We start from the raw sequence: 72089 nt of genomic DNA, 5'->3' as shown, positions 1-72089 counted from the left end.
ACTCTAGGAAGTGTGACGGAGGGGTCACTTGTTTGAAATGTGGAAAGCCAGGGCACTATGCCAACGAATGCACGTTCACTAAGAAGGTCTGTTATGAGTGCAACGAGGAGGGACACATTTCAAAGGATTGCCCGAAGAAGAAGGAGGCAGGAAGACCCAACATACCACCAAAGCTGAAGGCGAGAGCCTTTCAGATGACGCTCGAGGTTGCGAAGGAGGCAGCAGACATCGCTTTAGGTACCTTTCTTGTAAATGGTTTGCCTGCAAATATACTATTTGATTCCGGAGCCAACTACTCCTTTGTGTCGCATAAATTTGGTGGGAAATTAGCATTGCCTGTAGAAAAACTTGATAATGCCCTGATTATAGAAGTTGCCAGTGGCAAATTCGTACCTGTTAGTAATTGTATTAGGAACATCGTCATTGACCTAAATGGAAACGAATTCCATGAAGAGCTATTACCCATAAAGTTAAACGGTTTCGACATCGTTTTGGGTATGGATTGGCTTAGCGCCAACGATGCTGAGATTCAATGCCGAAAGAAGATAGTAAGGGTAAACCCACCCGGAAAGGAATCATTTATGGTGTACGGGGACAAACACAGAGTGAATTCTGGAATCATCTCCCTGATGAAAGCCAGGAAATGTTTGTCCAAAGGATGTGCATCATACTTGGCATTCGTAATCGATGCTAAGAAGGAGAAGAAAGAGGTGCAGAATATACCGGTTGTGTGTGATTATCCGGAAGTCTTTCCCGAAGATCTTCCCGGATTACCACCTGATAGACAAGTGGAGTTTCGTATAGACTTGTTACCAGGAACAACACCGATAGCAAAGGCACCTTACCGATTAGCACCGACGGAGATGAAGGAGCTCATGACGCAACTTCAGGAGCTGTTGGACAGCGATTTCATTCGACCTAGTTCATCATCCTGGGGAGCTCCGATGTTATTCGTGAAGAAGAAGGACGGAAGCATGAGAATGTGTATAGACTACCGAGAGCTGAACAAGGCAAAGGTGAAGAACAAGTATCCATTGCCGAGGATTGACGACCTATTCGATCAGCTGCAAGGTTCGAGCTACTTCTCAAAGACCGATCTTAGGTCGGGATATCATCAGCTGAAAGTGAGAGATCAAGATATCGAGAAGACTGCATTCAGAACGAGATATGGACACTATGAGTTCTTGGTTATGTCGTTTGGACTAACCAATGCACCAGCAGCATTCATGGATTTGATGAATAGGGTTTGTAAACCATTCCTCGATAAATATGTGATAGTGTTCATCGACGACATTCTGATCTACTCGAAAAGCCAAGAGGAGCATGGCAAGCATCCACGGGAAGTGTTGGAAGAGTTAAAGAAAGAGAAGCTTTACGCCAAGTTCTCTAAGTGTGACTTTTGGATCCGAGAAGTCCAATTCTTGGGTCATGTTGTTAACCAAGAAGGGATAATGGTTGGCCCAGCAAAAATCGAAGCTGTAATGAAGTGGGAACGTCCGAAGAGTCCCACGGAGATTCGAAGCTTTCTAGGATTAGTTGGATATTACCGACGATTTATCCAAGGATTTTCTTCGATAGCTGCTCCATTAACAGCTTTGACCCATAAAGGAGCTACGTATACTTGGAGTGAGAAACATGATGAGGCATTCGAGAAACTAAAGAAAAAGTTATGTGAAGCACCGATACTTTCTCTACCCCATGGAGTCGAAGATTTTGCGGTTTATAGTGACGCTTCTGGAGTCGGGTTGGGTTGTGTTCTGACCTGAAGAGAAAAGGTGATAGCATACGCATCTCGACAATTGAAAGAGCACGAAAAGAACTACCCCACTCATGATCTGGAGTTGGCAGCGGTAGTATTTGCCTTAAAGATATGGAGGCATTACCTCTACGGCACGAAGTGCAAGCTCTTCACTGATCATAAGAGTCTCCAGTATCTCTTTAATCAAAACGAGTTGAACATGAGGCAACGACGCTGGCTAGAACTACTCAAGGACTACGACAGTGAGATACTTTACCACCCAGGTAAAGCAAATGTTGTTGCTGATGCTCTCAGTCGGAAAGTCAATCTTGAAAGGAAAAGGCCAAGAGCGTTAAGAATTGAAGTCGTCTCGAAAATTGTGGAAAGTATCAAGAAAGCCCAAGAAGAAGCTTTAGAGAAGAATGACCGAAACGAAGAACGTTTGGGCAAAACGTTAGTGTTCAGTGCAAACAGTCGAGGACTGAAGGTATTCCAAGATCGGATTTGGTGTCACAACTAGAAATTTTGTGTCTTGTAATCACTATACTTAATTAAAATGTTGAATCAAAAACTTAAGAGCATGTGTGATACCTATTATTATGACATCAAAAACTTCAATCAAATACATCATACAAATACTACAAATAGTCATCAAGCAATTGGAAACCCTAGAAGTTCTTGTTTAGGTCCATTTTGGACTAGGACTTCCTTATTGGACTCAATGGACCAATAAGCTTCCAATTTGACTATCATGGGCTTAGAACCCTTAAATGGGCTCTAATTGGACCCACATTAATTTATTTCAACATTTTGGGCCATATTGGGCCTAGAATGAAATAAATTAAAAGTTTTGAACCATGATTAACCTAAACTAGCCCAACAAAGTGTAAAAAAAAATCATGTTATATTTCTTTTAGGTCAAAAATCATCCAACTTAACTTCTATATGGGCTTGAGGGCAATAAAGCCCAAAAACCCTTTTTCCTTCCAAAATTCTCGGCCCAAGGCCCAAATCCAAGAAGAAAAGAGGAGGGGTTGACTTAATGCATGCCAACTCACTTATATCCCACATATCTCCATGCAACATCTCATACTTCTATTAATACATCACCTCAAGGTCCATTTCTTCTCTCCCTCTCTCACTCTCGACCGAATCACACACACACACACACACAATTCTCTCACAACTCTCTCTCTCTCTCTCAAGAAAACTCCCTCCATCCTTCATCAAGATCTCGAAAATTAGGAGGTTTTCAATAGGATATTTCCACAAACTCTTCATCTAAGGTAAGGTTATGCTTGGATCTATGACTTAGATTCTTTGTTTTATCAAAAATCTCTTCCTAATCCATGCAAAAATCATGATCTTGCATCCTAGAATCACCTCAAGGTCGATATCTTCATCAAAGGGTGCTAGGGCCAAAAATCACCAAACTTTCTTTCATCTTTTCTTCAAAAACTGAAACCACACCCTAAGGTGAGCTTCATACTCCCTATTTTCTGTTTTATAAGTTTTTGTGGGGGGGGAATACAAGTGAAAGTGTAGATCTATATGTGTTTTGTATGTCTTGTATGATTTCTATGCTTATATGTGTGTTTTTGTGTGATTATGATGTTGGATCTAGCCATAAACTCCTAAAAATCGAGATATATTTTATGTTAAATGATACTAGCATAAATTATATTATTACATACAAGGTATTCCAATAAAAATTGCTAAGTGACTTGATAACATCTTCTTTGGGCTAAAAACTCATTTTTTTTGGACACAAAATGTTAAAAAAATAAAGTTAAAGGGCCCAAATTGACATATTACGAATTCTGATGGATGAGAGGAGTCAAAACAGTTTCAATAAAATATTTTCTGGAAATATACTCATTTGGAGGATTAAAAATATAAATTTCAAGCTTAATGGGCTAAAAATGACATTTTCGGCCCAATAGGGCCCAATATGCGAAATTTTCTGTTTTGGAGGGCTGAAACTGTGTTTTTCGGTAAAACAGTGGACTATTAGTGTTCTAAGTCCTTTTCAAAGGTTAAAAATGCTTTTCATAATTAAAAAGGACCAAAGTTGCAAAAATTTTCCAATTTGGGCCAAAAGTGTAAAAATTGCGAAAAAGAGGGGTTACAACCGAGAAAACTGTATTTTCAGGGACTAAAACTGTTTTCAACTAAAAATGTGCTGAAAAATATCAATTTCAATAAGTTTTGGTGTCAAAATGCCAAGAAAAATGGTTTAAGGACTAAACCGGAAATTTATTTATTCAAAGGGTTGAAAAAGTAAATTTACAACATAAAGAGGGGCTGTAACAGAAAATTTTCAATGTTAATTCAATACAACCGTTGTGACCAAATACTGGCACTGCGACTACCGACGAATTATATTACACAACAACACCAAAAATCGTTATCAAACGAATTCATTCGGTCTCGAATCAATAACAAACCCGAAACTACTAACACGACGATAACTCGATTCATACACGAAAAATTTGGGAATTCAATACACACGTGAGAGTGCACAGACGTCGACGCACCATCTTTGGGCCCAAAAGTGTAAAATCTTGTTTGTTGGGCCTAGCTAGCCCAATGACTTGATCTTTAGGCCCGAAGACTTCAACCTTACGAGTTGTTGGTTCTTACATGATCCAACACAACGTAAAAGGACTTTCAATGGCTTTTATACTATTGGTCCCCAAGGGTCCTTTGGTACTGCTAGTAAAGTCGGTTATTCAAATGCGAGTCGGGCCAAGGGCCTTTTGCACTCATTTTATCCCCAACCGACTAACGGAGTTATCGAGGTCTTCATGCCCTCTTTCTTTTCGGATGTGGGACTACAAGAAGTCAGGGCGGTTGGATTACGTGAATAGTATGGACGACGCATACGGGATCGTTAGTATAGTTGTAAACTGGTCGTTTGTGTAACGCGTGTTTATAGCAATTCACCATGCGCAATAATCCGACGTCGCCTGGAATCAATGACTTCACACGCCGCGATGGTACAACAACTACATGGAATTCAAAGTGTTAGGAAAACATCGGGTTTTCCTAGGGTTTTTCAATACATACGGTTTCGAAATGTACACAAGTTTAATGAACAATTTTTACAACTATAGAAACAAACAAGCATACTTATGGATCTTCACAAACTTTTTCATAAACTCTTTTCAGAAAATATCGGATTTTCTGGTAGTTGTTTTTAAAACAATACAAAACGTTGCTTTTCAAATACCGCTTATGAACTCACCAACATTTCATATGTTGACGTTTTTCAAAATACTTGTATTCTCAGGTAACAAGTAAACCGAAGGAAAATGTACTCAGTGATGGCTTGCAGTTTGTTTATCTATGAACCGAACAATTTATTTTTGGGAATGTAATGCTAAAACAATGTACTCAGTGTAAACTTTATCAGTTGTACTATATTAATGCATGGTGATGAATGATGTTATGTTTCATATATATTCAATGTTATGGTATTCAATTAAGTCACGACAGCCCTCGGACGTTTCCGCCGTCTGGTTCGGGGGTGTGACATTTGGGTACCTAAGATGGGAGGAATAAGAGATCTTCTGATGGAAGAAGCACACAAGACCATGTACTCGATTCATCCCGGTAGCACTAAAATGTATAGGGACTTAAAACCCTACTACTGGTGGCCGACAATGAAGCTCGATGTTGCGAAGTATGTGGCCGAGTGCGTAACATGTGCGAGGGTTAAGGCACAACATCAAAAACCGTATGGGAGTTTGGAACCTTTGCCTGTACCCATGGATAAATGGGAAGACATCACCATGGATTTTGTGACCAAACTGCCCAGGACGAAGAACGGACACGACATGATTTGGGTAGTCGTGGATCGTTTCACCAAGAGTGCACACTTCATAGCAGCCAATGAGAAGTGGTATATGGATAAGCTCGCAAATGCTTACGTAAAGGAAATTGTAAGACTTCACGGTGTCCCTCTTACGATTGTGTCAGATCGTGATAGTCGTTTCACGTCGAGGTTTTGGAGGAGTCTGCAAGAGGAATTGGGTACGAAATTATGTTTGAGTACTGCTTACCATCCCCAAACCGATGATCAGAGCGAAAGAACGATTCGGACATTGGAAGATATGCTGAGAGCATGTACCCTCGAATTCCAAGGGAATTGGGACGAGCACTTACCTCTGGTAGAATTTTCCTACAACAATAGTTTCCACTCGAGCATCAAGATGGCACCTTATTAAGCCTTGTATGGACAGAAGTGTCGTATGCCGTCTTGTTGGCTTGAAGCCGGAGAAAAGCAGTTTATGGGCCCCGAGATAGTCCATGAGACTGCTGAGAAGTTGAAGGTGATTAGGGAAAGAATGTTAGTGGCCCAGGATCGTCAGAAGAGCTATGCTGACAAGAAAAGACGACCGATAACCTTCAAATTTGGGGATTCTGTTTTGCTTAAAGTCTCACCGTGGAAGGGACTTATACGATTTGGGAAACGAGGAAAGTTGAGTCCAAGGTTTATTGGACCGTTCAAAGTTCTTCAGAAGATTGGGAACCAAGCTTACAAGCTGGAATTGCCCGAAGAACTCAATGGTATTCATAACACCTTCCATGTGTGTTATTTGAGGAAATTCACGGGAGATGTTCCCAACAATATTCCAATCTCAGAGTTAAGGATGGATGAGAACAAAAGGCTAATCGAAGAGCCCGAGGCAATTGTTGACCGTAAGACTAAGAAGTTACGACGCAAGATGGTCGACTTGGTGCTAGTCCGATGGAAACATTCGAATGGGCCGAATCTCACTTGGGAAACAGAGGATGACATGATGAGTCGCTATCCACATCTGTTTGCTGATGCATGATTCCGGGACGGAATCATCCTAAGGGGGAGAGAATTGTAACGCCCGGGTTTCAGGGCTAAGTATTTTTGACAACGTAATAGTCTAGGTCAACTCTTGTAACTCTTTTTGAAGTAATAAAGATGAAATATTTGAGTATTATGTGAATTATGTGTGTTTATGTGTTTATTATTTAATTATAAATGTATAATTAATAAAGAATAAAAATAAGCATCAAAATTAAAGTGTGAGATAAGCCCGATATCTCTACATAAAGTTTTAAAATATGTCTCGAGGTTTCTGTACATATAAGGAACGCCGAAATCCGAGTTATAACGAAGAAGTTATGACCCGTCGAAGTTTCGCGACAGAACCGGCACGATACCGGAAAGCGTAAATAGTGAATTTACGATAGAGCGAGATTTAGTCTTAGCGATCTAAACGAAAGTCGTAGAATATGTTAAACTAAGAACATCGATAAAAAGAACGCCTAAATCTGATTTCGTATGAAGAAGTTATGATTTTTCGAAGTTTCGAGTTAGCAGTGTACAGCCCGAAATTCGAACATTAGATCGAGCGGTTTTTAGCCGACACGACCTAAACGAGAATCGAAGGTCTCGTTAAAAGTAGCGTAACGAGAAAAAGATGGGCGAAAACGGATGTCGGATGAAGAAGTTATGAGGATTTAACGGACCAATCCTGTCCTGGCCTGTTAATAATATAAAATTTAAAATCGAGCCAAAATTAGCCGACGGAGTCAAACGAAAGTTGTATAGTACATTCCCACCTTCGCGTGGATATAAAGAATGTCGAAAACGGAGGTCGTACGCGAAAGTTACGAAAATTTTGAAGTTGTAACTCGAATTTGCGAAGCTGGTGCAATGGGTGATGACGTGGCTCGATCAGGGCCGTAGCTTGCGGATCACGGTTTGGTCTTCGGATTCGGACACCTGGCCTCGCTACGCCTCGCGTATGAGAGGAACGCCCGGTGTCCGAATATGCCCTGCGTCGGAAGAAGGCTACGCCCAGCGGACATCGGATTGAGCGGTTCGGAGGAGTGCCACGATGACCCAGCAGCGAAGCGACGCGTGTAGTACGACCGAGCCATTACACCCAGCGTAGGTCCGAGGTACGCCCAGCGTACCGAGGCCTCGCAGGCTATAAAAAGGCAGCGAAGGCAGCCTCATTTTTCACACCTTTTTCACTTCTCTCTCTACAAACTTTCTCTCTCTAAGTGCTATAAACCCCCTAAACCCTAGATAAACCCCCTAGCACCCTAAGGAAGCCCCGAGGCTCCCGGAGTCCCGAGAAAAAGGAGTTTTTCGGTTTCGAAACGCTGCTCCAAATAAGTTCCGGTTTTCGATAAAATTCGTTGTAAGTGTGCTACGCTTACGCAATTTTTAATATAGCTTTCAAATAATTATAGGAATGTTATTAGGTCCTTAAAATAATTATTTGGGCTATTATTATGAGTTATATTGAGTGTTATTAACGCTTGTATAATAATAATAATATTCAGACTAATTAATTTGTCGCGGTTATCGTTAGACTAAACCCTAGTGGTATTGATACTAGGTTTTGGCGAAGGAATATTGTTTTGAGAGTATCGAAGCGCTGCCCGAGTGCTGAGTCACCACCTTTCAGGTGAGTGCATAGTTACTTTCATCTTACACATAGATATGAAGTATTTTATATAAATTACATGCTATGTGTGCATATTATTTGAATACTTGCTATCTATGGTGGATGAACATTGTTATACATGTTTTCAATGATTTAAACTGTATATGTATTTGATATCTACGAAAATGTTGGGGTAAAACATGGGTAGATGTAATAGGTGATGTGTGATAAAATGATGAGAGGCCTCGATGTTGATGTTGTTGATTTTGTCATATAGCGGAGTATGGATGACAACCACGGACTCTTCTAGACAGTCCAGTGGAACACTAGCAGGCTCGCAACCTGTAGGTGTTTGTGAACGATGTGTTCACCGATGTACTCCATCCCCCACATGGTTGCCTTTAGGACATTTATTGCTGAGGAATCCCCTTAGCAGTAGTGTCCGTCCCGATGATGATCCTTAGGCTAGGTCCCTTATGATAGGTGTTTAGGGACATAAAGTGAGGATAACGGGAACGGGTAATCGGGTTATTGTTGATCGATGAAATTAATAAACTTATTTATTGTGGGTTGAAAACCCTATGTGCTCACCAGGCTCCCAAGCCTGACCCACTCAGTTTTATGTATTACAGGTAGTGGTGCTTGAGCATAGATATGATGTTAGACGAGGGATTACAGATATAGGCCTGTAGATATGAAATAATGTAGTAAGGCTTATATTGTACTGTTTATGCTTTTGATCTGTACGAACATGACATCCCAAGTCTTTTAATGAAATATATTTCTATGGAAATGCTTTTGATAAATCTTTATCATATTTTGTTTCGGGACAAATTCTGCAACACTTTCATTTAAAATGTAACTCTGATTTTTAAACAAAGCATAAACAAACTGGTCTTTTCTGGCCGTGATTTTGGGGATGTCACAATCATCAGTAAAAGTAACAACACACTTCTTGTTTCCAAGGGAAGGTGTTTCACGGAAATCACATAAATCACTATGTATAAGATCCAACACCTTGCTTTCCCTAACAACATCTTCAAAAGGTTGTCTAGTGATTTTAGTTAGCATGCATGTTGTATAATTTTCATTATTTTGCATATCAATAGCAAGAATTAAACTCATTTTAGACATGTCTCTTAATCTCTTGTAATGAATGTGTCCTAGTCTAGCATGTTATAATTCAGATTTATGAAAACTATTGCTAGTACTACTAGAAGCCATGCAAACAGAATTATCACTAGAAGGATAATTAATATTAAGTTTAATCATTCCATTACATATATAGCCAAATCCCATAAACGAACCATGTCTTGACATGATATACTTGTCACTTTCTAACACTTGTTTGTAACCACAATTATTTAATATAATTTCATACACGAGATTCTTACGAATCCTTGGAACATATAAAACATTGTTCAAACACAAACATTTCCTAGAAGTAAAAGTATGTAAAACAGATCCTATGCCTTTGATTGGTTTAGTTGCAACATTTCCCATCTTCACAACAGATCCATCTTCAATTGGTTGAAAGTCCTTGAACCAATATAGATCTTTGCAAACATGACTTGTTGCTCCCGAATCAACCCACCATGCAACATTATCATCTTGCACATAAAATGCTTCAAAAATCACATAAATATAACTTTGAATATATTTAGAATTTTGCATGAAAACAGAAATCTGACCTTGTTGCCTTTCTGGATCATTGGGTCCACTTGGTCCAGCACCATCCTTGTTCGGTTTGCAAAGACGACAATCTTTCTTGAAGTGACCCGGTTTGTTACAATTACAACAAACCAACTTAGTCTTCTTGTTTGAAGACTTGTCATCCTTTCCTTTAAACTTCCTTTTTCCATTAGACTTCTTGGGATTCTTTGAACTTTCTCCTTCCACCATGTTCACAGAAGAGGAACTAACTTGGTTCTTGCCTTTAGGATTGTTATCAAGTTCTTGAGTCCTTATGGACTCTTCAATCCTTAAATGGCTTCCAAGTTGAGTCAAAGTCAATTCCTCTTTGTTATGTTTTAGATTGTGTTTAAAATCCTTCCAGGAAGGGGGCAGATTGTCAATGATCACATCCACAGAAATGGCTTCACCATTTTTAGATTGTGTTGAGCAAACTGTCCCAAAATCCTTAACATTTCATGGAATTGTTCCATAACAGGCCTGGAGTCAACCATTTTGTAATCCATAAAGTTACTGGCAAGAAACTTCTTGCTAGAAGCATCTTCAGCCATGTACTTGGATTCAAGAGAATCCCACAGTTCTTTTACAGATTCGAAATTTTGATAGATATCAAAAAGAGAATCAGACATACCATTAAGAATATGACGACGACATATGTAATCATCATTTTCCCACTTTGATCTCCTTCTTGTTGCCTCCAAAGGTTCATCTTCAATAGATTCTAGTAAAAATGGCATGGGTGTACTCAGAACATACACCACTTTCTGAGTGGTTAGGAGAAAGTGCATCTTCTTCTACCATCTACAAAAATCTTGCCCTTCAAACTTGTTCAATTTGTCAAACTTGCTTGTCATATCCTTCACAAAATCGCCATTTGCCATGATCACAGAACTCTTTGATTTTTGTTAGAAATTCAGGGTAATAAAGGCACTTGGATATTTTGAGAATTGTGATTACACTATCAAATCAAAGTATTGGGTGGTACTCCCTAATCTTTGATTGGATAAGACTCAGAAGAGAAAGAACAAAGAATGAGATATATGAATTTCGTAAGTACCAGAAAAACTGACCAAAATTGGTTAAATACCTCCTTTGTCTGAAAACTGTCAAAACTGTCATAAAACAGTTTGGCAACAGTCAAAAAATTGTCATAAATCCGGGTTTTCTATAAGGATTAATACCAATCCAAAAAAACGGGGTTGCCGCCCCTTGGACCCCGCTCCCAGGGGCGCTGCCCTCGGACCCCCGTTCGTTCAGGGGCTTCGCCCCTAAATGACAGTCTACTTTTAATCTTGAATAAACTTAAACAAGTGTGTACTCTACACCTTCCTTACTTGTTTAATATTTATCAAGATCACTTTTGGTCAATAAAGTAATCCCATTACACTTAAATCACATTAGTGAAACAAATCACCAACAACAAAGGGCAGTAACTACGTCTATTAGAAATGAAGTATGCATATATGCGCCATTGAAAATATACCATAGGTGAGACCTAACTATTAATCTACTTCTGGAAATGAATAGTTTAATTTGTTTCCATTCCTTATATGCTTGAAGAGCTACATTTGAAGACAACAATGTAGTTTATTTATTTATTTTTTCCAATATGGATTATGGGCAATGTATTTTGTCTTTTTACTGAAAAATAAAAATAAAAGTATAATGCTATAAGTGGTAGATTTTCTTAGTATAATGTTGTAAAAGAAAAAAAGAAAATACAAATACAAAATAATTGGAAGTATGTTGTTTCTTGCAATTACACTTATTTTTTCTTTTTCAAATTTGGTAAACATAAATTCTTTTTTATTTCTAATTGATTGTCATTTAAGCATTTTGAAAAAGTTCAAGTCCCAAAACCAAGCACACAAACTTTCAAATGCGTCCAACATCAAGTTATTAATTAGACTAGAGGGAGTGGACGCGGTAGAGACCGCACCTCCGGTGCCACCTAGGACGGAACACCGCCCCCTGGCTGCGGTAGAGACCGCACTACGCACTCCAAGGGTGCACTCTTTCAAGCTTAGTGATTGGTTCCTTTTCCTTTAAGCTTTGTGATTGGTTCCTTTTTTATTATTTTAAAAATAATAATAATAACCCGAGTGTGTCACCGTTCCTTGAGTGTGGTATGAAACCACACTTTTGTGGTAAATGATGAGGTGACCCTTACGTGTCATTGCGATTTCATGAGGGAGTGTGACACCACTCCCTCCAGCCTTATTGAGTATTAATGATCACATGACAAATGATTATAAATATTAAAAAAAGTCAAAGTCAACTATCTTTTGTTTTTAGAACTTGATCAAGGTCCTTTATTATTAGTTTGTAAAAAACAATTGACAATAAATTTTGAAGGTATTAAAATATATTTTAACCATTTACCAACTTTTTTTTAGTTAATATGTTGTAATCTGTGATGAATTACCTTCAACGCATATGAAAGAAGAAAGTTTCCTTACATATTAATGCTTATATAATATATATAGTGATAACAATGAAAGTATAAAGGTCAACAAAGCCATTTAAGATGGCTCAATTAGTTATCAAACAAATTGAAAATGAATATTTATATTAATTTGGTACTCATAAGAACCTAGGAGGAAACATCATACAAACTACAAAAATCCATATATTCTAATAATATATCATTAAAAACATTTAGATAATCATACATGATGTAGTGGTGGATTTCACAGACTTTTATCTGAAATTTCAGGAACAAAGAGGAGGTCTTAGAAATCAATACTAAGGTGTTGTTTGTTTTTTTGAAAGTAAATAGTCATGAAGTCTACAGACCACCTCTGCAACCCTCTGCAGTAAAAGAGGTGGACCAAACGGCTGCAGACTGTAATAAGAAGCGTCTTTGTTTTTTTAACATCTGCATTTGCTGCATATATTAAAAAATTAAAATAAACTGATTTTATAAACCAAAAATAGTTTTTTAATACCGAAAATTTAATAATGTATGACATTTCAGCAATAATTTATGATATTTCAACAAAAAATAATGATATTTCAACAAAAAATAAAGATATTTTAGCAAAAAATAATAATATTTCATCATTATTTTTAGGGCTTTCTTTGGTTGAGACCTGAGACAATCCAACATAATTAAGGGGTTAACTTTGAAAAAAAAATCTTAGGAAAAAGGAAACAAATATACTTCATATTCTCAAACAACATAACCTCTTGTTACTAGACCAAAGATTTGAAAGCCTTGAGAAGCAAAGCCTGCAAATTAAAAATGCATATCAGCTAGACCCAGGAACCAAAATTGAAATTTACTCCTATGTATATGTAATTTGATGTAGGAAAGCTTTTATTCCAGATGGGCTACTTAAACTTTTAGAAAGGATTTGGTGTCCCTAAGTCATTGAATCGTTTGCAAAATTGGACATGAACACATGAAAAAAACTGAAGAAATCAGCATAGAGGAATAACTACAAATAGTTGGTATGCTTGTCACGCCCCCGAACCAGACAGCGGAAACGTCTGGAGGCTTGTGTGTGACTTCATCTTGTAATATCATCACAATGTAAATAATTGAAACAAGACAACATCATCATTATATATATCAGAATACAACCAACATTGTTTACATCATGTATATTATCATAAGTTACATGCCAAAATATTCAATGTATGATGATAACAAAATTCTACGAATTCCACATGATCTTGTAGACCTTCCCATTTAACGATTTCCTGAGAATACAAGTTATTTTGAAAATGTCAACATATATAATGTTGGTGAGTTCATAAGCATGTTTGAATGAAAAGTTTTGTATTGTTGGCAAAACACCAGAAAATTTGATATTGTCTGAAAAATTGTTTGAAAGTGATGTGTCAAAATCGAGTATTGATGCATGTGTGTTTTCTGTTTTTGGAATGTATACAAGGATGTAATCCGGATAAAAATCATGTATTTTCTATTGTAAGTAAAAGGTATTGTTTAACTGTGTATTACCCCAGAAAATCCTATATTTTCTGTTTATAAGAGTGTTGTGGTCTCAACCCTAAGACCGAATATCAATGTATGAATGTTATCGTATCAACAAGATTTTATATGTGTTCCATAAAAATTATGTTGAAGAGAATCTCTATGTGAGCCGTTTTAACCATAGTTGATTATGACAAATTCGCCTGTCGTGGCGTTTTCAGGCACCAGCTTGATTAAGGTAAGGTTTATCACCATAAACTGGCCTAGTCTAACTGTAGCGAACAGCTCAGGTGTGGGGTGTCACCCTGTATAGATCTATACACAAACACTCGCTCTCCCTCCAAGAGACTCTATTTATAACTACAGCCTACGATTGTACACTCGAGATGTGTCAACCGACATGTCTCACTAGCATCCTTGACTGAGTTTACGCGAATATGGTATTATATTATATAATGTTTTCGTGTGCGTTTTATGTTTGAAAAGCGCAATGAGTATGTATATGAATGTACGAGGCCCAACAGACATGTAGGAGGACACTAAGGCCCAATAACCATGTAATGTATAATATAGGCCCAATAAACATGTAAATGGGTCACTAAGGCCCAATAAACATGTAATATATAATCCAGGCCCAAAAGCATGTAAATGGGCCACTACAGCCCAATAAACATGGAAATTTACATCTTTAGTCCATTTGTATATAAATTAACATTTTGGCCCAAGTATATATATATATATATATATATATATATATATATATATATAAGTTGATGTTTTTGGCCCACTATTATAAAAATTTACATTTTCGGCCCTTTTTAGAAAACAAGGACATTTTCGGCCTATATATATATATATATATATATAATTTGCATTTTCAGCCATTTTTAAATAAAAATGACATTTTCGGCCTATTTATATATATAATTTACATATTCAGCCCTTTTAAATTAAAAATGACATTTTCAGCCCAAGTTTTGTAAAAATGACATTTTAGGCCCAAATCCAAATAAAGTGACGTTTTTAGCCCATAAAACCGTAAGTTTACATTCTTTGCTCAAATTTGTGTTAAAGGGCAATTTAATCCATAAAAATCATAAATTTACAATTTAGGCCCAAATAAACCGTGAAGGCCCACTTTAAGGCCTATTATGCAAAATTTGACACTTTTGGCCCTTTTAACACTGTGATTATCATAAAGAACCATTTTTATGCATATATGACTCTTTTTGTCCAAGTAAAACCGTAAGTTTCATAAAAATTCCATTCTTTTGTTTATTTATCAAAATTGTCCCTTTTATAAGCACTAGTTTAGTCTTTCAACATCTTTAACATGTATAATAATTTTATCTTCAAGGTAAGTTATACAAAGTGGTTTGGTTCATAAATATCATCAAGTCTTTGTTAGAGTTTTCAAGATTTATGGAGTTTCATCACAACAACACATAACATAACATAGAAACACACATAAACATGCACAAATACATAGATCTAGCAAATAAGCAACTTGTATCCTCCCCCAAAACATAGTAAAACCGAAAAACAAGGGGTATGCACTCACCTTGGGGTTTGGATTCGGTTTTGATGAAGAGATGAGAGGAGATGATGTTGTTTTCGGCCTTGAGTGCTTCTTTGGAAGGATTTTCAAACTTAGATGGTCCTAGGAAGCTAGAACATGAAATAAACCTATGTAAGGAAGAGTTCTTAACTTAAAAATGGAAATCAAGGACTTATGTATGATGAAAACTTACCAAGTAGATGATACTTGTTGAAAAACTCTTGGAATCACACCCAAGATCATGAAAATGGCAAAGAAATGAGGGAGTTTCTCCTTGAGCTTAAGAGGATTTTGTGAGAGAGTTTGAATAATTTTGAAGTGAGATGTGGAGAGAGAGGGGGTCTCGACCGATAATAAGAAGAGAGAGAGAGTGTGTGTGTGTGTGTTTGTGTGTGTGTGTGAGAGAGAGAGAGAGATGTTGAGGAGATGTTGCATGGAAGACCACCATGCAAAGATTATGTGTCACTTGCTAGATTAATCTCCTTTCTCCCCCCCCCTTTTGTTTTGTTAATTTGGCCGAGAATGGGCTAAAGAAAAATGGAGATGAAATGTTTTGACCCTTCCTTAGTTTAGTTCGAATTTATGGAGCCCAAATAATATTTTTCGGCCTATTGGACCCTTTTTATGGGTCTACGGCCCAAAGGTGGTGAAGGGATGGAGTTTACGACCCATTAGGGCTAATGAATCATTTATGGCCCAACATGGCCCATTAGAGATAAAATGAACTATTCTAGGCCCACATGACCCAAAATGTTTTAGTTTCATGAATGTGAGTTCCATTAGAACCCATATAGGGTTCCTAGGCCCAAAGTAGTTAAATTGAAAGTTTATTGGTCCATTAGGCCCAATAAGAGGATCTTAGTCCATATTAACTTGAACCGGGATTTCTAGGGTTTTCAACCCATAGTTGACTATATGGAATGTATTTCACTAGGTTTTGAACTTAAATCAAGAGTTTGGATTCAAATGGATGGTTTTGATTAAGCATAGAGTATGATTTTTACTTAGAATACATGCCTTGCAATAGATGATGTTTACATGAGAATATAATTTCCTAGCTAAAATGCTAATTGTGACAATGCTCGAGTAAAAAGGATAATAAAGACCCAAATGCTAAAAGTGTGAAAATGGCATACCTCGGAACAGAAATCGCAAAAAAGAGGACGAATGAGTGCGCATTTTGAATTTGGAATTTCAGAGCAGAAATTACTGATGGGATTCAAGTCTTCATAATCCTGTAACCGAGCTATAAACAAACTTTGTGAAAACTTGAACCCATCATGAAGAAGAAGAAGAAAGCAAAGCGAAGATGTACCAACTTTAGGTTTGAAGGGAGATATGGTGAAGAGAAAGGACGAGGGCTAAGGTTTTTCAGACCTTGTACTTGACCCCCAAATCTGGAACGAACATAGGTGGTGGAGCTCGTCTTGATTAATCAGCTGTTGTGGAGAACGATGGGAAAAGTGAGAGTAAAAAAGGTGAGATGGAAGAAGAAGAAAAGGAGTCAGAGGCGGTGACCATAATCAGTAACCATTTCTCAAAGGTGGTGGCCATCTGTGTTCTTTGTAGTTCGTCGATGAAAGAGGTAGTGATTAAGCAGATGAGGGAACAGACAATGTGGGTCGATGAGGTGGAATTTTTAGGACCCAACAATTGACTAGCCAGCTTTAAGGGACTAAACTTGCCAACCCTACAAAATAGTATGGAAAAACTCTCAAGTATCAAAGTTTACTATTGATAAATATGTCCATATTTAATATATATATATATATATATATATATATATATATATATATATATATATAAAATCAGAAATAAATAAAAGAAAATTTATAAAACATATTAAAAAGGGTAAAATAGCCATTTATAGCAACCTACTTGTTATTTATGACATCTTAAAGCAAATATTTCTTTAAATAGAAAGTTGGATGTTATAAATTGATTAAGATATTTTGTTTTTCACATTTAATAGTAGTGCACTCTTTTATTTATGGTGTTGCACAACATCGTGCTTTCTATTTATATCTTCTTATAGCTAGTGTGGCTTTAAACATAAATTAGGTTGTTATATATAAATTGAGTAAAATATGTTGTTTATGTCATTTTATAGCAACACACTTTTCATTTATGTCATTGATAGCATCCTACTTTCCAATTAAGCCATCTTATAACTAATGTACCTTTAACTAGATAGTATGACAAAAATATTCTTTTATAACAATGTACTTTTCATTTATGTCATTTTATAGCATCTTACTTTCCAGTTATGTCATCTTATTGCTATTGTGCCTTTAAGTAGATAGTAGGTTGCTATAAATTGACAAAAAAAATATTATTTTTATATCATTTTAGAACAATGTACTTTTATTTACGTCATTTTATAGCAGCCTATTTTCTACTTATGTTATCTTATAGTTGTTGATGCTTTAAATAGAAAGTAGCTTGCTATAAATTGACAAAAATATTTTGTTTTTCACATTTATTCGTTTCATAATAGCATGTTTTCTATTTATGTCATCTTATAATAGCTATTGTGGCTTTAAATATAAAGTATGTTGCTATAAATGGACTAAATATAATGTTTTTTTCTCATTTTATAGCAATACACTCTTCATTTGTTCGTTTTCTAGCAGCATGTTTTCTATTTATGCCATCTTAAAATAGCTACTGTTGCTTTAAATATAAAGTAGGTTGCTATAAATTGACTAATGATCAAAATGAACGAAATACAATTGCTTACCTCAAGGTGGAAAACACGACATGTATGCATTCATGATGAGAGATTAGCCAATCAAGAATAAATTAGACAATTATTTATTTGATCCCTGATTTTTAGGAGAAACTTAAATTTGTCTTAACTAAGTTTCAGTTATGATTGCAATAATTAATTGTAATTTTATATTGAAAATCCTATAAAATCATGTTTAATTAATAATTTATTAAAAATAACTGACTAATAATTATGAGTTTTTACTATAAAAAAATTAATTATTTATATAGTTGTGGTCCACACGGGCTATAAGCTAGTGTGTGTGTCTATATATATATATATATATATATATATATATATATATATATATATATATATATATATATATATATATATATATATATATATATATATACACTCTAATAAATGAAGGGTTTTTTTTTTTTTTTTTTTTGCCAAATGTCATTTTATATTATTTTGAATTATTTTTTTTTCCAAATATCATTTCATGAGTTTTTCTTTTTTATTTTTTATAAATTCCACATAATACTTTAATGTAATAATTACAATAAATATAGTAATATATGAATATCAAATTTCATTAATGGACTCACCTTCTTATTTCAAAATTTCAAACTAAAGCTCATTAGTTTATTTTGTTTATTTTGTTTATTTATTTAAATTTAAAAGATAAATATATATATATATATATATATATATATATATATATATATATATATATTTTGTTTATTCATTATTTTTCTTATAAATTCAAAGCTCTTAAATACATGAGTTTTATATATATATATATATATATATATATATATATATATATATATATATATATATATATATATATATATATATAGGGTTATGTTCATGTGAGACGGCCTAATTTTGTGAGACCGTGAGATGCAATCTTAGTTACTCATTTAGTAGATAAAACAAAAACATTTTTAAAATGCAAAATAATTAAAAATTTTCGAAAATTTTTTTCCAATATTATTTTCGGAATATTTATTTTCCAAAAAAAATAAAAAAATACCAAAAAAATAATAAATACAAAAAATATATTTTTTTTAAATATTTTAGTAGAATAATTAAAATATTCTACATATCTGGCAAATCTAGTAGAATATTCTAAACAATCTAAAAATCATATTAGAATTATATAGTGTAATATTCTCTTAGAATATTTCACGTATTTTTCAAAAAAACGGTAATTTTTTTATTATTATTTTTATTTTATTTAGGTAAATAAAGTTCCGAAAATAATAATTAATTTTTTTTTTTGGATTTTTCCTTTTATTTTACATTTTAAAATTATTTTTAGATTTTGGTCTCACGGTCTCACAAAATTAACTTGGTCTCAAATGAACCTGAAAATATATATATATATATATATATATATATATATATATATATATATATATATATATATATATATATATATATATGACAATCTTTAGAAAGTAACTTTCTTATAACTTTGATTTTTAGAAATACTTTTACAATTTTGTTTTGGGAAAAATACAATTTTGCAACTTTTCAAACCTTCACATTTTTAAGCATGTGTTTTATGAAAATTCGTTTTCTACTCTTTTACGTCCTTTTTTTTTTACAATTATAATGTGGTTGAAACATTTTTCTATAGATTCTATTTATTTCATTAATTTAGTTATTTTATATATTACATAAAATTACTCATTTTTGTAGAAAATTAATTTTTATAATTTTCTTATATATATATTTTTATAAGAAATTAAATATCGTCTTATTTTTTGTTCATACCAATACTTTTACCCAATTAAATGATGACATGCGTCATATTAGTATATATTAAAATATAATTAAATGAATATTAAATGTTACACATGTTATCATTTAATTAGATTGAAAGATTTATAGGAATAAAAAGTAGAATGATATTTAATTTCTTTATTTTTAATTTTTTATACAAACTTTTCTCTTTTACGAAATCATTCCAAAAATGCATTTTTATCTATAAAACTATAAAATATAATTAGGACGGATTCTACTCAGGGCCGGCCCTAGATGATGATACGTGGCACCGACTTGACGAGTCCGTTAGGATTTCACCCTATAAATAAAGGTGTCGGGTTCCCTAATTTCCTCACCTCTCAACCCTCTTCTTTCTCTCTCTAAACTCTCTCTCTCTCTCTAAGCCTCCCTAACCCCCCAAAGCCTAGGGTAACTCCCAAGCACGAGGCGGAAGCCCCGGAGCGCCCGACGGCTCTAAGAAAAGAGCCTTTCGGCTCGGGAACGCTGCTCCAGCGAAGCCCGGTTTTGCGAAAAATCCGCTGTAAGTGAGCTACGCCTACGCTATTTTTAATATAGCTTCTAATTAATTATAGTAACATTATTAGGACCTTAATATAATTATTTGAGCTATTATTATGAGTTATATTGAGTGTTATTTAACGCTTATATAATAATAATAATAATAATAATAATAATAATAATAACTAGACTATTAATTAGTCACGATTAACGTCAGACTAAACCCTAGTCATATTGATACTAGGTTTTGTTAAGGAAATTGTTTTAAGAGTAACAAAGTGTTGTCCGAGTGCCGAGTCACCACCTAATCAGGTGAGTGCATAGTCCCTTTCATCTTACATATAGATATGAAGTATTTTAATATAAATTACGTGTTATGTGTGCATATTGTCTGAATACTTGCTGTCTATGCTGGTGAAAGATTTTTATACATGTTTTAAATGATGTAAACTGTATAAAGTATTTTATATCTACAAAATATGTTTGGTAAAACATGAGCAGATGAATGATGAGGGATAAAAGCTGAAATAGAGGAACATTAGTAGTATGGACCTAGTGCCCTATAGGTAAACATTGGCAGCAATAGACCTAGTACCCTATAGATAAGCATTGGTAGATGCGCCACAACCCGTAGATATTTTAGATCTACGGTAAACGTCCTAGCAACTGCGCTCTAAGGACAGTATTGACAGTTGCGCCTAATATAGAGCCTTATGACCATGACAGTAGCGTTTAAAGGTCAATACCGGCAGAATCGCCTCATAGAAAATGTCCTAATTCTGGCAGCTGCACCTAAGTGATAGAACTAGCAGCTGTGCTTGATAGCTGTGTCATTGAAAACAATGGACTTTGTACATATTCCTTCGGATAATCCTTAGGAATGAATTAATGAGAAATAGCTGATCTTAGGGTAAATTCTTAAGAATATAATGAGAATGGGTAATTGGGTTGATTGTTTGATGTTTAAATATAATAATTATATTATTGTTGGTTGAAAACCCTATGTACTCACCAGGTTTCCCAACCTGACTCACTCTAGCTTATTTGTATCACAGGTGTCGATACGAAGCTACTTTACATTGAGAGATTTAAAAGACATGTAGATCACTAGTGTAAATAAATGTAAGTTATGTTTATGCTTATGTTCCTGTATCGATGATGACATCCCAATGTTTTAAAATGAATAAAAAAAATACATTTATTCGGAAATGTTTTGATAACGTAATTATCATGTTTTTCTGGGGACAAATTCCACAACACTTTTAATAAAAAAAAAAAGAGTACTCTGATTTTTATAAAGCATAAACAAAATCGGTCTTTTCTGGCCGTGAAAATTGGGGATGTCACAAGGTGCTATAAGAACGCACACTTTTTTCCTCCATCTTTCTCTGATATTTATTTTTTGGATTCCTGACAACCACCACCCATCGTCAATCTCTCAAAAATAAAGACCTGTTCAAAAAAATATTATTTTAGATGAATATTTCTCTAATTCTTCATGACTTGGTCTTAGATCTTTCTATGATTTTTCATGCTGATTGGAGATTTCATTGGAAGCAAAGCAAATGAAAAAAACTTTTGGTTTGGTTTTGCTTTTATGGTTTTGCTTTCAGCCTCTCTTTATAAATTAAATTTTGCACTGCTCCCCTCTTTAATCTAATACTGTGCATTTAACATCTCACTCCTTAGTCTCAGGCAAATCATGTTTTCTTTAATTTTTGTTTCATGTCATTGATTAAATGAATAGAGGTTTACTGTTAATAGTTCCATGTCTAATTATGAAATCCAATTATACATTAGTAAGACATATTATCTTTCTCAAATTGTTTATCAAAAGTTGATTTTTTTTTATGCTTTTGTTTGCAACTAGCAATAATATTAATGGAAAATCATAACAGTTCTTATGCAGCATTGCCTTATCACGGTGTTTACAAAATGTCTCGCCATTCTTGTCTTAGAGTCTAGCCTTACAATCATACATTGTCATATTTATCATTCGTTTTATTTCAATGGCATATTCAATAGAGACAACATAATTAATCTTTTTTCCTATGCACAACTTTAACTACTTTTTAGTACACAAAAATGTAATAACTGCAAGACAACTTCTATGGTCTGCATGATTTGAAGTCGGTAAAATATTGCCAGGAATTGCCCATCCAAAAGTATTTGTAACATCCCAGAAATTTAGAAATAAAGTTGAAGGGCTAAAAGTGTAAATAAGAAGGTCGACTCGGCGAGTCGATGGATAGACTCGATGAGTCGAGTCGCGTTGCGGGTCACATGTTAAGTGACCAACTCGGCGAGTCACATGGGTGGACTCGGCGAGTTGGTGCTGTATGGAGAAAACCCTAATCCCAGGGGTTGAGCCCTATATAAAGAACATAATACCCTCTCCCCAGCCTCTTTACCCTCCCTTGAGTTCCAGAAGCCCTTATAGATGTGTGAGAAGAGCCTTGGGAGCATTTTGGAGGTTGGATAAGTGATTTAATAAGAAATCTTCAAGACTAAGGAGCTTGGATCAAGGAGGCTTTAGGAGATTTGGTTTACTCTTCAGTTGGAGGTTGTTTTGAGGTAAGGATTCGTCATTTTGGCTTTATTCCTTCTAGATCCACATTTTTGGAGCTTTAGGGTTTGTTTGGAAGAATTCATGTTGAGATCTTGATGCATGAGTTAGATCTGGAGTTGAAACTCCAGATCTGAGTTCCATATGGATTCTATGTGAAGAAAGCCCTTTGATTAGCCATGCAAGAGCCAGCCTTAATGAGTTAAGTTCCATTTTAACTTGGTTTTTGATGAATGGGTCATGGAAGCATGTAAAGGTAGCAGCTTTATATTGCTAATGAACCATAGGGACCCAGATCAAGTGTTTGGAGTAAGGGAGTGGCTCTGTGACTCGAGATTATGGAACTTCACGTTGGACTCGGCGAGTCGGGCTAGAGATTTGGCATGAGTCGCGTCATAGGTTTGATTGGATGCGTATTGTTATATGATTGTATGTTTATGTGCACATGGTTGTTGGACTGGGGTTGGGTTGAGGCGGGTCCTGCTTTGTGCTGTAGGCCAACATACCCAGGGTGGACCGGTTATCCCGAAGGCCCAGCAAGCGGTCCGGATAGGCTGTAGGCCCCACGAGGGCGGACCAGAAGTGCCGAGGCTCGGAGAGTGGACCAGGCCGACTGAAGGCCCGGTGCGGGCGGACCAGTCATACTGTAGACTCAGAGAGTGGACCAGGTGGGTTGAAGGCCCGGTGCGGGTGGACCTACCACACTGCAGACTCGATGAATATGGCTAGACTCGGAGGGTGGACCAGGTGGACTGAAGGCCCGGTGCGACGGACCAGTCACACAGTAGACCCGAAGTGCATGGCTGTTCTGTTCGGTTATGATATGTTATGCGTGGTATATGTGGTTGGTATTTTGGGGGTATCTCACTAAGCTTTCAGGCTTACAGTTGTGGTTTAATGTTTTTCAGGTACTTTAGGAGACCGTGGCAAGGCGAATGTGTGATCGTACCGCTCCTTATGTTTATGTTTTATGATATGGTTCTGGGAAGACTCTGATAATAATTATATTGAAAACCTTTTTGTAATGACTTAACGAAACTGGATTGTTTTTGAAAAGTTTAAATTTGCTTGAATTTTTAGAGCGTTACAGTATTTAAGGGTGATAAAGCATGTTGCTTTTGGATTACAGTACCATCGTTAGTGGTACTTGGATGAGAAAGTAAAGTGTTATAAAAGTGAAGAACCACAACAACATATGGAGATGTAGGGAAAAACTGATGAATGGTTCTAGGCTTATCACTAGAAAAGGGTTAGTCTTAAATTATACTGAATGTAATCACCATGAAGCATATTTGTGGACAATTATGGTTAAAATTTACTGTCTTAAACGATTTTTGGTATAAACTTAAAATTGAAACATTATTGGTACAAATAAATGGGTATAATTAAGCATTTTCGCCCTGGGCAAGAAAAACTAATGGACCGAGCGTGATTGTACTATAATTAGTGATTTTGCAAATTATACATACATAAATTTCCACTAAAAACGCTATCTCTAATTGTGTAACAATAGTATTGGTTGCTATTACTAAACATAGATAAAATGAAAAACATACTCATAAAAACTTTACATGTAAAAAACAGTATATATGCATTACTAATGTCAACTTATAGATATTTTTTATAGCAATAGAAAATTTTATAAACATAAAAGCCAGAAAACTGGTAAATAAAACATTTAGATATCAAATTGATTGAACACAAAGTTGTATAATCAATGCTTTAATGAATCTTAGTTAATTGAGGTTTTATGAAGATGGAGGATAAAGACAATTAATTGAAAGGGGAGCATGGAATCTCAATAAAAGTAAGATAGCGATTGTGGGTGGATCTATCCTTGGTCACACGTACACGGAAACCTAGAGCGACAAACTCACTGCCTTTTTATTTATTTTATCATTCCATTTTGCCAATGCCTTTATACTTTCTTCAGTTGTACTCTATGTTTTTGGACTTGTACCTTCCTTTTTAACTTTTCATGTTATATATTATACGAATTTTGTGTGTTTGAGAGGTGTACTCTCCTCTAGATTTGGTATTTGTGGATTTCCAAATACTGCTTTTGAGGGAGAAAATCCTAATTTTTTTATGTTATATTCGTAAATTTTGTAGAATGCAATGTACAGGTTAATTTTGTATAATAAATTTGTACTTTGTGAAATGAGCTTTGTACTTTTTTATTATTTAATTTAGCACTCTTGAGAAAATGAAAGGGAACACAACAAATTCCAGTTGTACGATGTTTTACTGAAGTTGCACACTTGCATTTTTCGTGCATTTGTATTCTTGTGTCTGGAAATCTTACTTTGAGGAAGATTACAGCACAATAAACCTCAAATTATTTTAATATAAACTCCTTTTTCAATGCAATGATGCTTCCATGACTTGTATGTTATGCTGTTGATGTTGTACTTACAGGGTTTTCCTTCTCACATCATCGATCTCCATACAAAACTGAAGATGGGTCACATGGCATGTGAGCACCAACTGTGTCCACGCCCTTCCCTCCTCCTAAATTTATTCTTGTGTTTGACTATTCTTCTCTCTCTCTCTCTATCTCTAAAACCCAATCCTATTTTCTCTCTCTAAAGCTATTGGTGCTTTGTGCAAATTGAAATAATGGAAGTTGATCACTTATACTGTTAATCTTCTGATAATCAAGAACACCCAACATGTAACAAACTGCAACCTGAAGATGATGCAAGTTTATAGCTTTAACAGATTTAGTTTTGTTTTTATCTTGTTTCTCTCTCTAGTTTGTGTTCATGGTGACGTTGATGAATCTCACCAGCTCTTGTCGTTCAAATCTTTGCTTAAAAAGCCAAATCTTTTGACGAATTGGCTGTCTGGAAACCACCCGTGCAATTTCAGTGGCGTTTCGTGCAAAGACTCGAGAGTTTCGTCTATAGATCTTAGTGGGACTGATTTGAGCTCCGATTTCCGTTTAGTTTCTTCGAATTTGATGACACTTCCAAATCTTGAAACCTTGGTTCTTAAGAACTGTAATCTTACTGGTTCTTTGGTTTGGAGTTCGAGATCTCAGTGTAGTCGAGATCTCGTCGCCATGGATTTGGCTGAAAATGGTGTTTCAGGCTCGTTTTCCGAGGCTACCTTGTTGACGGCGTGCCCGAAGCTCAGCTCTCTGAACTTGTCAAGAAACTCGATCGATTTCAATGGCGAGTTGAAACCGATTGGGCTTTCTATTCAGGTTATTGATCTTTCTTACAATCGGATTTCATGGGGGAAACCAAATGTTGTCCAGTGGATCCTATCAAATGGGTGTGGGGAGCTTCGACATTTGTCAATAAAAGGAAACAAAGTCGCCGGAGAGTTGCCGGAGTTCGATTGCCCCAACTTAGAGTACTTAGATCTGTCTGCAAACAATTTCTCATCTGGGTTTCTTTCATTTCGTGATTGCTCGAGTTTACAGTATCTAGATTTATCATCCAACAAGTTTTCCGGTGACATATCTGGTTCTTTATCGTCTTGCAAGCGTCTCAGCTTCCTTAATCTCACTCAGAACCAGTTCGCCGGCGAGATACCATCTTTTCCGGTGGACGGGAGCCTCCAGTTTCTGTATCTCGCCACCAATCATTTCCAAGGTAGGGTTCCTCCACACCTCCTCAATCTATGCCCAATGCTCGTTGAACTGAATGTTTCCGGTAACAACCTTTCCGGCGCCGTTCCCGACGGCTTAAAATCATGTTCTTCGCTTCAACTACTTGATTTCTCCCGAAATAATTTCTCCGGTGAGCTACCCATTGAAACCGTTTTGGAAATTAGTAACTTGAAGACACTGGTGTTATCTTTCAATCATTTCATCGGTTTCTTGCCGGAATCTTTCTCAAAAATGACCAATTTGGAGACTTTAGATTTGAGTTCCAACAAAATCTCCGGCGGAATCCCTTCTGGATTATGTCAAGGTACAACTACAAGCTTAAAGGAGTTGTACCTTCAAAACAATTGGTTCACGAGTCCAATACCTTCAACTCTCAGCAACTGTTCTCAACTGGTTTCTCTTGACCTGAGCTTCAATTATCTCACCGGAGAAATCCCTTCAAGTTTCAGGTATTTATCAAAGCTTCAAGATTTGATTATCTGGTTCAACGAATTGGAAGGTGAAATCCCACAAGAACTCATGTACATTCAACCTCTCCAGAATCTCATTCTTGATTTCAATTATTTAATTGGGTCAATCCCACCGACATTGAGCAACTGCACCAATCTCAACTGGATTTCTCTTTCAAACAATAAATTATCCGGCGAGATTCCGGCGTCCCTTGGTAGTTTATCAAATCTAGCCATTCTAAAGCTCGGGAACAACTCCTTCTCAGGCAATATTCCGTCAGAACTTGGCGATTGTAAGAGCTTAATTTGGTTAGATCTCAACACCAATGAATTATCCGGGACAATCCCACCTGATTTGTTCAAACAATCCGGCCAAATTGCTGATGCTTATCTCACCGGAAAACCATATGTTTACATAAAGAACGATGGGAGCAGCCAATGCCATGGTGCCGGAAATTTACTGGAATTTGGTGGGATTCGAGAAGACGATCTGGGTAGGATGTCAAAGCGACATCCATGTAATTTCACTAGGGTTTACAAAGGAATCACTGAGCCAACATTTAACCATAATGGATCGATGATGTTTCTTGATCTTTCCCATAATAATCTTCATGGCAACATCCCCATGGAGCTCGGGGCAATGTTCTATCTCTTCATATTGAATTTAGGCCATAACAATCTCACTGGTTCAATCCCTCAAGCACTGGGGAGTTTAAAAAACGTTGCGATCCTTGATTTATCATATAATTATCTCAACGGATCAATCCCGAATTCGTTAACCAGTCTCACATTGCTCGGTGAGGTCGATTTATCAAACAACAACCTTTCCGGATTGATACCCGAATCAACCCCATTCGATACATTCCCCCAAAAAAGTTTCTTAAATAACTCCGGCTTATGCGGGTATCCTTTACCCAAGTGCAAGCAACCTTTAGCTGCCGGTTCCGGTGGCCGGAACCAGCGACAAGTCTCCCTCGCCGGAAGTATCGCGATGGGGTTGTCATTCTCCATCTTCTGCATCTTCGCGGTGGCGATGGTGGGGGTGGAGATCAAGAAACACCTACAAAAGAGCGCCAGAGACTCGGATTCCGCCACTGAAGGTGGCGGAAACTCATTATCTGGCGGCCAGAGGAGCGGCGCGTGGCGGCTCACAACCAACCGCGAGGCTTTAAGCATAAGCCTCGCGGCGTTTGAAAAGCCGCTAAAAAAGCTTACGTTTGCTGACCTCCTGGCCGCCACAAATGGGTTCCACGACGAAACCCTAATCGGGTCCGGTGGGTTCGGCGACGTATACCGGGCCGAGTTAAAAGACGGGACCACAGTCGCCATCAAGAAACTAATCAACGTAAGCGGTCAAGGCGACCGCGAATTCATGGCCGAAATGGAAACAATCGGAAAAATCAAACACCGTAACCTCGTACCGTTACTAGGATATTGTAAAGTCGGAGACGAACGGTTATTAGTATACGAGTACATGAAATTCGGAAGCTTAGACATGGTTTTACAAAACCGATCAAAAACCAGGATCAAATTGGACTGGCCCACAAGGAGAAAGATCGCGATCGGGTCGGCCCGCGGGTTAGCTTTCCTACATCACAATTGCAACCCGCATATCATCCACCGTGACATGAAATCTAGCAATGTTTTGCTAGATGAAAATCTTGAGGCCCGGGTGTCTGATTTCGGGATGGCCCGCCATATGAGTGCCATGGACACGCATTTAAGCGTGAGCACATTGGCGGGAACACCGGGGTATGTCCCACCGGAATACTACCAAAGTTTCCGGTGTTCCACGAGAGGTGATGTTTATAGTTTTGGGGTGGTTTTGCTCGAGTTATTGACCGGAAAACAGCCGACAGATTCACCGGATTTTGGGGATAATAATAATCTGGTTGGATGGGTGAAACAACATGCGAAGCTTAAACTTAGTGATGTTTTTGACCCGGATTTGTTGAGGGAAGATCCGGGTTTAGAAATTGAGCTTTTACAGCATTTGGGGGTTGCTTGTGCGTGTTTAGAAGATCGGCCATGGAAACGACCGACGATGATTCAAGTTATGGCGATGTTTAAAGAGATTCAGGCGGGGTCGACTGTGTCGATGGATGGCGGGAGTTTTAGCGTTGAGATGACGATAAAAGAAGATGGTGAACTGAGCACACAGTGATGGGGAGATTGTTGTATGTTATGTATTTGAGGTTGTACATTAGGCCGATTGGCTGTTTGGTAGTTTGTCTTAGGTGATGTATGTATTATTTTAGTCACTTTGGGATAACCTTTGTGATATACATAAAAGGAGTTTTGATCAAGTTGTACAGAAGCCCGAGAACAGGTGGGAAGTTTGTTTTTGCTCATACATTGGTCTCTTTAGACTTTACGGGGAAAATGATACAGGACAACAAATTTTTTTTTTTTTTTCAAATTGAATAGAGAAGATCGGCCAACTGGATCGATTTTTTTTTTTTTTTTTTTTTTTTTTCTTAAATAGAGAAAGCATTAAAATTGAATAGGTTGCTGGTAGCCGGAGGTTGTTGAGATCATTTGAGCTAGAGCCCGTAAAAATCGATCACGCCCGCCAACCAAAACCCAGCAACCTAAAATTAGCAAGTTGAGTGACATTTTCAACCATTTATGTTAGATGGGACCCATATTTATCTTTTTTAATTAATAGTTGGGTAAAATTAACAACCTATTTTTAACCTGTAACTTTAATATATTTAATTTAATAATTATAGTGTTGTATAATTATTTATATTTTAAAAAAATAAAATCATAATTCTCATGTTTTATTTTTTGTGCCAACAATATTAGTTATTTTCCAAAATCACTTTGGAATTAAACATTTTAATATAATTTGAACAATATATTTGTATTTGTGAATTAAGATTGTACTTTTGTCATGTTTGAAATTTTATTTAAGTTTATAACTAATTTAAGTGGTGTAATCTTTAGTTAATTTATTAAAATTTTTATTTTAGATGGGTTAAACCAAGTTTAACCTATTTATCTAATAAGTTGGGTTGGGAACTACATAAATAAGTCAACTCAATCGCAAACCATTTATCTGACAGGTTGGATTGAATTGGAAATACCAATCCATTTAAATAAATAGGTTGAATAGGGTTGAAATCTCCAACCTAATTAATAAATGAATTCAACCTGAACGCAACCTAGGTCGACCCATTGGTAGCTCTACTGGAGAGACATAGTGCACATCGGCTTCACATGGAAATGAAGTTGTTTTTAAATATGTTTAAAGAAACTTGCATTTGATGGCATGGTAAATAATTCCTTTTTAATCGACTTAAATTGTCTCTCCACCGTTGCACTTTGTAGTCTCCTTCGAGACCTTCATGGAAGCATTCAACATGTGGTTTCTACAAAACGAAATTGATGGCTCGAAATACATCCAAAGAAAACCTATCTAAACAACTTATTAGTGGTTGCTAAATATTCATCCCAAGTTTATCTGAAGCCCTCAATGTCGATCGCAACATCCCTGGTTGACACCACGCAACATGTAGATGTTAACACTCATCCTTTCTTTCTTGCGTACCTCCACCTACACAATTCCAAACCCAACAAAGTTTTAATACCAAACCCAACAAAGTTTTAATAATCATTCGCTTAATCAAGATACGCAACTCTAATTATGGTGGAAAGAGCTTTGGTTACCTTTGCGGGGTGGTTTTTAGGGATAGGAGCAATGCTCATACACAATCATTCTTTCACATGTCGAGGAAACACTGACGTGTGGGTGTCAATGGATGAAAGCTTGATGAATTTTGAATTAAAGACCACTATGTTGTTGCCTCTAGTTCGTTATGAAAATCATTGATTCTTATAGAAGCTCCTTCACGTAAATACTGACGTCACCGATAATTGAAGCTCAATCCATATGAAACACATTCAAATGTTATAATAACCATCAAGAGGAAAATATGATAGGGAACTAATATACGAGGTTCATTCAACAATTTGAAAGTTTTGATATTACAAGATAATGATTCAACACATTATCTACATTGCTTTGCACACAAAGTTTAGTCAGTTATTATGGGTGTAGCACAAAACCACGATGGTGTTGAAGACTTCTTTAAGAAAATTTCTTTGCCGGTTAATGTGGTATGTGGTTCATGTAAAAGAAAAGACATGTTACAGGAGGAGAGTTACAGGTGCAAAATGAAATTGATAACGGTGAACTTGAAATCGGAAGAGGGTTATATCGATAGATTTCTCTTATTTGAGTGGGATATACAAGATTGGGTTCACATTGCAAAACAATCAAACGTTTGATGAACTTATTTGCGGAAGTTATTTTTTATGTTGAAGATGAGTGATCCACTTTAAATAACTGAAATCAAGCATACAATATCTTAATATATTTCAAAACACTTGATTTCGTGTTTTATTTACATTTGATATATGAAGTTTTACACCAAACGAAGTATTGTCAAAGCATCTTAAAAAAAAAATCAAGACATTTTAGAAGTGACTTCTTTGGTTAGAGAGACGATGGATGTATTGAAATCTTTAAGAAACATGAGGTTTGATAAAACTCCGTCGAAAGTATTCTCTTTTTGTCAAAAACATAATATGAATATTGTGGATGTGATCGGAAATCATGTCACTCCGAGAAGCCGTAGGACCAAAATTAATATAATTTCATTTTGAAGTTGAACATCATTGTGGTTATGCAAATTACACTATGAGAAGCTGTAAGACCAAAAATACTATAATTTCATTTTGAAGTTACTATTGTGGATATGCAATTTATAGAATTCGGGTACCAATTTAGTGAAATAAACATCTAATTAGAATACGAGACCGATTTAGTGAAATAAACACCCAATAGATGGGGACTTCGAGTCCATGTGATTTATTTGCTAAATTTGACAAAACAAAGTTTTGAGGTTGAGTGAGTTGTACAAAAATAATTTCAATGATTCCGAGAGGATGCAATTTGATGGTTTGAGATATGTTATTACTCTTTGCATAAAGATGACTAGTACACTAGCTTGAAGGGAATTATCGGCCTTTCTCATTTAATGGTGGAAATGAAAAAACGTCGTTCTTATCCTATGGTTTTATAGGTCATTAAAATTGATTTTAGTTTTACCCGTCGCGACCGCAACACTAGAAATACGTTTTTCCTCGATGAAGTTATTGAAGACGGATTTGCCTAATAAAATGTGATGATTTTTTTGAACAATGCCTTGATTTGTGATGCTGAAAAAGATGCCTTTATGAAAGTTAAGATCGAAGATGTAATTGATCGCTTTAAAAAAATATGTACACATAGATGTCAAATTTAAAATGTAAGTTCTTTAACTACTAATTGGTTATATTTAATGCACTTGTAATTTTTAAAATTTTATGTTATTATAATTGATTGAGATTTTTTTTGGTGCCACTGCTGCTAGTCATTCATGCATGGTGTGTCGGTGTACCAAGAACCGCATCATGCGGTGTGCTGAGCTGGACGAAACCGCACCCAGGAACACCACACCGTCAGTGCAGTTTCGGGTGTGGTGAATCAGCATGTGAAGATCCTTTATTCGTCTTATTAGCCAATGTCTGATTTCTTTTACATTTTTTTTTTAGATTTTATTAAATAATATATACACTAAAATTATTTAAATATATTAAAATTTATTTAAAACTCTACAAAAAGACATAATATTGATATAAAAATATTAAAAAAATTAAAATTAAAATTAAGAAGTGAATGATCACAATGTCCTAAGTTTTTTGAAGAATGAGTGAAAATAAAAGATTATTAAAGTTAATGTTTGCATGTATTTTAATATAATCTTTCCAAACTTAATGGTAAGCGTTTTGGTTATTATTGTAAAGGATGATGAGTGTTCGAAACCCGCCAACACCAGCTACATCTCCTTTATGTTGTTTTTCTTTTTATTTATTTTTAAATAATTCTAAAATCACATCCAACTTTTAGTTTTTTACCGGTTTTAACCGAAATTTGAAATCCATCTTGTTTTTGTCAAAAACAGTAATTTTTTTTAGCCCAACTTTGAGAGAAGCTAAAATTTCTGTCATTGCTTTTTAAAAAAATATTTTGAAACGTTTTCAGTATATTGTATCATTTCTTTTGTTAATTAGAACTAGTGGGAGACCCATGCTCCACATGGGCCAGTAAGTCTTTTGTAAGATTTGCTTCGAATTCATAGCTTTTTCCATTACATTTGAGGGCAATACAAAAGGTTTCCAAAACAGTTGGTTACTACAATAAACTAAAGACATAAGCATCGTTAAATTGAATGTGATACGTTTATTGGTTATCCTTAATAGTCTGGATCATTTCTTCATAGGTTTTGATCAGCTTCTGAGCTAGTTGTTGTGTGACGAACAAAAGATATAAATATGAACTTCCACTTTTATGTCTAATACAACATCATACTTTGCTTCTAATTCCTAAGTTTTGAAATTTTACTCTAAATGTTTTTTTTGTTAATAAACCATTGAATTAAATTAACAAATAAAATCAAAGTTAGGTCGTATAATTTGATAAACAAATGAAAATGCATTACTATTTTTTGCATTTAACCAAGCAAGGAGTAAATGCAACGTATAACAACGTACTTCCATTTGTTTTGCTAATATAGCATCATACTTTCATAATCCTTAATCTGTTAAAATGTATATTTTTTCTTGTTAAAGCATTGTATTTTTCAATCAAGACTTTCTAGGAATCAAATAAGGAATTCAATATTAAAGTTGGTTGGTTGCTTTGAAGGCTCTACTTCAGGTAAGAATTCTGCCAGGGAAGAGAGATTGTATGCTTTCATTTTCCCATATAATATATCAGTGTCATGTTTAAAGTATGAAATTGTAAGGACTTATATAAACAAAAGTTCTTTAAGGAATAAATTCAAACAGTTGGTGATCATATTGATATAAACCTACAAATCATGTGTGGATTAGGTGAAATAGATTCCTTTTTAAGATTATGTCAAAAACAAATCGAAGCATAAAGAATGTAAAGGATTCAATCGAAGAGGGCGCAATCAAAGACAAACACAAAGATATATAAAGAAACATCAAACAGAAAAGAATCAAAGCAGAGAATAAAGCCGACAATCGAAAACCATAGAAAGAACATACCAACGAACAGAAAGAAGCGAGAGATAACGCAAAATCGAGGAAGCGATCAACCCATAAATCCAACGGAACAACCATGAAATCCACCTGGCTGCAATCAACGGCGAAATCCACCCGACTGCAACTGACGGTGCTATAAAGGCGAAACCCTTTTAGGGAAGACGCAAAATCGTGGAGTCCAATAGAAATGAAAGTCGATTGACAGAATCGATGGTATAGAAGTGGAACCCGACGCAAAATCGAGGAATCGAATACCAATCTGGAATCCGTTCAAAATGTGGCAAGCTGATAAGAACAGTAAGCAGAGAGGACACGGGCCTGTAGTGGAAAAAACTAGCGCTAAACATCGAAGAGGATCGGCTGGAAACAACTGGTTTCAGCTAGGCTCAATATTGACACTATTCACGAGCCTAGTCCAAAATTAACATTTCTACTTAGAAAAAAGACCCATGGTTCGGATGTACGGCTGTTAACCAGGTCAACTCAATAGGGTTTTCGGTTAATCGAATTTTCATAAAAAATAATTTAACCTACAACCCGACCCTACTAAGATACGGGTCAATCGGGTTCAGGTTAATATGATTGGGTTAATCGGGTTAATACATTAAGCACTTAATTTGAACATATATAAGGTTGTTTAGTTTTTACTTGATATATTGATGATTGTATTAGGTGAGTATCATTGAATTTGACATCTACATACCTTTAAAGCTTCAACATAGGCCAACCATTTTTTTTACTCTTTTGTTAAAATCAAGAATCCATACAAATATAAATAAAATAAAAATATAAGGTCATAATTATTATAAGAAAGTATGCACACAATAATCAAAATCGTTCTTCCGTTATCAATATTAAATGTTAGAATTTTCAACGTCAAGTTAATAGACGATCAATGAGATGTAGTTTATTTATGTTTATAGTTAGTTTAAAGTGGAAATAAGTAGAAATATTTACTTTCTCAGCCGCTCCAATACTTTTAAGATGTGAATGTTTTATATCTTTCTGGATTTCACAATAGAAGTTACTCGACCCTTAAAAGTCAAAACACATATAATAATTTATTTTAATTACTAGATAATATCATAGGTAAATAAATAAATAACCATGTTGTAGTATCTTGACAAAAATTCTATGAAAACTATTCCATATCCAAACGAAAATAGATCGGAAATAGTATGATTTAAAAAGTAAAAAAGAAAGTGCTACGCCCCCCTTCCAATCTACGTTTCCTTGTGAATAAACATGAACAAGATGATCCGTTTCCAAATATGAATGACGTAAGCATCTAGAGTCACAGACGTTTACATTTTCAAAGTATTCATAGTCTGTTTTTACTATTCAAGTGGAGACCGATGGAATATGTAGAAGCTATGAATTCCTAATCGGGTTGACCCAAAACTCGAAATTTTTATAAAAATCAACCTTAAACCCGACCCTAACTACAAATCGGGTTAACCCGAATAATCCGATCTGGAATTTTGATTCTATTAAACCCAACACTAATTACCTTATTCGGGTTCGGGTTGAGTCGGGTTAATCGGGTTCGGATTTTTTTGACACCCCTATTCGCATGGGCCAAAAACATTTTTTCAAATTCCTTACATTATATTGGATCAGACTGAAATATTTTTGCCATGTAGTCATGTGATTCAATATGTATGGTTCCAAATATTAAATATATTTACATTAACTTTACATAGTTTTTCTAATAACTAAAAGAATAAGAATAAATAAAACATGCATGTGTTACATGAATACATGTGGATGAAATCTTAATCCAATATAGTTTAAGAATTACACGGCTATTTGTGTCCAATTTACATCAGGGTATGCCAGAGCATGTGCATTGCAGTTCCTAACTGCATCTGCAAACTTTCCTAACATTTGTACTTAGGAATAGGGATGAGCAGTTTGTCTCAAATCCTGATTTTGTATCGGAACCGGTACCGAACCGTACTGAATTTAAAAATATGGGATGGTACTTGGTACTCCAAATACATGAAATTCGAGAATCGGTACCGCCGGTACCGGTACTAGTACCGAAAACCAGTATTATTTCCGGTACCGGTATCAGTGATGTTAATTCGGTCCGGTACTCAGGATTAACTTTCGACCAAATTCGGTTTTTGGGAAATCGGGAACGGTACCGGTCGGTACCGGTTCCGTCCCACGCTCATCCCTACTTAGGAAAGATCTTGTCTTTCTCTCCTTAATCTTTCCGCAAATATCACCCTTTTCTTTCTCAATGTTATCGGTGAAGCTGTGTAAAAATAGTAATACAAAATAAGATTTTATAAACAAATACATAGATTCCACTTTCATTGTTAAAAAGTAAGATTTTCACCCATCCATGAGTCTCGGAAAAGCATTTGGAATGTAAGCATAGGTTTTTTCCATGGTATATATTGTATTAATTAAGTCATCCATGATTGGAAGAAAGACTATGTTTCTTTGGCTTGAAACTATCCACTGAACATATTCATTCGGAAATATGACATCCTAAAATTTACGGTCATTTTAAAACTTTTTATTTATCCTTAACTAAATAGAGTTTATTTATAAATTCGGAATTTGGTTCCGTAAAAGTATTTCCGAAGAAATATTTTTTTATAGATTTATAAAACATTGGGATGTTATAACTGATAAAAAGCATAAGCATAAACATGCTTTATAGTATCTTAGACTATCAGTCTACATCTCCTTGAATCTCTCATCATTCATGTACCTTTGTACCGCTATCTGTGATACAAGGAAGCTAAGTGAGTCAAGCTAGGAAATATGGTAAGTACATAGGGTTTTCAACCCACAATAATATATGTATTTTCAACCCACAATAATATAATTAATATGTTTAATTATCAAACAGTTAACCAAATTACTCATCCCTGTTTTCTTCTTTATTCATCTATAGAGTCCTATCTTAAGGACCATCGTTATTGCCATCTATATTATATTAGATGACTACATCATTAGTACAATAGTACTAGTTCCTACATCGTTAAGACAATAGTACTAGTTCCTACATTGTTAGTACAATAGTACTAATTCTTTACATCGCTAGTATAATAGTACTGGTTCCTATGTCGTTAGTACAATAGTACTAGTTCTTACATCGTTAGTACAATAGTACTAGTTCCAACATCATTAGTATACTAGTACTATTAAAGTCTTGACATCATATCGTCATTCTCCTCTTTTATCTTACTATGGCATCTTATCATTTTTACCTTTCATTACCCTTCATTACCTAATGTATTATATTCATAAAAATACATATACAATATAAATCATATAAATTTATCTTTATAACATTTCATCTAACACAAAACATCTTTGCACATAAGCTATAACATTCAATTATCTAAATACGTCATATCTATGTGTAAGATGAAAGTAACTATGTACTCATTTGATAAAATTGGATGCCTTGGAATTTGGGCATAACTTGACCTTAGTACTTTAACTTTTCCTCTTATGTGACTTAGGTACAAATGTCACTGAGTCTTAATATTACATTCCTAGCAACTAATGATAGTCTAGGTTCCTCCAATATCATCCTATCAAGTAAGGAACAACCAGATAGGATGATATTGGAGGTAGGGTTCGTTTGGTATATAAAGTATACTAATCTCACTTTCAACACCTCATTAAATCCAGCCTAGACAACATCCCCATAAGTAGATCAGTCAGTATAATGACTTAGAATCACTAATAAATCTTAATTTTAGGTTCATAATAACAACTATGACTATAATTAAAAGTTACACTGAAATAAAATAAGTGTATCATAACTTACAGAGCTTTCTGATGAAAACCAGGAATTAAGCGGGTAGAATTCTAAACCGAGAGCTTCTAATCATTGGCTATCTGACATGGCAGGGCTTCGCCGAAGTGGTCGGAAACTAGAGAGTAAAAGGGCTTAAGGGTGGAAAGTGTTTCAGAGAGAATCCAGAAGAAAGGTGTGAAGAAAGGAGGAGAATTCTCAGCATTTTATAGGCAAATTCGGGATGCGCCGCGCACTTGGTCGGGGGTGCTATTTCCTACATCATTAGTACAATAGTACTAGTTCTTTACATCGTTAATACAATAGTACCAATTCCTACATCAATAGTACAGTAGTACTATTAAAGTCGTGACATCCTATCGTGATTATCCTCTTTTATCTTACTATGACATCTTCTCATTTTTACCTTTCATTACCCTTCATTACCTAATGTATTATATTCATAAAAATACATATACAATATAAATCATATAAATTTATCTTTATAACATTTCATCTAACATAGAACATCTTTGAACATAAGCTATAACATTCAATTATCTAAATACTTCATATCTATGTGTAAGATGAAAGTAACTATGTACTCATTTGATAAAACTGGATGCCTCAGAATTTGGGCATAACTTCACCTTAGTACTTTAACTTTTCCTCTGATGTGACTTAGGTACAAATGTCACCGAGTCTTAATCTTACATTCCTGGCGACTAATGATAGTCTAGGTTCCTCACTAATCCCAATGTCTACATCAAGCTCTATCAAGTAAGGAACAAACAGATAGGATGATATCAGAGGTAGGGTCCGTTTCGAATACAAAACATACTAATCTCACTTTCAACACCTCATTAAATCCAGCCTAGACAACATCCCCATAAGTAGATCAATCAGTATAATGACTTAGAATCACTAATAAATCTTAATTTTAGGTTCATAATAACGACTATAACTATAATTAAAAGTTACACTTGAATAAAATAAGTGTATCATAACTTACAGAGCTTTATGATGAAAACCAAGAATTAAGCAGGCAGAACTTTGACCCGGGAGCTTCTAATCATCGGCTATCTGACACGGCAGGGCTTCGCCGAAGTGGTCAGAAACTAGAGAGTAAAATGGCTTAAGGGTGGAAAGTGTTTTAGAGAGAATCCAGAAGAAAGGATGATAATTCGTAGCATTTTATAGGCAAATTTGGGATATGCCACGCACTTGGTTGGGGGTGCTGATGTAGCTTCGTCTGGGTGGTGACACATGTCGCGATGTGCGGTTACTACAATTTTCTGCCCCTTAGGATGATTACTTCCTAGAATCTTCAGCAAAACAGAGCTTGTACAATTACTCTGTACGTTACCTTTCCATCCTAGGTAATAACTCTAATCTCTTGTGTCTTTTCACATGAGTTTCTAACTCTTGGACTTATTGACTGTTGGCGGTGCTCAACCTTGCACTTGCTCTTCATTCTAAATTCGATCTTTATCGGAGGCTCCCACGCCTTCACGAGTAGACTTAACCTGAGATGAGGTCTTTACTTCATTTACTGCAACAGACCGAATGGTTATGCTCTAATGACCTTCCATTGCATAATGGCTAGACTCGAGTCTCTTTGAGTCAGATTCTAGCATGGATAATGCCTTCCTTCATGTTCTAATGTGATGTAATCACATTATAGCAGGTAGAATTTCTAGCTATAGGTTGCTTAGTCTTTAGTGACGATCACGCTACTTCTATTGATCTCTTTGATTATCTATTTCCTTCAATCTTTTGAGTAAATTACTTTGTAGATTTATTCTCAAATTGGACTCAATGACCACTATGGTCGGAATACCAATATTCTTCTTAGTCATTATCAAAACAAAGGTAATAATGGAAATGAAAATAATTGAATTGTAACATCCGGTTCCTGGTACGTATTTAAATTCAAGTAGTTTCATGTTGTGCTATGGGATTCGGCGAGTTGGAGGCCCAACTCGTCGGGTAGACTCGATTTTGACCGGGAGGTTTAGTGACCTACTCGACGAGTCGGTAGACCGACTCAACGAGTAGGGATGTCTGGATGAAACCCTAATATTTAGGTTTTGCACCCTATTTAAACAACTTATTCTGTCTCAACCCAGCCCCCATCGTCCCTCCCAACTCAGAGAAACCCTAAATCGAAACCCTAACCTTGTTTGAGTGTTCTTGAGCCATTTTTGTGTGCTTGTGGTGATTGCGAAGCTTGGGAAGGAAGAAGGAGCTTGGAAGTTCAAGTGGAAGTTAGTAGATCCAGAGGTTGTGCCCCATTTCCAGCTCATTTGAGGTATAAAGCTGAAACCTTGACCATTTATCTCTTAGATCTCTAGTTAGGGTTCATTTTTACCTTTTCTAAGCCTTAGAGGTGCCATACTTGGAATTTTGTGGTTCATGGAGGGTATAACTTAAGATCTAGAATCATTGGGGGTTCTTATGGCATAAAGGTGCCAACTTTATTGCCATAAGCACCCCATGCATCTTGTAGACTCCATTCTAGAGCCATTTGGGCCAAATACCTCATGCATAGACGTCAAGATTGGAATTTTATGTATAACATGGACCCTAGGAGGTCAGATCTATGATTTGGATGCATTAAGACCGATTAAAATCGATTGTATAGTTTTAGACAAAGAGGGACTCGGTGAGTCGCTTAGGTGACTCGGCGAGTCGGGTCGCAGTTTCCCCCCAAACGTCTTCTAGAAATGGTCTTTGGATGAGTTGAAGGAAAACTCAGCCTGTTGGGGTTTGTTATGGACTTGAAGATCGAAGGAATCGACGAGTTCAAGGAGGAACTCGGCGAGTTCAAGGCAATGTCCCAACCACATGAAGACGAACTCGATGAGTTCAAGGAGAACTTGGTGAGTCATTGACTAAACACCTTCATACGAATGAAGATGAACTCGACAAGTTCAAGGATGAACTTGGCGAGTTAGTTGAAGAAGGTCCCGATGTTTTGTTGAAGGCGAACTCATCGAGCTCTTGCTAGACTCGACGAGTAGGGACGGGGTTGTAGCATTTTGTGGACGTTGGGACTCGACAAGTTAGTGAACCAACTCGGTGAGTCTAGTCAACCAGATGTTGACTTTGACCAGGGTTTTGACCTTGAATTTCACTTGGACTTGAGTGACCCTTGTAAGGGTTATGAGTATGAAATAGTAATGTAGAGAGGATGTTGTGTAGGGATTGAGCAGTCGAGAAGAGTTGATTTCCATACCGAGGACAATGCGGACACTACACGACGTCGAGGTGAGTTACCTTCCAGTAGAGGTGGGTCTATGGCCACGATGCCGGCCCACCAGCAGGAGTTGTCTTTAGATGATAGTCTTTGTGATAATTGTGTAGGTTTGCTACTACCTGATGTGTCTTATGTGTCAGTATGATATGTTATATGCGATAGTGGTAGTAGGAGGGGAAGAGTCCCCTGATTCGGTCGTTAGGACCGAAGGGTAGGTCGGACACCCCAGATATGTCTGACAACATGATTATGATATGTTATTATATGATAGTGGTAGGGGTGAAACAGTCCTCGTGGCCGGTTAAGATAGACCGGAGGGTAGGCAGGCACCCCAAAATGGCCTGACACGGGTAGGTTAGTACCCCATAATGGCTTGACATGGGTAGGTTAACATCCCAGAATGGCTTGACATGGGTGGGTCGGGCACCCCAGAATTGCCCCGCCGACAGTATATATGATTGATTGATTGTATGGTATGTGGTATGATGGGGGAACTCACTAAGCTTAGTGCTTATGGTTTTCAGTTTTGGTTTCAGGTACCTCTTCGTCAAAAGGGAAGGAGCCGGTAGGGTAGCAGCGCATCGCACACACATGATTCCGCATTAAGATTTCTGGGATTGTACTCTGACATTATTACTAATTGACGATATGGTTTTTGAGACATGTAACTATGGTTTATGAATTTATATGATATCAGTAATGTTTTCCTCAAACAAGTTTTATAAGCAATATAATTAAAACAAAAAATTTTGGTCTTGATCTTTGGGATGTTACATGAATTCAACTATTAGTGTCATGTATAACCTTGTGACTTTCCCTGTCCAAGTGCGATTCCAGTGCTTCCGATAGTATAGGCCTATACTACCTTTCACACCTACTCATACTCATCCCAGGAATTGCGTTGCAGTCCCCATGTCACCATCCAAGAAAATCACATAGAAACTTAATACGTTGGATAGTAAAAAATAATTAGGGATTTTTATAACTTCTGAAAATGATTAGAATCATATTAAAAGTCTATTATACTCTATTCCTCTTACATTAGGCTACAAAACCTATTATTATCTATATAAGATCTTTTCTTCATATCTTGTACGTTAGATAAGAAGGTCCCTATTCTTGATCCCCTGTAGCGTCATCTGCTTCATCAAAGATCATATGGAACGCTCTTGCCTTTGGCTTCGGCGGTACATTCGGTCCTACTGGTTTGTTTTTCCTTGGGTAATCCTTCAATATATGCTCCTTATTTCCACATCCATAACACATTTTATCTTTGAACTTGCAATCCTTGGAGTAGTGGCCAGCCCTTTTGCACTTATAGCAGGTTACTTCCATGTTGTAATTTCCAAAGTACTTCTTCCTGCACTTATCACATCATTTTTATTCATTGCTACCCCCATATCTTTTTTTGTCGAGGTTAACCTTTGAGAATTTACTCGTCCTATCGGCGTTTGGAAATCCTTCAATTTTCCTTTTCTCCCCAACTTCAGTCTTGTCGGCATTTTTTCCTTGATCATGATTTCCGCAAACCTTGCAGCCCAGATGGTTGCTTCAAAAGTAGAAGCAAGCTTAACTGGCACAGTGTAATCCCATGGTACTTCCTTAGAGTACCTATCTATTTTTGTAAGATCGTTAGGTACCAAGTGCAAAACAAACTCCATCTTGTTTGCGAAGGCATTGGTGTATTCATCAAATGACATGTTGCCCTTCTTTAATGTCAAAAGCTGGATCTCCAGCTCTAGCATGTTTTAGGTTGAGCAGAACTTGCGCTTGAAGTGAACCAATAATTATGCCCATGTCAGTTGTAGTGTCTCGTTAGGGCTTATGATATTTCCTAACGTATTCTACTAGCAAACAACCCCACCTCTGAATTGTCGCACCACATAAGTGGTATGTAACTTGCCTTTGCAACAACAAGTTATGAAGGCTAATTCCATCTCAGATCCAATCTATAACTTCAATTGGATCTTCCTTTCCATTAAAAGTTGATGGTTTGCAAGTCGTGAAGTCCTTATATTTGCAGTATCCTCTAGTGTAACATTTAATTCAGGTGAGCAATTGTCAAGTTTAAAGATTCAAAGGTTTAACCCTGTGACAACCCAAGTTGTCCCGTTACATTTCCCCGTTACCGTTAACGGAATATTCCAGTTTATAAAAGTTCCGTTAATTGGAGGTCGTCAATTAAATAAACATTACAATTGTTTATGTTTAATAGACCGTTAAGTCGTGATGAAAGGAAATAAAAACACATAACACATATTTCCATTTAGTTGGAAAAGTTAGTTTTTATTATTACGACCACTAAATCGGGTGCGACCAAAAGCCCCGTATAACGACAGTATCGGGTAGAATCCCACTGAGCCCCAACTCCAACCCCTATATAAGGGTGAGTGGAGTCCATTGGAGACTTTTTACACTCTCCAAACTCTCTCTCTCTACAACTTTTTCCCGAGCCAAAAATCGTCCGTTTCGAGCCCCAAACGAGTAGGTAAACTATCCTAACTCGTTGTATAACTTATCTAGCGTACAAATTCGAGTTTAAAACATAAAATAGGGACAACATCATGAGTTTATGGCCCAAGAACACTCTTGGGCCGTGAACACCAATTAATGGGGGGGTTTTTAAGCCCCAAAACCCTTCCAAATTGTCCCTAAGGCTTAGATAGGACTTGTAGGCTTATGGAATCGGACTTAGAACACCTTGAACTAGCATTTGGAAGAGTAAACAAGAGTTTACTGCCCAAGAACATGCTTGGGCCATAAACTCCTCCTCATGGGGAGTAAACTCATTTTTGTGTGTTAAAAATGCCCTTAAACACACCAATGGCCTTGGATTAAATTCTAGAATCGACCAACAACAAGCTAGGGACCTTAAATGCAATTAAAACAACTCCATAAGGATTTTACGGCCGTAAACCCCTCATGGAAGGGTACCTGGGCCGTAAACTCCCACAAAGGGGTTATTTGGTGCCCTAAACTCCCCATTTGACTTGGAAAAATGCTTAGGAATTTACCCACTACCACTTAAGCCATTAAAACACCAAAAGAAAGAGGGTATAGGAGCTTACGGCCGTAAGCTCCCTTGCTTATGGCCGTAAACTCCTCAAAGGGGCCATTTCATGCCTTAAACCCATTTACACAATTGATATTTGAGCCTAGCATAAATCTACAATGGATATGAGACACTTTAGCACACTAGATACCCTCACCATGTTCAACACTTACATTAGAAACCCACTATTAGGAAGTCTCTACCTCTAGTTCAACACTTACATTAGAAACCCACTATTGGGAAGTCTCTACCCACTATTTGGGATGAATCTTCAGGACACGGCCTTCTCCGTCGTCTAGTTGGTAACCAGGGTCTCCTGTAGGGAGAGCGGACATTGTGTGTATAGATCTATACGGGATTGACACCCCCGCACCCTGACTGCTAGCTACAGTCCATGGCCCACCAAGCCAAGGGGTGACAAATGTCATATTCTTTAGACGCTTGTAGGGCGTCTGGTACTCTAGTGTCGGTTAGTATGGTTACGAGTATCCTAGGTTGCCTTATAATTCATGGCCTTAAGGTAACGGTATTTCGCCAGCAATTTACACTGTATGCTGGTAATTCAATTTCAGAGTCACACTGTTTTGACCTTACAAGACGTATCTTTCATTTGATACTGTCTGGGGTCTGTCTCCTCTGTTTTGACCTTACAAGACGTATCTCTCATTTGATGCTGTCTGGGGTCTGTATCCACTGTATTCACAGTGTCCACTATATTCACTGTATTCACTGTTTTAGACCTTGCTAGACATATCTTTCATTTGATATTGTTTGCGGTCTGTATTCACTGTGTTCACTGTTTTAGAATTGGCTAGACGTATCTTTCATTTGATATTGTCTGCGGTCTGTATTCACTGTTTTGGACCTTACCAGCTGTACCTTTCATTTGGTACCTTCTGGGGTCTATGTCTCTATTTGTTAGAATGAATCAGGCGTGTCGTTCGTTCGATACTCTCCTGGAGTCTATGATTCCTTTGCCTTAGTCAGCAGTCCTCACTGCTGAGGCATATGTTATTTCCCTGTTGTCTCTTGCTTTCTTTAATAATCAAATTCAGTATTTTGATAATGATAGCAATTAAGGGAAAACCACTTTTTACCACATAACACTGACCAGTCTTGGTAGAAGGCTGCTTTGATTAAAGAAAATATAGGATTTTTTGGAAAGAACTCTAATACACTGTAAACACTTAAACTATTACTTTATAAAGTTATTTGAATGAAATGTCACTAAATACTTATGAACTCACCAGCATTTGTAAAAATGCTGATACTCGCTTTTCAAATAACTTGTATTCTCAGGTTAGCATTAGGCAGGTACATCTTGGAGCTGTTGATGAAGATAGCTTAGTATCATGTTGTATCTATTCTATTACTTGTATTACTTTGAATTGATGTATTAATGTAACCATGTAAAATTATTACTATTAATGCAATGTCTTGTTGTACTTTGATTACTATAATGCATGTGTTGTGATACTTGACATGACGTCATCCACCCCAGAACGTTTCCGCCGTTCCGATTTTGGGGTGTGACAAACCCTACTCATGACATGAAGTATGTATGTCATGTGGTGAGGAGGTTAGTGCAATCGTGCACCATCTTTGGGTTCATGGCGTGAGCACATATGGCTCATAATGTGGGACCAGCATGAGAGGAAACCCTAATTTTCGGGGGTTTTATACTTCGTATTTAAAGGAAGTGAGGGTTAGGGTTAGCCCACCCTCAACCTCCATCACATCCTTGCACTCCCCTTTGAAACCCTACCATCCATATTTGATCTTGAACTTATTTGTGGTGATTCTAGCCAATGAGAAGAAGAGGAAAAACATCTAGTCCATCATTTTTGTATTCAAGTCTGTCACTCAAGCATTCTCACACCTTCTGGACCTTTTGTGAGTTTCAAGTTCATTGATTTATGATTCCATAAGCTTAGATCTACCTTTTTATGCTTAATCCTTCATATTCAAGATGATGTGGTTGAAATCCATAAAGTAGCCAACTTTGTGGATCTCTAATGTCCCTTGAGTAGTATAAATGCTAGATCTGGAATATGACTGACTTTTAAGACTATTTCATAAGATTTGGTGTCATTTCCTCTTTTGTGCCCTAGTTAGTATTTGGGACATGCATTGGACATGCATGTCCAAAAAGCCATGATTTTTATGATGTTTTAGAATAAATAAGACACTATGGAGGATTTGGTTGCTTGGCCAAAAAGGGATTAAGAGTTTGTTCTCACGACGTGAGCACATGAGCGTCACGACCTGAGGTTGGTATTCCTCGAATGTTTGAACTTATTAGGTCACGACATGACCATTAGGGGTTACCACGTGACTAGTGGATTGTGGGACGTTCAAGTATGGATTGATTTTGACTTTGACCAAGTTTGACTTAAGAGTATTTTGAATTGTTTTTGAGATTGGTCACTATTTGATGAATATGTGACTGGTAGAGCTAATATTCAGAGTAGTGTACTGTTCAATGATCTTTTCAGACTAAGAGGTAAGTTTTCCTCACTGTACTTGTGGGTTGAAGGCACCAAGGTTGGCCCACCGGATTTGACATCCTAGTATTTTAATAGATGTTATACTAAGCATGCGGTAGATCTGTATGATTACCTGATGATTACTGATACGTGTTAGATTGGTAGAACTGTATGATTACCTATATTACTGATACGTGTTAGATTGGTAGATTTGTAGGACTGCTTGTATTTGCTCGCTATTGATATTATGATATATGTTGATGTGTTATTGTCAGTTGGGTTGAGGCAGGATTGCTTTGTGCTGAAGGCCAAGATATCCAGAGCGGTCTAAATAGATTGTAGTCCTGGTTCAGCGGTCCAATCATGCTGAAGGCTCTAAGAGCGCTCCAGATAGGCTGTAGGCCTAGTGCGACGGTCTAGTCAGGCTGTAGGTTCATGTATGCATGTTGTTATTTGTATGGTTGTGTGTGGTACTATAGGGGAGCTCATTAAGCTTTGGCTTATGGATTTAGTTTATGTTTCAGGTACTTCAGATGATCGGGGAAAGGCAAAGGCGTGATCGTACACATCCTTCGGTGTTATGTTTTAAAGATTTATATACATTGATCTTGGAAAATATTTGTATTCTGATACTTGATTTTGAGATGGGTTTGCTTGAAAACAATGATTTCCTTTAAATTAAAAATGAAAAAAATATCGTGTTTTTGGGATGTTACATGTCATTATTGATGGGTTTGGTCAAAAGACATCCTATGTGCTCATACAAACCCTAATGCTTGGATCTAGGTTTCTCTATTGTACATGCAAGTTATCCAAGACTATAAACCCTAATTCTAGCATTCAAGTAATCATATTAACATGATAATAGGTTTAAGATGTTACCTTGATTGTTATGCAGCAATAACAATCCCAAATCTCCTTGTATTGACTTTAGAAAGCTTAGAGTCACAAATGTCACTCCTCTAATGGTTCACAAACACCATAAGCAAGAGGATGAAGAGGAGAGAGTATGGAGGCTGCCCAAAACGTGTTCTAACCCTAGAATAAATCTTCACCACGTTTTTGGGTCATAAGGGTCTTATATATAGTTAGGCTATTAGGGTTATCTAACAAGGAAACCCTAATTTGGATGCTTAATCCCTAAGCAACCCATGGACTCCTTTAATTAGGGCCTTGGATGATTTCCTTATGGGTTTCCCCATAGAATTCGTCCACTCCTTAATTGAAGACAATCCATGGCCCAAATTGCAATTATCTTATAATTATAATTCTAGTCCCTTACGTTTAATTAATCTCTTTTAGTCACAAAACTAATTACCAATTAATTATTGACTAATATTAATTAAACAATATGATTTCTCCTTTAATATATTATTCTCATAATATATTAATAAATCATATTTAATCCTTTCTCTCCATAATTCATCCTATCAAGTTGCTTTGGTGAAGGCAACCCAAAAGGACCATGCACCATCGGGTCAAGTACATACCAAAATAGTTATGGACTTAAACACTAATCCAACAGTCTCCCACTTGGATAAGTGTAATAACTATTATGCGTATGACTTCAGATCCTGATCTGCAATCGTAGCTTTCCAAAGCCGTTGTCAACTCTGATCTTATCAGATACGCGTGTCCTTAGATAAGGGATCATATATTCCTCCATTCTAGATATCATATGAGATATGATTTCAAATCATTCTCTTTGTACCATATCTCGATTCCCGATTTATGATGACTGACTAATTGAACAAATCAAATTAGCCCTAGCCCGGCCGAGCATTTATGTTTGTCATCATTAAATCATCGAGGGGCCCAAAGATATCGCTTTTATCCTACCTTGGATAAAAGGAACGGATAAACTTTGATACAATGCTTGCATGCACTCACTCACCGAATCACATACAACAATATGTTTTATAACACCAAGTTACTAGTGCGTTTACATATTATCAATGTGCAACCGATTCGCAAGATACAACTCACATATCTCGGTTTCAAGAATATAAGATGTTATCGTCTCACCAATCACTCGTGATACAATTCATGGAGTGATCCAAGTGAGCGTGGGTTTAATCCAATGCTCAAATCATATTCATAAGCACTCATGAACGTTGCAGCAAACATTTGCTTATGTCTAATACTCTTTTAGACAATCCACACACCAATTCAAGACAGTCTTCATTCATACCTACTTCCAACATATGAACGACTGTGGCCCGTTCGAATAATTTGACTGTTCTTAACCAATTAAATTATTCTGGAAGTCAAAACATGCAAATGTGAAACACAAGAATAATACTAATCCCATATGGCCTCAAACCTTTGAGTATAAATAAAACACATTTTATTTATCACCATATCGATTACTCATTATTTGTCGTTTCGGGTAATCAACTTCTTACTTGAATTATTACACTTGTCCCATGCTCTTAGCATGCACACAATGTTTACCTATGGTTCTTACTTTGTGAAATAGATCCAATGAACAAATTTCCAATCATACTCATTTCACAACTCCTAATCCTTTTCATAAGTGTAAGAATATCAAATTCTTGCCACTTATAGAATATGCTAGATTCTAACATTCTATGCAACTATCCTTTCGTAATGTCATTGCACCAAAGTCACAAAGACTATTGCCAATGATATTACAAAGTCCTCTATCGGACATTGTTACAAGACAATTCCTCAAAGTACATTCCTTTGAGCATCCTTTTGCATAAAAGTTTCTAATCTAGACATAGATTTTCAATATCCAATTCTCAATATGGACACGTTTCCATATTTTCCATATGACAACTCATTCTTAATAGAATCTTATCTATTCGTAATGATGTCGATATGGTCCATCCAATATGGAAATATTTTCATAATTTCCATATGACAACTCATTCTTAATAGAATCTTTTCTATTCATAATAATGTCGATATGGTCCATCCAATACCATGCTTCCAACTACTCACAAGCAACCAATCCTCGTCGAACTTTGGATTGTCCTTTGATAGTTGTTTAATTATTTTAGTCAAAACTGATTCTAGTCCCTTTTCCCTCTAAATGCGCTAGACATTTGGAAAATTTTAGAATGGTCAAACATTAAAGCATTTGCAATCAATTCTATACCCGAAGCGTATGGGACACGACGCATAATGTTTTATTTGCTATGTTTTCAAAATTCGAATTGTGAAGAGGAATGCCGTAATCATAATCGAAATTTTAAGAACATACTATGTACCCTTGACTAAATTTATTAACATTTCTCAACCTAATCCTTTAGATTTGAAATGAAACATAATATTCTCTCCCTTAATTATAGCAAAACAACTTTACAACCCTTACGACTTTGCAAGGTATAACTCTTGTTTTCTATAATTAATATTGCCAACTTGCAATACGTGCCTTAATAATCATACAATCATAACTTTTATGCTCCCACTATCATGATGATTATTATAAAACATAACACTTATGCTCCTACTAGCTTCGACATGTATTTAGAAACAACTTAACTTTCAGAAAAACAATACCTATTGAATTTCTTAAGTCCATGTTTCTAATACTTAATGCTTTGATAATCTTTTATCAAGGCTTCTTGAACTTATACACCTTTGCCATAGATAGTTCATATGTGTGTCTAAACAATTAAGACTAATTGCCAAACCTCACAATTCAAATCATGGAAAGGGATACCGTAACCATAAACAAATTCGAGAATGCAATTTTACAATCACTATCTTCTAAAAATCTTTCTTAGTGAAAGCATTTCCTCACAATCATTTTCATGAAGGAGGAAATCTTATGACACTTAGATTTAAACGGTGTATGTGTTCCTATCCATGTGAATTTGTTAAAACCAAAGTTTACGACTAATTCAAACTCATATGGACCGAACTTTCTTAATCTTGATTTCTTGCCTTATGGTAGCACAACTGCCCACCATGTCTTCCAAGTAGTTAAGCAGCTCACCCTTTCCTATCAATGTACCTTTCATCGATTAAGGTGCCTTGCCTTTTATGCGTTCAAAATGATAACTCATAGAACTCTCATGCATAATTAACTCAATTGGAATAGCACATAAACAAAATAATGTCAACACGATAGGTTGTAAACCTCAACTCGTGTGCTAGTGATGATCGATAAGGTCTATTTTGATTTGTTCTTGAACCTTTTCAAGACCATTAAGACTCCCACTGACTCCTTGACATATAAGATTCTCTTGTCAATAACCATTTCTTGACAAACAAATATTCAAGAGTTAGTGTAGCTTTTATCAAAACACTTCATAAATTGGTTCGAGTTGGTCTTTGTCTTATCCAAGACATCACAACTTTTCACATTTGATGAATGTTATAAACCTTCTTAATGTTTTGGAACGAAGTATGATTGACTTCTTGATTTAACCATTTCTTCAATTCTAGATTTTTCTTCTTAAACATATAATTGTACTTAGACTCACTTAGAGAATCAATTGAGATATAGTTCTTAATCATTAAGACCTATCATAAAGCATAAAAGGTACTCTCCCTTCTTCCTAGAATAGAGAAACTTTTATCTTTTGCCTACTTGATTCTTCTTATTCGTTCTGCTATTGATTTAAACTTTTTCAATCAATTCAGAATTACAATTAATCTTATAAGTATAATCACATTTACTAAACTTTTAGTAAAACATGACGAATATCTTTGTTACTCTTATGATGGACTTGATTAACACGCAACTTTGTGTGCTCGATCTCCTAGTCCTTCACTTGACACTTTGTCAATGAATTAGTCTAATTTCTAAATATGAAATTTCTCATTCATCGTGCAACCAAGTTGCATGATTCCAAGTTTCTGTCCAATTGAAACTTGGGCGATGAGAAACTCTCCTTATTTGGTAAACTCTCGACTTTCCATAAATAACATAATAAGAACCAAATCCATTATTGCTAATAATAGAAACATTCAAACATCAAATTTTCATATACGCCATTGCAAGGATAAATAAATAATATAAAATCAAAATTTATTTTATTGCCGAAAAATTTTGTCCTTACAATGCAATTCATTGAAAAACTATGCTAATACATCTTTCTTAGCAATCTAATTCTAACTCTAAGTAGTAGCTCAAGAATCTAATCTTCGAGAAATGCGATCGAAATCCATTCCTTCATGGTTAGATTCTACTCACTTCTTCCCTTAAGCTTCCTTTCTTTTCTTCGATCCTACAAAACATCAATTGCAATCTTATCACATTATGTATTAAGAATCTAGAATAGAAACTTAAAAGAGTTAGTTAATGGATTTTACCTATATTAGAGCCATACGTTTCGACTCTCCCATCTCTTAGATCTGTTAGGTAAATGGGGCAGCTTCGTCTCCAATGCCCTTTCTCTTGGAAATAAAAGCAAATTGACTCTTTTGGAACATGACATGTAACTACTTCAGACATTGCCTTTCTCTTATGATCAAACCTTTCGGTCATAGCATGTCTTTTGTTGCTATCGTCTATATCCATAGAGGTCTTGAAGGCAGATTCACCAATCAACTTTGCTTTTCTATTGCGCCAAACCATTGCTGATTCAGCAGCAATAAGCATATAGGTGAGATCTATAAGGGTCACGTCACAGTTCATCATATAGTACTCTATTAGGAACTCACTATATGAGTTAGGAAGTGACTGAAGAACCCAATCAACAGCCATTTCCTCACAGACAACGGATCCCAACATTCTTAACCTATCAATGTGTGACTTCATCCCTAGGACGTGTGCCCACACCGACTTTCCTTCTTTATGTTTACTTGCCAAAAGGGATTGAGTGATCTTGAACTTTTCAAGCCTTTGAACTTGTAGGTTAGGGAGAATAATTGGAGGAGGTGGAGGAAGTGAAGCATGATTTCTTGTTCCTCGATCGAATCGTGGAATATCATCTTCATGTGGAATGCTTGTTCCACGGGATTTGAGAAGACCATAGTTGTCATACCTTGACATCTACAAAACGGGAGAAAACGAATTCAAGTTAGTTGATAGATTGAGTCCTCAGTAAATCACCCAAATGAGATACTAAGGCTAGGACCCAACACAATGTTCTACAACTCGGGAGAGGGATGCCGTAACCCAAATTGCAGAACATTTGAAGGTAAGTGAATGACGATTCACTAATTTCCACCATGAAAAATGAAAAAGAAATTTTAAGTTCTAAATCTATGAAAACTCCTAGATCCTTTGAGATTCATTGAACTTTCAATGGCATATATGCCCCTTTTATTTGTGACTGGGATGCCGAGGATCACAAAGCGGGTGTGAATAACCATGAAAACTTACATGGTGCCCTCACATGTTACAATCACCTATTCGATGTGCCGGTAAACCACACACGCTCCACCGAACTATGTCAAACATTGAGTCACCCTTTGCTACCTTTGCTTAGAACCATTTAGTGTGCCGGTAAACCACTCACGCTTCACTAACGTCTTTGCAAGGGCACAAAGTGTAATTTCATGGAATTGCATCAATTCACTTTTGCCTAAGTAACTAAGATTGGGAATTTTATGAAAACATTTATTTACTTTAATAATTCATTATACTTATAATGGAAGGTTTCGTCCTATCCTACCCGTTCGTCTTATCCAAGACATCACAACTTTCCACATTTGATGAATGTTATAAACCTTCTTAATACTTATAACTCAATTTTACAATCTTAACTCTTAGACTTGTTTTTGGAACAAAGTATGATTGACTTCTTGATTTAACCATTTCTTCAATTCTTGATTCCTCTTCTTAGACATACGATTGTACTAAGACTCACTTAGAGGATCAATTGAGATATGGTTCTTAATCATTAAGACCTATCATAAAGCATAAAAGTTACTCTCCCTTCTTCTTAGAATGGAGAAACTTTTATCTTTCTACCTACTTGATTCTTCTTATTCGTTCTGCTATTGATTTAAACTTTTTCAATCAATTCAGAATTACACTTAATCTTATAAGTATAATCATATTTACTAAACCTTTAGTAAATCATGACGAATATCTTTGTTACTCTTATGGTGGACTTGATCAACTCGCAACTTTGTGTACTCGATCTCCTAGTCCTTCACTTGACACTTTGTCAAAGAATTAGTCTAATTTCCAAATATGAAATTTCTCATTCATCATGCAACCAAGTTGCGTGATTCCAAATTTCTGTCCAACTGAAACTTGGGCGATGAGAAACTCTCCTTATTTGGTAAATTTCGACATTTCCATAATTAAGAATCAAATCCATTATTGCTAATAATAGAAACATTCTAACATCAATTTTTCATACACGCCATTGCAAGGATAAATAAATAATATAAAATCAAATTTTATTTTATTGCAGAAAAAATTTGTCCTTACAATGCAATTCTTTGAAAACTATGCTAATACATCTTTCTTAGCAATCTTATTCTAACTCTAAGTAGTAGCTCAATAATCTAATCTTCAAGTAATGCGATCGAAATCCATTCCTTCACGGTTAGATTCTGCTCACATCTTCCCTTAAGCTTACTTTCTTTTCTTCGATCCTACAAAACATCAATTGTAATCTTATCACATTATGTATTAAGAATCTAGAATAGAAGCTTAAAAGAGTTAGTCAATGCATTTTACCTAAGCAGAGCCATACGTTTTGTCTCTCCCATCTCTTAGATCTCTTAGGTAAATAGGGCAGCTTCGTCTCCAATGCCCCTTCTCTTGGCAATAGAAGCAAATTGACTCTTTTGGAACACGACATGGAACTACTTCAGACATTGCCTTTTTCTTATGATCAAACCTTTCGATCATAACATGTCTTTTGTTGCCATTGTCTATATCCATAGAGGTGTTGAAGGCAGATTCACCAATCAACTTTGCTTTTCTATTGCGCCAAACCATTGCTGATTCAGCGGCAATAAGCATATAGGTGAGATCAATAAGGGTCACGTCGCAGTTCATCATATAGTACTCTCTTATTAACTCACTATATGAGTTTGGAAGTAACTGAAGAACCCAGTCAACAACCATCTCCTCACAGACAACGGATCCCAACATTCTTAACCTATCAATGTGTGATTTCATCCCTAGGACGTGTGCACACACCGACTTTCCTTCTTTATATTCACTTGCCAAAAGGGATTGAGTGAGCTTGAACTTTTCAAGCCTTCAAACTTTTGGTTTAGGGAGAATAATTGGAGGAGGTGGAGGAAGAGAAACATGATCTCTTGTTCCTCGATCGAATCGTGGAACATCATCTTCATGTGGAATGCTTGTTCCACGGGATTTGGGAAGACCATAGTTGTCGTACTTTGACATCTACAAAGCGGGAGAAAAACAAATTCAAGTTAGTTGATTGATTGAGTACTTAATAATTCACCCAAATGAGATATTAAGGTTAGGACCCAACACAATATGCTACAACCTAGAAAAGGGATGCCGTAATCTAGTTGCAGAATATTTGAAGGTAAGTGAATGATGATTCACTAATTTCCACCACGAAAAATGAAAAAGAAATTTAAGTTTTAAATCTATAAAAAACTCCTAGATCCTTTGAGATTCATTGAACATTTCAATGGCATGTTTAAATCTCGATATGCCCCTCTAGTTTGTGACTAAGATGCCGAGGATCACAAAACGGGTGTGAATAACCATGCAAACTTACATGGTGCCCTCACATGTTACAGTCACCTATTCGATGTGCTGGTAAACCACACACGCTCCACCGAACTATGAAAAACATTGAGTCACCCTTTGCTACCTTTGCTTGGAACCCTTTAGTGTGCCGGTAAACCACACACGCTCCACTAACGTCTTTGCAAGGGCACAAAGTGTAATTTCATGGAATTGCATCAATTCACTTTTTCCTAAGTAACTAAGATTGGGAATTTGTAAAACAGTTAGTTACTTTTGTACTTCATTATACTTATAATGGAAGGTTTTGTCCTATCCTACCCGTTCGGCTAACGACCCTCCACTAGTCAAGAGTGCGGTGGGTAAGAGTGGATACCCATTCAATCGCCATTTTATAGGCAATTTCCTTAAACACCCCTTATAGACCAGCTTCGTGAATGAGGCCTACTAACGGTAAGACTGACTTTACTCATACATATATATAATGTTAGACTTTTAATGTTATATATATAGTATAGGGTGTATTTTATACTTTTAAAATACTAGGTTGTCTAATTTAATAATTATACTTTTAATTGAATTAAATTGTATACCACGACTTTATGGATTTACTAAATCTCTTTTAATTATACACCTTAATTAATTAATAAAACCATAAGGGTCTGATTTGAACTTTTTCAAAACAATACTAGGGTTTTAGAATTTAACATTCTAAATTCCAAAACTTGAGGGCAAGTTTTGAAACATTTTAAAACATTAGGGTTTAGAATTTAAATATACATCAAAATTAAACAATTAATCAAAATTTAAATTCCAAAACTTGAGGGCAAGTTTTGAAACCTTTTTCAAAACATTAGGGTTTCAACTATTTAAATTTCAAAACAACAAAACTTTTGGGTTCAAATTTAAACTATAAAACCTAAAGGGGAAAATATGAAACTTTTCATAACAACAAGGATCAAATAACAAATAATCTTAATTAACATTTAATCACATAATTATCCATATTTGATTTATTTAATGATTTTTTGCAAAACTATTTACCAATTTAATCAAAATAATTAATCAATTATCACATAAGGAAACAAATATTTTATTAATTGATAAATATCTTCAATTAGATCAAGAATATAGTCAAATATATCATAAAATCGGATTTATATTGATCTAATATGATAAGGCAACTATCCTTAAGCAAAAACAACAAGAAATCCCGGTTTTCCCTCCATCTGACCAGCCGACTCGCCGATGAAGAGGAGAGAGTATGGAGGCAATAACAATCCCAAATCTCCTTGTATTGACTTTAGAAAGCTTAGAGTCACAAATGTCACTCCTCTAATGGTTCACAAACACCGTAAGCAAGAGGATGAAGAGGAGAGAGTATGGAGGCTGCCCAAAACGTGTTCTAACCCTAGAATAAAGCTTCACCACGTTTTTGGGTCATAAGGGTCTTATATATAGTTAGGCTATTAGGGTTATCTAACAAGGAAACCCTAATTTGGATGCTTAAGCCCTAAGCAACCCATGGACTCCTTTAATTAGGGCCTTGGACGATTTCCTTATGGGTTTCCCCATAGAATTCGTCCACTCCTTAATTTAAGACAATCCATGGCCCAAATTGCAATTATCTTTTAATTACAATTCCAGTCCCTTAAGTTTAATTAATCTCTTTTAGTCACAAAACTAATTACCAATTAATTATTGACTAGCATTAATTAAACAATATGATTTCTCCTTTAATATATTATTCTCATAATATATTAATAAATCATATTTAATCCTTTCTCTCCATAATTCATCCTATCAAGTTTCTTTGGTGAAGGCAACCCAAAAGGACCATGCACCATCGGGTCAAGTACATACCAAAATAGTTATGGACTTAGACACTAATCCAAAAATTATTCCTTCGGATCTCTGAGTCTATCGTAGGAGGGAGTGGTCCTTGATGACTTTCCGAGTCATCGTTCCTTTCCTAAACCATTATTACACAAGAGGAAACCACTCCATTGTTGAATCATTCAATGACCATCGGTTCGTTAACTACTGGTACACCACCCCTAGCATTAGCTAGTCCTTGGGTTAGGAGTTCCATAAACTCGTGCCTTTGTTGATCTAGCATGTTATGCACCATCAATCGTGTTCCATCCCTAGATCAGGTATACCTCATCAACCCTTGTTGTTTTGGTAATTGTCAATTTTGGCCCTTTATTTGAGAAAAGGTGGTAAATGAGTACGCGGGGCGTACGTGTGTGTATGCTCAGCATACTCATGTGTGTGTTTTTGACGTGAAAGCCACCTAGTACGTTGAGCGTACCAGAGGGTATGCTGGGCATACTAGGCCTAGAGTGAAAACCCTAATTAAGGGTGTGTCCCTATTTAAAGGACATGATGACCTCATTTCTGGCCACCATTCCTAGACCTCAACCCTCTCAAACCCTAATTTCTCGTCCCTTGAGCTTTTGTGTCCATTTGTGTGCTATTAAGTGTTCTTGTAGTTTCTTTGGAGTGAAGAAGGAGCTTTGAAGAGGAAGGGGTAGGAGTCCAGGCTTTAGATCTGAGCTTATCTGTGGTTGGAGCTTCAATTACAGGTATAAATCTTAAAGCTTTCTCACCCCTTTTGATTTGTGCATCATTTTAGTCCATTTAAGGGTTTTTGTCCTAAAGTTGGATGCTTTATGAGATGTTGAAACTCCAGAGCCTAATATCTGTCCCTTTGAGTGTTTTAATGGAGTATTGGACGTCAAAACCACCCCATGCATGAAATATGAGCACTCTTGATAATAGGGAGTGAGAGTTTTGGTGTTTGTGACTTTTTCAGCCATGCAAAGGCTTAAAGTCATAGACTTTATGGAGTATGAGCCTTTAGGGAGCCCAAATCTGAGATTTGTACTAAGCAGGGCCGGTCCAAACATATATGGGGCCCGGGGCGAAAAGAAAAACAGGGCCTCTCAAATACAAATATAATAAAGATTCAAAAATTATCGTTACTCTTCAATATAGACGTTCTCAATTAGAAATAAAAAGCAAACTAAATTGTTTATATTTTGAGCTAAATTGAGTTTCAACCAACTTTAGGTCCTAAAAATCATTTCGGTATATATATATATATATATATATAAACTACATAGTCCATAAATTTTGGGCCCCCTGGAGTCGTGGGCCCTGGGCGGTCGCCCGGGTTGCCCACCGTCTGGACCGGCCCTGGTACTAAGTTCTTAACAGATTAAGACCAAATGAGTACGAAGAGCAAAACTAGGGCGTATGTTGAGCGCAATCCCAGTACGTGCAATGTAGGGTCGAGAATCCCCAATGCATGCATGGCAAAGGAGTACGCCCAACGTGGAAGGCTTGTATGCGTAGCGTACGCATTGCCGTTGACTTTTAGGGTTTGGTCAATTTGTGGACTATTAAGGCCATGGAAGGGTAAAATGGTCTTTTATCCTTCTGTGAGTTTGTAGAAGGGTTTAGTCTAGCTTCATTGAGAGCTGTTAATAATTAGAGATAATTATCATATATGTTAGGCAGAGGCTACACCGGTGATATGAGTTTGAAGTTATCCGATTTCTTACGAGGTGAGTCCTCTCACTATACTTACCTAGAGTGGTAACCTTTGTGTGACTGGAGGGTCTTATGTACTTATATTGTGTATTGTGATATCCTGCATTATGTCTATGTGATTTATGTTGTGTATTATTCTGAGCTTGCTGAATTAGGACCGGAGGGTCCACCCGAGCTGTGGGATCGGAGGGTCCCGCTGAGACGTATTGACCAGAGGGTCTTATCTGAGTATAGTCATGAGAGGCTAATGAGATATGTGTGGTATTTTGGGGAACTCACTAAGCTTCGTGCTTACCGTGTTATGTGTTATGTGTTTCAGGTGCTTCTCAGGATCACAGAAAGGCACCGACTTGATTGTACACACACGAGTTGGAGATATGTTTTGGAGGATCCTGGATTGTGTTTTAAACAATTAATGAACATGTGTTTTTGATAACTCTATATTTGGGGATTTTTATGGTTGTGTTAATGAAATTAATGTGATTTTAAATGAAAATTTTGTTTGGAAATTTACGGTGTTACAAATCGAACTTCATCCATCGGGAGTTGAGCAGCTCCTACTCCGATGTTCTGAGGTGCTGACCTCCCTGGTTATTGACAACTCTACAGTTCCTCGTGATCATCATGTCATTCTGAACCCGTAGGTATATATATATATATATATATATATATATATATATATATTCTATCAATTAAGGCATCTTACTATAACATTCTATCATATAAATCATTTAACACATAATATCAATTAAGACACATTCCCTAAGTATTCTACATTCTGAGTTAATTCAGGTATACTACCTAAAGTAAAATAGACACACAACTTAAGATTCAAAGTTTAAGTCTAGAAATTCTCAAAAATTCCTAGTTCGCTCAAACTAATGCTCTGATACCAACTGTGACATCTCCAAATTTACGGTCATTTTAAAATTTTTTATTTATGCTTATTTAAAATAGAGTTTATTTATAAATGCGAAATTTGGTCCCGTAAAAGTATTTTCGAAGAAATGTTTTTTATTGATTTATAAAAGCTTGGGATGTCATAACTGAAACAAAACTTAAGCATAAACAGACCTTATAGTATCTTAGACTATCAGTCTACATCTGCTTGAATCTCTCATCATTCATGTACCTTTGTATCGCTACCTATGATAAAAAGGAAGCAGAGTGTCACACTGAGAAACCTGGTGAGTACATAGGGTTTTCAACAAACAATAATATAATTTATATGTTTAATTATCAAATAGTTAACCCAATTACCCATCCTCATTTTCTTCTTTATTCATCTATAGAGTCCTATCTTAACGACCATTTTTATTGCCATATATATTCTATTAGATGACTACATCATTGGTAAAATAGTACTAGCTCCTACATCATTAGTACAATAGTACTAGTTCCTACATCATTTGTACAATAGTACCAGTTCTTTACATCGTTAGTACAATAATACTAGTTCCTACATTGTTAGTACAATAGTACTAGTTCCTACATCGTTAGGACAATAGTATTAGTTCCTACATCTTTAGTACAATAGTACTAGTTCTTTACATTGTTAGTATAATAGTAATAGTTCATATACCGTTAGTACAATAGTATTATTAAAATCTTGACATCCTATCGTCATTCTTCTTTTTTTATCGTACTATGGCATCTTATCATTTTTACATTCCATTATTCTTCAGTACCCAATGTATTATATTCATAAAAATATGTATATGGTATAAATCATATAAATTTATCTTTATAACATTTCATCTAACATAGAACATCTTTTCACATAAGCACATATAACATTCAATTATCTAAATACTTCATATGTATTTTTAAGATGAAATTAATTATGCACTCACTTAATAAAAGTGGATGCCTTGGAATTTAGGCAGAACTTCGCCTTAGTACATTAGCTTTTCCTCTGATGTGACCTAGGTACAAACGTCACTAAGCCTTAATCTTACATTCCTAGAGACTAATGATTGTCTAGATTCCTTACTATTCTCAATGTCTACATCAATATCTATCAAGTAAGGAACAACCAGATAGGATCATGTCGGAGGTAGGGGCCATTTGGTATACAAAGTGTACTGTTTGGAAAATCCCGCTTTAAACACCTCACTAAATCCAGCCAAGACGTCATCCTTGTATGTAGATTAATTAGTATAATGACTTAGAATCATTGACAAATCTTAATTATAGGTTTGTAATAATGACTATGACTATAATTAAAAGTTACACTTGAATAAAATATGTGTAGCTTAACTTAAAGAGCTTTATGAAGAAAACCGAAAATTAAGCGGACAAAACTCTAATTTGAGAGCTTCTAATTGATGGGTATCTTACACCAAAGGGCTTTGCCAAAGTGGTCGGAACTAGAGAGTAAAAGGGATTAAGGGTGGAAAGTGTCTTAAAGAGAATCCATGTACCATCCCAAAATTCATGACTAAAAATTTCATTTTTTATATGTAACTAAAAAACATTTGTAAGTTGGTTCACACATTGAAAAGCATTTCAAATAAAACATTTATTAAAGTTCATTCCCAGAAATCACATATTGCGGAAAACATAGGTGTTTGCGCTGCGATCGTCCCGAGCTCCTTTATTTTGAAAACTAAAGGTACCTGAAACCAAAACTAAAAACTGTATGCACGAAGCTTAGTGAACTCCCCAAATACCACATACCATACAATAACATACTGCCTAGCATATCTAGGTGCTGGCCTACCCCTTCGGTCTCTTATAACCAGATATTGTCATACATAACCATAAGTCATACATATCATACATATTTCATAATCAATAAAGATGTTATGTGCCGATACATAGTCTTGCCATTATGCCACGGGCTACCACATCGTCTTTCCTGCTAAGCCGAGGGCTGTCCCCTGGGTCTTCCAGACAAGTGCCAAGAGCCACCTCCTAGTCTTCCATGAAAGCATCACAAAGACAACTAGCATATATACTAATCTACTTAGCTAACTAGCATATAACGTGCCATGAGCTACCTCCTGGTCTTGCGTACATAATACCTAGGGCCAACCCCTGGGTCTTCCTACAATACATAATAGTGTACAACGTGCCAGGAGCCGCCTCCTGGTCTTTCATACATAATGCCTATGGATAACCCCTGGGTCTTCCTACAGTACATAAACCAAATGGGCCGACATTGGTGCCTTCGTCCCATACAAACAGTGAGGAGACTCACCTTGAATGCTGAAACTGCCTACAAGAATTCCTTAGCTGCTGCCCTGACAACTTCTCGAGCTATCAATACCAAAATATCACCCAATTATCAATTAGGCCCCAAACCATGATCCATAATCCATACTTGGGGGTAAATTGACCATTTACTCTTGGCCCAACAAGATTCATAACAAAGTCCCAAGCCCAAAACTGACAAAGGCCCAAAATGGTAAAATCCATAAAAGTCCACTAATGGCCCAATTTCCAAAATTGGGCCCAACCCCTCTAATGGGCCTTACCCTAAATCCCAAACATATTTTTTTGCTCAAAATATCTGATTTATGATGGCCCACAAAAGCCCAAAGTAGCGAAGTCCAATGAATGGCCAAAACTGAGGCCCACTTGTGCAAAACCCACTCTAACTAAGTACGAGGGGCATACTCAGCTGTGCGCAGCGCATACTGGGTTCGTGACATGTATGTTGTGCGTCCTATCTTGTACGCCCAAAGTACTCCTCTGTTAAGCCCTTTTTTCTATTAAGCACTTAATGCATCAAACCAAGGGACCAAATCATAGATCTGAGCACTACTTAACGTCTAAACCGATAAAGTCACTGATTTGGTGACTTTGCATGCCCCACATAAGGCTAAACTCCAAAAATGGCATTCTACTTCCATGAAAATGGCCTTATCTCATGCATGAACACGTCAAGACCTTCAAGATGGCAAATTTCTGTCTTAGGGACTCAAATAGAACCAAGGGTGGCAACCCTAAGCCTAGGAAACCGATTTGAACCATAAAGCTTCATCCTTAAGACCAAAAAGGTCCAAAAACCCAACACAAGAGATCTAAGGAAATAACCACCAAGTTTAGGACTTTATACCTCAAATGAGAGTCAAATGCTAAGGAGGTTCTGGATTTAAAAGCTCTATCTTCTTCAATGAACCTTCAAGAGTGAACACCTTCTTCAAAAGCACCAAAATACTCTTCCAATGGCCTTCTAAGCTCCAAGAACACACAAGGAAGGATTAGGGTTTCGTGAAAACTGTCTAAGGGTGAGAGGGTGGCTGAGCTTTAAGGCATAATGTTCCTTATATAGTGCCAAACCTTAAAATCTAGGGTTTTGGTCTGAAGGGGTACGCCCCGCATACCTCTTAGTACGCCCGACGTACTCGCAAACCACCTACAACCAATTGACCTTATATGATGAGCGTTCCCAGCCAGGCATGTGCATGCGTCCTTGCATGCATGGGACTGATCTGCCAAACATATCCATTAGGGGCTAGTTCGGCCAAAACCTTCAAAGTGCCATATGCACGAAATCATTGTCACATATACTATAAATTTGGCTAAGGCCATTTATCCTAAATAACCTTCTATCAAAATGTTGTTTTTATTGCTTATAATATCTTAAGAGTCTAACTCAAATATGCAAATGTTATAAAAAACATTAATAATGAAATTAAATTAATTTTAATTTTAATATTAAAAAAATAATTTTTTATAAAATAAATATTGACCTTGTTAGCTGGAGATGCAACAAAATTTAGTCGATAACACAGGGAAACAATGTAACTTGAAATCCAATTGTAGTCTTGCAGCCTTGCAATATAAAATTCAAAAGGGTAACAATGTAGTTTTAAATCTTTCTTACCCGTCTGAAAAAGTAGAATTTTTCTACCTCTTGTCCAGCTAACTTGAGCTCAGCTTGTGTGACATCCTCATTTTCACGACCATTTTAAAACTTTTTATCTATGATTATTTAAATTAGAGTTTATTTATAAATGTAGAATTTGGTTCCATAAAAGGATTTCTGAAGAAATGTTTTTTATTGATTTATAAAAGATTGGAATGTCATAACTAATATAAAACATAAGCATAAACATGCCTTACTCTATCTTAGACTATTACTCTACATCTCCTTGAATCTCTTATCATGTATGTACCTTGGTATCATACATGTGATAAAAAGAAGCTGAGTGGGTCTGGTTGGCAAACCTGGTGAGTATATAGGGTTTTCAATCCCACAATGTTTTATGAATATATATATATATATATATATATATATATCTTAAATATGGAAGATCAATAATACAAATATATCTCCTATAAGAAATCTACAGTATCCCGTCGATCCTCACATATTGATTCTAATCCATACTCTCGAATCAGGAATGAATGACTTTACATAATCTATACAATCGGATCACCAATAAATAAATTTATCTAATCCATACGTCTTGGATAAAAAATGAATAACTACACCTAATCTATACTCTCAGATTGGTAATAAATGACTATATCTAATCCATACTATTGGATCAGGAATGAATGAATAAATTTAGTCTATACTCTCGGATCAGGAATATCAGAGTTCTACTCTCTGCTCATGTCTCACACATACTCATAAGAATATACTACCCAATATCTGTTTTAATTGAACTTAAGCCTCCTGTGCAATTCTTATAGTATCTATCGGTAAGACTACAACGCTCAACTCTTGGTACCAACTCATCTTAGGCAACACTATCATACTTTAGTGTATATTTTGTTAGGTTATGAGCATTCTAACACTCATATGGTGTACATGTAACCATATATGCTTTGTATCTATGTTTTCTCTATTATACATCCATACATTCAAAATTCCAAAGCATCATGCTAACTAGCATATAGCGGACTATCTATACTACAAAAGTCTAGTTAGATGACATACCTTTTGATGGTGCTCGAAGTCTTGAACCTTTAAGAGCTTAGTGCCCCAAGTGTTTCCCCTCAAATGGAATCACACAACACCACCAACAATTAGAATAACTTGAGAAGAGGTTACTTGGTTCACTCTATGAAATCGACTTTGCCCTCTTTGTGTATCTAATAGTGCCTCCTTAGTCCCATTTCATGAACCATGGGGTCCTTTATATAGTGTGGCTCATTTAGGGTTACACCATGTAACTAATGACTTTCCACATTCCTCATGATCCATGGGTTTTAACCTCCATGGAGTATCCATGAGTCACCACATGGGTTTAGCCCAACATAAAGAACTATGGATCATAAGCCCACATATATAAGAATGAATAATTTACATAATCAATCCCTATATATTTAATTAGTCTCTTTTGATCACAAAATTAGTTCCAAATTAATTCTTGATCAATACTAATTAAATAATATGATTTCATATTAATATATTAGAACTTATAATATATTAATATAAATCATAAATAACCTTTTCTCATTTGTCTATCCAATTGTTCCGATGCCATGCAACCCAAATGAACCATGCTACTCTCGGGTTGAGTACATACCAATAATAGTTATGGGCTTAGACATCCAATCCAAAAGTCTCCTACTTGGATAAGTCTAAAACTATTATTCAAGTATGACTCCAAGATCCTAAGTAGCAATCGTAGCTCTTAAAGCCAATGTCGAACTCTGACCTAGTTAAATGACGTGTCCATTAGATAAGGGATCATATATTCCTACATTCTAGATATCATATGGAATGAGACATGGATTATAATCATTCTCTTCGTCCATCTGTTGTTTCCCGATTTCCGATTTATGACGAGTGACTAATTGAACAAATCAAATCAGTCCAAGCTTGGCCAAGCACTTAGGGGTGTCATCACTAAATCATCAAGGGCCCCACAAATATCACTTTTATGCACATGGGGTAAAAGGAACGGATAAACTTTGACCCAAATGCTCTCTTGTACTTACTCATTAAATTACACCAAGTTACTGGTGCACTTACATATGTCAATGTGCAACCGACTCGCAACTACAACTCACACGTCTCCGTTTGAAGAATAAAAGATATTATCGTCTCATGATCAGTCGTGATAAAATCTATGAAGTGATTCAAATGAGTTTGGGTTGAATCCAATACTCGAATCTAATTCCAGGAGTACTCATGAACACTGCAGCCACTTTGTCCTAGACAAACTACAGACCCATTCATGACACTCTTTCCTCAATACCTACTTCCAAAGTATGATCGACTGTGGATGGTTTGAATAAACTAGTTATTCGGGAAGTCAAAACATGCAAAGTGAAACAGAAGAATAGTACTAATCCTATATGGCCCAAAAACTTTTGAGTTATATTGATTACTCAATATTCATTGTATAATGTTTCGAATAATCAACTTAATACTTGAACTAAAACCATAGTCATGCTATGCTCCAAGCATGCACACTATGTTTGTCTAAAAAATATTTATGTCATGCTCCAAGCATGCACACGATGTTTGTCTATGGTCCCTACTTTGTGAAATAGATCAATTGAAAAAACATTTCAATGATTCTCATTTCTCAATTCCAAATTCTTGTTGCAAGTGTATGAATTCCAAATTCTTGTCACTGCTAGAAAGTGTCAGATTCTAAACTATCATGCAATGATTCTTTTATAATGTCTAGGTACCAAAAGTCACAGAGACCTGACCAACGATATTACAAAATATTCCTTTGGATATTGTTACAAGACAATTACATGGGAATGAAGTCTCAAATTCAAAGTACATTCCTTTGAACATCCTTCTTGCATAAAAGTTTGTAGCTTTCTTATCTATTCTTCAACTCCCAATATGGAAACATTCCATATTTTCCATATGACAACTCATTATTAATAGACTCCTGTCTATTAATAATATTGTCAATATGGTCCTTCCATTATTATACTTCCAACTGTCCTTAAGCAACCAATCTTTGGCGAACCTTAAATTGTCCTTAACAGTTGTTTAACCACTTTAGTCATATCTGGTTCTATTCCCTTTTTCCCTTTTAATGCCCTAGGCATTTGGAAAATTTAGAACACGAGATTATTATAGCATATGCAATCGATGCTATACCCAAAGCATATGGGATACGATTCATAATGTCTAACATAAAGACATGATACTTGATCAGTGTTTTGCTACAATATTTTTATTTGCCATGTTCTCATAATTTTGATTATGAAGAGGTATGCCGTAATTATAACCATATTCTAAGAACGCAATTAACCTTTCCATATATAGAATTTCCTTATGTTGAACCATTCCAACATAACATTCATATCTATTTGACTAAAATTGATTCAAATCTCAGTCTAAGCATTTAGATTTGAAATGAAGTATGAACTCCTCTCCCTTAATTATAGCAAAACAACTTTTCAAACCCTGAAACATTTTTTTTCTATAATTAACATTGCTAACTTGCAACATTTTCCATAATAATTATGCTCCCACTAGCATCACAATTATTAACTTACTAGCACAACACTTACGCTCCCACTAGCTTTGGCATGTACCTAGAAATCAGCTGGACTTCTAGAAATCAATACTTATTGACTTTCTTACTAGATTTTAGATTTCTGATACGAGATGCTTTGATAAAACTTTATCAAAATCATACACCTTTACTTAGGTAGCTCACATGTGTGTCTAAATAACTATGAAGAGGGATGCCGTAATCATAATGTTTAGACCTTTTTCCATTCCCACTAGTCCATGTTGGTGTGCCGGTTAACCACACACGCTCCACTAACGACTTTGAGAATTCAAATATCACAATTGCTATCTACTTAAAATCTACTTAGTGAAAGTGTTTCCTCACCATCAATTTCATGAATCAAAGAGAAACCTTATGACACATAGATTTTATGGTGTATGTGTTCCTATCCATGTGAATTTGTCATAACCATAATCACAAGACAATGTTAGTGACAAATCCAAACTCATATGGAATGAACTTGTTCAATCTAAATTTCTTGCCACTTGGTAGCATAAGGGCCTACTATTGCTTCCTAGGTTGTTATGCAAACAATTGAGAACTTATAGAACTCTCACACATAGCCAACTTTAACTGGAATGAGCACATACATAAGAATATGTCAACACGATAGGTTAAAAAACCTTAAGTTGTATGCTAGTGTTTAATAATATGTTTATTCTTGATTAGTTCTTGAAACTTGTCAAGATATTTAAGACTCTCGTTGACCTCTTGACATATAAGACTCTCTTGCCAAGAGCCCAAGACAAATCAAATATTCAAGAGTTAGTGTGGATTCTTATCAAGAAAAACACTTCACACAATCGGCCTTAGTTGGTCTTTGTTTTATCCAAAACATCACAACTTACCAATTTCAAATATACAAGAGTAGAAAACTTTTACTCTACATTTGATAATTGTTTTAAACCTTTCTTTATGTCACTCATGGTTACAATCTTGGAGTATGACTCTAAGACTTGTTATGGAACGAAGTATGAATCATCTTCTTGATTTAACCATTTCAACAATTCATGATTCCTCTTCTTAGTCATAAGAATGCACTAAGATATGCTTTGAGGATCAATTGTGACATGGTTTCTCATAATCATTAAGATGATCATAAAACACGATACTAAAGTACTCTCCCATCTTTTCAGAATGGAGAAAAATTGATCTTTCTGCCTAATTTGATTCTTCCCATTCGCCCCGCCATACATTGAAACCTTTCCAATGTTTCCGAATTATACTTAAACTTATAAGCATAACCATATTTACTAACTTTTAGTAAATCATGACGAACAATCTTATTGATCTTTGTGGTGGACCTGACCAGCGCACACCCAATGTACCCAATACCCTAGTCCTTCACTTGACTCACATATACATGCGAACAAGGAATTAGTCTTAATTTATCAAAGATGAAGATTCTCATTCATCATACAATACAACTTGCATGATTCCAGGTTTCTGTCCAATTGAAACTTGGGTGAAGAGAATCTTTCCTCATTTGATAAATTATGACACTACCACAAACGAAAGAATCAAATATATATTGCTAACCATAGAAACATACAACCATCAATTTTCACAAATGCCATTGCAAGGAGATATAAAAAAATAAAACAAAATTTTATTTATTAATAAAATACGGAAAAAACTATTCCTTACAATGCAAATTCAAATGAAAACTATGCTATTACATATTTCCTAGCAATCTATCATAACTCCTAAGTAAAAACTCAAAAATCTAATCTTCGAACCATACAATTGAAATCCATCTTCGCGATCAGATTCAACATACTCTTCTTGTAAGTTTCCTTCCCTTTGCATGATCCTTTAAAACATCAAAATGCAACCTTGTCACATCATGCATTCCGAATCAACAATTAGGAACTTAATAGTGTTAGACAGTAGACTTACCTGAAGCAGAACCATACAATCTGATTAAACTTCTCAGGTAGTCAGGGCAGCTTCACTTATAATGTCTATGTCCTTGGTAATAGAAACAAACAGGTTCATATGGAACAATGTCAGATTTGGCCTTTCCCTTATGATCAAAAATTTTGATCATAGCCAATTCCTATCCTCTAGGAGAAGGAATCTTTTCTGGGATGTCCATGGTAGCTTAGGATGTTGATATTCCAGTCAGATTTGCTTGACCATTGCGCCAAATCATTGCTGATTCAGCAGCAATTAGCAAATAGGTGAGATCAATTAGGGTCATGTCGTGATCTGTCACACAATAGTCTTTAACGAACTCACTATATGACTTCGGAAGTGACTGAAGAACCCAGTCAATAGCCAACTTCCTTGGGAAGATGACACCATACATCCTCATCCTATCAATATGCAACTTCATGTCCAAGACATGAGTACATACATGCCTTCCATCTTTGTGTTTACTATTTAGTAGGGATTGAGTGATCCTTAACTTTTCAAATCTACGAGCTTGTGGGTTAGGGAGAATAATTGGAGGAGGTGGAGGAAGTGAAGTATGATTTTCACTTCCACGATCCAATCGTGGAACATCATCTTCGGAGTGAAAGCTTGTTCTAGAAGATTTGGGAAGACCATAGTTGTCTGAGGCAGACATCTACAAAGGAGAAATTCAAGTTAGTTGATTTAGTCCTTAATATAACACCCAAATGAAATATTAAGGCTAGGACCTAACACAATATTTTACAATTTGGAAGAGGGATGTCGTAATCCAAACTGCAAAATATTTGAAGGTAGGTAAATGAAGATTTACCAATTTCCAACATGAAAAACAAAAAAGAATTTTAGGTTTTAAGTGAATTGAAACTCCTAGATCCTTTGAGATTCAATGAACTATTCAATAGCATGTTTAAATCTCGATTGTGCCTTCAAATTTGTGACTGGGATGCCGAGGATCACAAACAAGGTGTGAATAACCATGCAAATTAGCTTGGTACACCCAATGTTACAACCACCTAATCAATGTGCCGGTTAACCACACACGCTCTATTGATATTTGATTAACATTTAGCTACCCTTTTCCACGCACTATCAGTCTTGATTACTGTTCCGGTTAACCACACGCGCTCCACTAACGGCTTAACAAGGTGAAAAGTGCAATTTCATGGGTTAGCACCATATTCACATTTTCCTAAGTAACTAAGATTGGGAATTTATAAATGATTAGTTACTTAGTATTTATCATTATACTTTTAATGAAGGGAGAATTAGAGTCCTATCCTACCCGTTCGGCTAACGACCCTCCACCAATCAAGTAAGCGGTGGGTAAGAGTGGACACCCATTAAACAACCATTTTATAGGCAATAATCTTATACCCCCTTATAGATCAGCTTCGTGAATGAGGCCTTCTAACGGTAAGATTGCCTTTATTCTTATACATATACATAAATATTAAACGTATAATATTATAATAGTATAAGGATTGAATTTTAAACTTTTAAAATTCTAGGGTTTGGAATTAAAGTACTCAAAAGTGAAACTTTACAATTTCCAAAACTCGAGGGCAAGTTTTAAACAATTTAAAAAAACTTTTAGAATCCATAACTTATGAGTTTAATATAGGATTTAAGAAAAGAATTTTGACATTCAATAACTTGAGGACAAGTTATGGAGTTCATAAAACCATTTATGGGAAAAGACTCTTCAAGTTTATAACCTATGGCTTTAATAACTCTTTTAAAGAAAAAATTTCATTTTCCATAACTTTAGGACAAGTTATGAAATTTATCAAAAAAATTTAGATCAAAAAATTAAACTAAAAAGCATGTCAAATGATTTCTTATTGGATAAGGTGTCTAAGTCCATAACTATTTCTGGTCGGTACTTGACCCGACCCGGCATGGTCCATTTGGGTTGCATGGCACCATGCAATTGGATAGACTAAATGAGAGAAATAACACTTGGAGATTATTAATATATTATAAGTTCTAATATATTAATAATATTATTTGATTAGTTTGATCAAGAATTAATTGAGAATTAATTAAGTGATCAAAACATAACTAATTAAATATATGGGTTGATTATGTAAATCATCCATATCTTGTATAGTGGGCTAAGAGGCTCCATGGATTATTAAGTTGGGTTCCACCCATAGGATGCTCCATGGATGCTCCATGGGAGTTACAAACCCATGGGTCATGGAAATGAAGAGTCATGACACATTAGGGTTTACATGGTGTAACCCGGGATGTGTCAACACAATATAAGAGTCCCATTCTCCACCAAAATTGGCTACACATATGAGACAAGAGGGCTAGGCCGATTTTAAGAAGTGTGTATTCTCTCAAAAGTCTTTCCAAGAGCATTTGGTGTTGTGTAAAGCATCTGAGGCATCACACTTGGGGTGCTAGGCTCACAAGGTTTCAAGGAACATAAGCAACAATAAGGTAAGTTATTCTATCTTTCATTCAAGTAAAAAATTGTTCCCCATGTATGCTAGATAGGAATATAACCTTGGAATTCAACTTTGCATGATAATTAGACAAACATAGATCCAAGGTTAATAGGGTTGCATGTACACTTAGGAAGTGTTAGAATGCTCAAAACCCATCAGTGGTATCAAAGCCTAGGCTTGTTTGTTTGTTATCTGTGCTAAATTGTTGAAAAAAGTCGATATTGTGCAATCTGCCTGATGAACTCGCCGAGTCCATGGGGGGACTCGCCGAGTTCATGTGTATCTTCATCCTACTCGCCGAGTAGGTTCGTGCACTCGGCGAGTAGGAGCCTCAGAATGCAGATTTTCGACTTTTGTTGCTGGAAATGGACTAGAAACATTACCCTAAACTGTTTTGGT

General features: G+C 36.0%; 1 protein-coding gene and 1 long non-coding RNA gene across 2 annotated transcripts; one reads left to right on the top strand and one right to left on the bottom strand.

The window, feature by feature from the left end:
* The first annotated feature begins 25420 nt into the window (after window positions 1-25420).
* On the top strand, window positions 25421-29364 carry LOC145097095 (systemin receptor SR160-like). The gene has a single exon (XM_079034594.1). It carries the CDS (start codon window positions 25641-25643, stop codon window positions 29175-29177), a length of 3537 nt encoding a protein of 1178 aa, XP_078890720.1. The 5' UTR covers window positions 25421-25640; the 3' UTR covers window positions 29178-29364.
* A 914-nt stretch (window positions 29365-30278) lies between these two features.
* On the bottom strand, window positions 30279-34553 carry LOC145097093 (uncharacterized). Its single transcript, XR_013704224.1, has 2 exons — window positions 30686-34553; window positions 30279-30572 (listed from the first exon to the last, which is right to left on the bottom strand). It is a non-coding gene; the product is annotated as an uncharacterized LOC145097093 (long non-coding RNA).
* Window positions 34554-72089: the final 37536 nt, after the last annotated feature.

The sequence above is a fragment of the Lactuca serriola genome, chromosome 4 (genome assembly GCF_051521515.1).
Source record: "Lactuca serriola cultivar US96UC23 chromosome 4, Lser_US96UC23_V15, whole genome shotgun sequence".
Taxonomy (NCBI): Eukaryota; Viridiplantae; Streptophyta; class Magnoliopsida; order Asterales; family Asteraceae; genus Lactuca; species Lactuca serriola.
Note: the sequence above shows the minus strand (reverse complement) of the source record. Positions and strands in the feature narration are given on the sequence as shown.

What these genes read in the sequence shown, in the direction of transcription:
- LOC145097095 (XM_079034594.1), top strand. Translation starts at nt 25,641, where the DNA reads ATGATGCAAGTTTATAGCTTTAACAGATTTAGTTTTGTTTTTATCTTG.